Genomic DNA, 72,089 nt, shown 5'->3' with positions numbered 1-72,089 from the left:
TAGCAGCACACGGTGTCACCTCTTTTCAGGTGCAGCATCTTTGAACATCAAATCTTCCCCCTTCCTCAGGTTGCCCTCGCCTTGTTGTACTCACACAAACATTTAAGGATGGAAACATTGCTATGTAACTTGAGATCAGTCCTTGAAATATGCACAGGAAAAGAAATCATCAACGGGCTGTGTGTGTGTGTGTCGTCACCCTCCATTCTGTATTAAAGCGGAACACAGGGTCCTGCTGATTGCTACAAGCCATTACAGATGCATGTGCTGGGCTGAAGATAGGTTTCATTGCAATTGTATGTTAATCTCCAGCTACAAAGGTTCATAACACCTCCAGGTATGCAGAGGTGCATTTTAGTCAACATGTCTCCTTACACATGAACAACAGAATAGAGGTTTTGAGTAAATTTCCATACGTACATTAGCCTACATAAAATGGGCTTAAGAAAAGATCATGGTTTGGGTAAATGGTCAGATGATTACCAGAAGAATTCACAACAATATTATATTTGTCTGTATATTAAACAAAATGTACATCTGTACAATAACAAGCTTCTCTACCATTTTCTCATCTAACATGGTAAAAAGACTGTCCCCAAACATCACCTTTGACTTGGACTATATTCATACAGCCACAGGGTGGCGCCACAGTGGGTTCAGTTGTTTACATTTTACATTTTATCCTGGTGAGGATGGGCGGCACAACCATGACTCGAGTCAAAACACACCCTTCTACAACTTGTTAAAACAGTTGGTAGTTCATTTGTGTTTTCTTGGTGAGGACGAGTTGATTTCATTGTTAGAATTAGCCAGGAGTGACTGTGGGTTGTACCAATAATACACTCATAATTCACCTAATTCTTAGATACTACATTTGTTCAGTGTCTGTATCGAGGCAGTCTATAATTGCCGGAGGACGCCTCGCATGTTGCCGTCCAATGCCAAGAAACTGCATATAGAGTTTACAATCAAACAAAGCTCCTCATCTGACCAGATGGCTGATTGTTTACTTGTGTGCAAAAAGAAAGCAAATCTCTGATTGCAATCATTCTCAACCATCTCAGCTTCATTAGGCAGAGTTGGGAAATCATGACGATGTAGATGAGAAACACCTGTTAGTTACCATGTTACTGTTAATCTGGACCGTGCGCATCTTCCAACCAACCAACACCCAAAGACTGAAGACATGTCATCCTAACAGAGGAGAATTAGCCCCTGGTTAATTAACTGCACCTGCTGGAGGAAACATCCCCCAGTGCCCCTCAGCCCTTTTAGCCTGTGCTTAACAAAAACTGATGAACGTGAAGAAAAAAAGATTCTTGCGTTGTTAGTTTTCCTCTTTCAGCCAATGTGTGGTGTAAATAATACACAACGACAAACAGAAGTCGTTACAAGGCAGAGTTCTGAATTTTTAATGAGGTGGCACACACCTGAATGTTTTATGTTCACTTTGTGGGAAAAGAAGACTCAATTTGTCACATGCATACACCACTGCTGCTAACTGCTATACTTGAGTCTTATTTTCAGGTACATGTACTTTACTGGAGTGGTGAGTGACTCAAGTTACTATGACAGTTAATATCATATGTAACGATGCCCTACATGCGTTAGTGTATGTATGAATACATTTACTTTTGCTATTTACCTAACTATATGAACATGACTCCTTATTGTGTATTTAATCTAATAAACACACATTGTAATGAAGCGCTATAGCTCACATAACTATAGGCTATATAATCAAGTTTACAAACTCCCCCAACCGTTGAAAAAAACAGCTCCTCTGTAATTTCTGGCAGTCTTTGATGGGGATTTGTGCCCAAATGAAAATGCATTCGAAATGAGCAGCCCTCTGCGGCCCCCACAGTGTGCAAAGATGGCATACAGCAATAATCTTAAAAAAATGTAATTAAACACAGATAAGATTAATACAATCAGGGAGAGATGATTGAAAGATGCTGTTGTTGTGTAGGAGGGTGGCCAGGCCCCCGGGCCCCCAGGCCCCAAAACGAGGCGGCTAGCTGTGGGGAAGGGGGCCCTTCGCACTGGGATTAGCTTAGCCAGGTGGGGGAGCTTCGTGGTTGGAGCATTTAAATTAGCGGTGAGATGACAACCCCCATTAGGAGGGATTAAAGGCCTGCTGGCAGGCAGAAATGCACTGGCACTGGCAGGGGCATCCGTCACACAAAAACCCAAGGCGATGTGGCACAAGTCAGTCACTCGACAGCCGCCACCATCCTCCTCACTGCAATAACATGACGGTGTGAAGTAGTTTCATAAAATGTTACTGTACATCGTTACTTCTGAATAGGTCACATCAAACTAAAACTCTGTTTATGTAGCTTTTCTCTGTGAACTTGCCTGGAAACACTTTTTTTTTTTAGCTGCTCTTTTCACGGCTCAGTTTCAAATGTGGACACTATAGTAGCCCAACTATGCAGGCTCTGTTAAAATCAAATGGACAGCGCCCAGGTTCAGGGGTGAGATTGTACAGAAGTCCAATGACCATGGAGGTCCCCGCAGAGAATCTGTCTGTCGATGGAATTATGCTAACGTCAAAAAGCTGCAAGAGGAATTACTGGCTTACTGCCACCTGACAACGCCACTTTTTGTTCCTGCTGCATTCCCAAGTTCTGAAGGCAGAGGAAAACAAAACAAAAAGCAGCAATCCGATTAAAACAATCTCCTTGTCGCCTGATTAGCATACATTTGCATGAGAATAACCCTCTGTGATCAAACAGTGGTAGGTGAGTGCGGAGCCCTATGTGGTGTTATGGCCCCTCACGAGGAGGCCCACAATGCACGCCACGAGCGGGGAGTCTCTCCTGCCTGGCTGTATCCAGGCGGTTTGGCCTACGCTGCTCGTCGTAAATGTGTCATCTCTCCCACGGCAGCTTACAAACAAGAACTTTTAAAGCCCACCACCTGCTGAACTAAGAACTAGGATCAGTGTGGGATGAGAGGATCGTATCTCTATGCAAACTAACCGATGACAAGTTCCAGATAGACACAATAACAGCTGAGGGTAGAAACAAGCGCATCAAGCTGAGCAGGAGTGCCCCTTTCGATGTGCAAGTAAAAAACTATAAAATGGTCTCTCTATAAACACATAAACATTACTCTTACGGTCTTACCTTATCAGTAAGGTAAGGACTGCAAAACAAACAATGACAGGCACTGCAAGGGTGTCAGTAACAGCTTGAGATGGCGTAGGGGGATAAAAAAAAAAAGGCGATGATAAAAAAAGGGACTGTAGACAGACAACGTCAGATGTCACTGTTTGGTATTTCTACAAAGCTCCAGAGAGAAAGGCTAGCCTGGAGCCATCGCAGTGTTTGAGACAAATGAAGTGAGAGTGTGCAAGCTCCTGTGCCAACCTGGGCCTTCTCTTTTCCTCTACAGTACACCGAGCTCTCCAGCGGCAACAGGAAATCAAACAATTAGCAGGAGGGAAATAAAAGGTCCTTTTTCGCCCTCTGGCACTTGTAAACATGGTAGCAGTGTTTGGAAAATGCTGCCGTCATCATGCAAAGTTCGGTGTCCTGCTGGATCTGGCAGCAATATCGCACAACACATCCTGACACAGAGGAAAGAATTCTACGATAAAAACAACAAAGGATATATAGGTTGTGAGGAGATGGACTGTTTTTATTATTAATAGATGTTTGGAGTAAAGGTGATAAATAAAGTGACCTATCATCAAAAAAGGGGAAAAATCTCAGATTTAGTTTTTAAATAGTTTAATGAATTACAAGGTTTATTGCTAAATTCCTTCAAATAAATTGTTTTAATATCAAATATATGCAGAATTTTCAAGAAATGTGAATACAAATTTCTTCCTATTATATAAATATATTTTATATAGCATAAAAGTAAAGAATGTTACTGTTACCACAGCCCAGTAATAACAGCAAATAACAGCTATATCAATATATATTTATTTATATGAATTGATAGCATTACAAATTCATAATCATAAAAAACCTAGATTTTAGTTTATTGTCCTTGCGCTGAGCCAACTGGGTATTGAGGCTACATTTAGAGCTACATGAAGTGGCTTTAAAGAGAGGAACAAGAACACGAGTCTGCCCATATCGCGGCAGAGTCCAACGCGCTCTCTAAGTGGAATTCTTAACTATGGGACCCCTTCACAGCAAGGAGTTTCTGTGTACATAAAAGAGCCAACCAAGGTCTGAGACATTGCACTCGGGAATGGGGGGCATCCCAGTCCTCTGTCTAAGTGGAATGGAGAAAACATGGGACGTTAATGTAAAAGCAGAAAACAAGGAACATGTGTTTTCTTCCTGAGATGAAAGTTTCCAGGCTGGTTTGTTTTAAGTGAACTGCAGAGCTGCTTAAATGCAGGACAATGTGTCGGACATGATGTTTTTCATTTAGATATGTCTACTAGACACCTTCATTACATGCAGGTATATTTATGCCTATAACAATATTCTATTAATTTATGTATCATAGAAATACAACATGATAACATGTAATTGTTGAATATTTATGGGCTGTTTATGGAATATTTTCAATTGTATTTGACATAGAGCTAACCATTGATGTGCCGTGACTTCAAAAATACATATACTGTATCTTATCAGCACCATAAAAGGTGGTCATGGTAGCCCTTTAAAATAAAAAAAAAATGTATCATTAATTTGTCTCCTTTGAAAAATGAGACTTTAAACCTGTAACTATTCTTGTCTCATTTTAAATTAAAGTAGATTATTCACCAAATGCATATGAAGGCAGTTTTAATGAAAACATGTAAGAGTGAAGCTAATGGACACTGGCACCATATCTGTACAGTATTGAACAGAAGAAGAGAAAAAAAAGAATGGAAGTACATCTGACTTTATTTTTTCCCCCTGTAGAAGGCTTTTAAATAATGGTATTGAAGTGCATTGACTGGTTGTGGATGAATAGTGCTGACCTGATATGTCCTTCTGAAAAATGACTGGGAGTTTTTGGTTCAAAAGACACAGAGAATGGATGGAGGATATGATTTAAAATTGTAAGGTTTAATCCGCTTTTGTAGGTTTATAAATTCCTTAGTTTAGTTAGTTTATTGTAGTTGTTTTTAAGTAACTTACTTGTTTTGGTACAATTAGAGAATAGATGCATGATAATGAGATTTAATGTTTCTTTTAAAATATAATCACTGTTAAAATGATACATAAAAGTTAATTCATGTTTTTAAAGTCTATGCAGTCTTATTGTTGTTGTTTCCACCTCTTGTAGCAATTATTCTTCCCCGCTCCATATACTTGCTACAGTCCGTCTCTTTATAATTGAGCACAGAGTCCATAGAGCCACTGGAGTCCAGTGTTGGCCTGACCTGTCCACATTTCCCCAGCCTGTCTCTGTGCTCCCAACATCCCTCTAAGTACTGCTTTACACTTGGGCACCCTCTGGGGCTTTACAGGGGCCACTTTGATAGAGATGGATGTGCTGGTGCTCTACTGCCCTCCAATGGCAGCTGCCACACATACATACACAGACGCACACATACTCAGCGGCGCTCTGCTCCACTCTGCCTGCCAATGATGGGCAGTTAGCGCTCAGCACTGAGAGGATGGACTGGAGACCAGGAAACGGACCAAAGCGAGGCCAAAGGAGAAAGGCCTCCACACAGGAAAACTAGTTCAAGCAGATGATGCCATGCTGGAGAGGCATGTAGTGGAGGGCTGTGAACAGGTGTAAAGAAGCATGCTTGCATGATGGATGCTAAGCCCTGCCACTGCTTGCCTTCTGCATTCTCAAATAGTGATGTTATGGTTTAGAAAGCAATGCAGTATGCCTTATTAATGCTGTTACTCTCTACTTATATTTCCCTGCACACAAGTACACAAATATACACAATAACAGCCTGCACACAGAGCCACATATAGTTCATAGAGATAAATGTAGACAGTGTGCTGAGGCCCAGATGGCTTAGTCACAATGGCGGTGCAGGGCAGCCTTTGATGGGTGTGAGTGATTGATTTCAGGCTTGACTGGCTCTGATAGAGTCACCTCAGGAGGCGCCTGGCAACCACAGGCCCACGCCAGAGCCTTTCGGCAAGACACAAGATGGAGCTGAAATTCGCTGGATGCCCAGCAGCTTCATTCCCGTCCCCATAGAAGTCCAATACATTCTGGGTACTTACAACCACTGGAATTGGATAGATTTTGTCACTGGCTTCAGCTTTCAATGGCAAAGCGGTTTACAGTAGAGTAATTGGTCATTCAATATGTCACAGCATGTTTCCCTCAATACAAAACATGTCTATTTTCAAGTATCCCTGCTTTATTTTTGAACTTCTTTCCCCTTCATTCTACAAAGGGCGTAAATGCAACTGTGAAGTCGTGATAAACTATCAAATCCAAAGATAAAGTGCAATTTGGGAGTTCTAAAGTCCTCACAGAAATAATTCTAGTTTATTTTATATCCATATGGCTTTTCCTTTGTTACTTTATGCTCCGCTGAAACGCTGTAATTTGCCCTGCATGCAAGATATTGAGCGATAGCTGTAATGGAATATGACTGTCATCTTGGGGTGACATTTTCAGCGCTGCCACTGTGCTGCGACTGACTCCACTGAGCTCACTGGGCAGGAGGGCACCATGTTCATGAGGACGTATTTGCCCCGGAGTCATCTCAGTTACCCGCTGCAGTATGACATGATTTGACAATCAATTAACCGTCCCCCTCGCTAAACAAGACCTCTGGATTAGAGTCAGTCCATGACGTCAACAAAGAAGGTTTTCCTTAGATTTCATTAGGGTGAAAAAGGAAAGATTTGACTTAGAAAATACCAAATAAAAATGAGTTTATAGTGCCCTAAGGACTGAATTAAAAGTTCATTAATTTATCTTTTTTCTTTAAAGGTTAAAAGAAAAAAACATGTAATCCAAAAAAGTTAAGTACCCAAATTAGATTAATCCTTTCTTTATCTATGCATGTATTTTAATTAAAGTATTTAAATGCTGCCATGAATGCTGGACACTCGTGGTGGGTCATGTGAAAGGCCGTCAGAGGATCACACACTTCAAAATAAGAGAAAAACTCTTTAAATTTGCAATTATGTTTGTATTTCTAATCACAGCACCTAATTGCTTTAACTAAATAAATCACACTGATTCACCATGGCAATGGCATTACCATGGTAATAATTACTACTGTGATGACACTGACATCAGGCAGGTACACTTTGTCCCATTTGAATAATTAACATCTTCAGACACGGAGCTCTCCTTTTCCTTTCTCCTCTCTTTTTTTCACCCTCCATTTCTGCTTCTAATTGTGAGTTTATTAAGGAAGGGATTGATGAGGCCTTATGCATAATTTACAAATTACTTCTACACATTCATAAAATTGCATACTCAAATAGCAAGTGTCATGTTTATTTAAGATTAAAGTTTAATGTGTCTTGTTGCTCATGACGAGAAAAATAATTTGTGTAGGAAAATTCTGTAGCTATTCTGCAAGATTATAAATCACAGGCTGGTTTGATATAATCATATAGCTTTTAAATCAATGGCTGTAATGTTGGTGACTTGCAGGAAAACACTTTAAACTTTCCTGTAATTCTGTAAATAACAGTGTTCATAAAAAATAAGATATTGAGGAATTCAATATAAAAGACAACATGAATATCTAAACCTTGTTTCGGCTGAGACACCCTGTGTTTACCCAGATACTATATGTAAGAAAACAGAAGAGGGGTATCGCTGCCCTGGTTCCAAACAGACATATATCTAAGTGGAGACAGAGGGGCGGGCAGAGAGGTGAGAGAGAGGGCAGGGCAGCTCTGCCCGCCTGGGGAGTTTGGCATGTGCCCTCCCTGGGCCTCCTGTGGACCTGGGGTCAAAGTAAATAAAGGGGCGATGCGGACCGCCTCTAGCAGCCCCCTTACCAACCTCTTTTCCTCCCTTCATCCCACACCCCAGTAACAGGAATTGGTCTCTTTATCCCGTGACCACGCCCTCCTGGAGCCATCCATACCTCCACTGCCACATGCCGCCTTTTCTACATTCTCCAGCACCGTGTCGAGACATGAGGCCAAGGCCCCTTCTCACCAGTTTGTAACACTGAAACACAGCCGGGTAGCTACAGTGTATGGGATCTGGTGGTGGTGCAAACAGCAGTTCTCCACGTGGGTGAAATGCAAACACACAGCCCAAAAAAACACACATGCAGGTATAAACCCACATACATGGACATGCTGTGTATAGTGGCAAGCACCACTTTTGCATGAACCAAACCATAAACACAAACATATGTGCACACAGATACACACAACCTTAATGAACTCCAGAGCTGCCTCTCAGTGGAACCTTTAGGGAGAGCGTATAGAAACTGATTCTAAATGGTAGACAAAGAGTTCACATTCCCCCAAAGATTTAGAAAGTGGAAAACTGCTTTGCACGTAATAAAAAACAATAGGTAGCCACAGCGCTTGCTGAGCTCATAGCAGGACACATAGGATTTGTAGTGGAAACAGCGTCTAAGGGAGCTAAGCAGGCTTGCAAAGTTATGTTAAATGTCTATTAGTTGTTCCAGAGGTTAACAGACTCACACTCTGTTCCCCCAGCTTTGTGTGCCACTACAATAATGCACCAACCTTCCTCTGAGAGTTAGCTGGAAACACATTCAACAAGACAGCAGCCATGTCTGACAAAAGAACAATGTACCAACATCCTCTCCAAGTTAATGTCAGGGCAGAGTAGACACATGGAGACCGACTCCCTCCTCCTCCTCCTCCTCCACCTCTTCCATCCCTCCATCTCCCGCTCCCTCCTGCTGGAGGAATTCCCAACCCTCTCTGCAGGTAGCCAGCCAGCCAAGACCGGCAGAACATGTGTTTTCCTCCCCTGGTCGGGTCAAAGTGAGGTCGTTCATTCATTCCCATTCATTCCCAGCTGCCCGGCTCGCCTGCCTGCCTGTATGCTTATCATGTGCCGCGCCCTCACAAGAGATGATGAATTCCTCTCAGCAGATAGATAGATAGATAGAAGAGGAGAGAGTGATGGAGGAGTAAAGATGGAGAGAGACCCCCCTCCGACACCTCCAGACGCATCTCGTCCCAGCCAGTTTGCAACTCAATCAGTGACATGTGCGATTTTAAGAGGGGAATTGTATGTTATGCCACTTTTTCTTCTTTCTTTTTTTTTCAGATGTCGAAGCCAGGGATGGTTTTGAACTTTGACCACAAAGTTATGAATTTTCTTTTAAGTCTCAAAGGAGCTTAAGGAAAACATTTTCAGGACAACATGCACAGGATATTCAGGTTTCAAAGCAAGTTTAGATTTCAAAAACGTTGGTTAGTCTGGCTTTTAACCATGCTGTTTCCACAAGTTTGCTTTGTTCATTCTTCAGAACATTCATAATATTGATGCATGGAGTTTAGACAACCCAAGTACAATATTGTTACACTGCTGATGGCCATTAGCTCATTTACTTGGAAAGAAAAATTATGGTTTTAGACAAAAATAATAAGAATATAAAAGAACTAGAGGCATACAAATTCTGCAATCTTATTATTGATCAGATAGGATTTGCTGTACATGGCATCCTTACCACATCCCCATTGCCTGTAATCATGCCAGAGGCAGTGACTCAGACAGTGATAACTGTCAGGAGGAGGATTTACCAACAATTATTAGAGTGCAAAGAAAAAATAGGAAATGGATATTATTCTTATTCTTCTCATTGCAGCTAGTGTAGTGTGACATTTAAACAAATGCATTGTAGGATCTTTTTGTCTGATCCTACAGAGTTAAATAGCTATGCCAAAAGACAACAGCCCTGTCGAATGCACCATATAAACCAGCGTTTACAATAACTGTGACAATTCTATCACCTTAATTGTAGACATACTGTGTAAATATTTCACCATTTCTGTTGAATTCTGATCTTGCTTTCATTGCAACCAAAAGCTGTTTGCTTTTGGTTGCACCACTTGAGGAACTGGCTCCAAATGTTAATCAAGTCCTTTTTCCAGTAATAAAAGGCCTAACTTTACAGCAGAAACAAACACGTTTACAGGTGGGGGGCTGTCTCAGATCTCAGCTGTCTGATTATATGTCACACACTCAGCTCTTTGACGATTTTTTTGGAGTAGCCTTCAGTAACACAGGCTCAAGTTCTACTAACAGGGTGACACTGACCTTTTTGAGAAACCTGTGGATTATGTCATTGAGGCTTTATGTTTTTGTGTAATGTCTTGCCATTTTCCATAAAACAGAAAAAAGAAGCTAGTTGTCATCCTACAGATTACACGCCAGTAGTGTGTGTGTTTGAAATGTTACATTAAGGGCTTAGTTGTGCTGTTAAAGCCAAAAAAAGACATTTAAACATTTTCCAGCTTGCAGTTATTTTTTGAATAAGAGACAGATATTTAGGTCAACTAGCCATGAGTCAAACATATTAAACAGTTCCGATAAATTTCATTGAACTTTGCTGTCTAAACTCCACTCAGCTCAGACTAAAGAGGGCCTTTCTTGTGTTTGTTTGCTCCAGTGTAAAGTAATATTACACCCATGCAAATCCCTGCATTATTCCCTTGTCTTACCACACCACATCTGCAGACAAGCCGAGGATCCCATATCACCAAGGAGGCATAAAATGAGTAAACAACAATAATAACACTTAGGTATCACAGCCTGTACTTAATGTTTATCAGGTGTCGTGGCGGCCATGATACCGTGCTGAGTAAGATTCTCTACAGGAGGCATCCTCTTGGCCCCGTCACCAGCATGGGGGCACCGACGGGAGCTGAAAAGGCGAGACAAGAGATTAAGGAGGCAAGAAGCTTTGTCTGTGCACCCTCCCTGCCTCAAACACAACCACCAGTCCATACACCCTCCTCCTCCTCTTCCCCCCACGACACACACACACACACACACACACGGCTCCCATTTTTTCTTATTACTGTAAGCATGAAGGGAAAAAAGGACAAAATAGTACTTACTAATGGACCAAAAATGTGCCCAGCTCCCTACCCCTTCACTCCCCGAAAGCCAGAAAAGCCACTCACCAAATCTGTTCTCAGTCCCACTGTTGAGAAGTACATTTAGTCAATCATACAGCGCCCTATAAGGACTGGATTGTGGGACATCTTGTGAGACTGGGAGAAATGTGAGTTAATGGGGAAGGAGAGTCGGTGGTTGAGTGAAGAAGCCAGGCAGAGTAGGTAGTTAAAGAGCAGAACAGTGCCTTAGGGGTACTCAGTGTATCTGGACTCACACTGGGAAAAGTGTATTTATCAACTTAATAGCAGGTGTCTGATTGAACACGACTATGATTACAGTAAGTTGCTCCTTCTTTGGCTGCTCTTCTCCTCTTCCTCCTCATCACGCACCCCTCCTCTGCTTCCTCCTGTTTTCCACCTCACCATCCTCTACCTCAAAAATACAAGGAGATAGTATGGCAGGTATCGTTATCAAGACAAAGTAATTATACAATAATGTATTAAACGCGTTTAAAATTCAGATTTGAAGCCGCGCTCTCAGAACTTCGTCACATGTTGCTGCTCTTCTTGCAGCATATGTAATGATAACTTCTGTGCAGCAGAGGCTAATAACTGAGGAGACAGATTGTTCAGCTAAGGCAGATCTGGAGAAAACACAAAATAGAAATAATATTCTGAGAGAGAAACATGTGAATAAACAAAACTGACTTGTGCAATAGGGGGAGCGGGAGCCATTTAGCTGATAAGGCAGGGAAGGCCCTTCAGGTGTCTCCTGCTCCACTGCTGTGTAAATGAGCTCCAATTAAACAGGCGGCCCCTAGCTCCGGGTCTCCCCGCAGCCCTCCCCAGCCTTCCTCAGCCTCCTCCATCCCCTAAGCCTCCCCCAGCCCCTTGCTGCTCGCCGTAAGGCCCAACCCACCCCATGGCTCCTGCAGCTGCTCGCTCGCTCCCACTCCCTGTTTTTCACTCACACTGCGTGACCCAAAGGCCTGCTTAACTCGTGTGTGTACGCATGCAGTTGTCTGTTGATGTGTGTGCTTCTCTTTGTACTTCTGTGTGTTTGCTAGCCCTGCAGCATTTTAGCTTATTGTCAACTCTTGATAAGTGACAGCATGGTGGAAGTGCTGCATCCCAGTGTCGGGTTGATTTGTGTATATTTCAGTAATTGCTCGGAAACTGAAAACTTACTCTCGCAGTTGAAATAACTAAAAAAAAAAAAAAAAAGAGGTTTTACTCTGTGCTAATCTAAACTTTTTTTTATTCCACAAACCAAAATGCTGGAAGCATCACAGAACGCTGACCGGACATTAGCAGTTTGCAAACATTGTCCAAGTCGTCAGAAGGCCTTTTCCATGCAGCAACGGGGGAGTGAGAACAGTGGGTGATTTGGCCAATTAGATGAGGTGGTGATTTAGGTGGCCAGATTGGGAGAGTCACTGTTGGCTGCTGGCCAGGACACTGGGGTTGCCACCCCTGATACTCTAGAAGACATGGCCCGAGTTCCTACAGGACCACAGCAAAGGGGGAGAGAAGCGACTGAACATTTGATGACAGGAACTGCACCCATGCTTATCGGGCCACGACAAACCCACACAGTGTTGCTAGAATAAGCATTGGTTATTTTTTTTTCTTCTTAGGCAATAAAGACTGTTTTGAATATCTTTTTCTGTCAGTCTAAAACAGTCTAAAACTCACAAAAAACTCATTTAGAAGCTGAAATCATCTAATAAAAGTGATTTTTTTCATTGTTTAAGCACAAATGTTACAATTGCACAGAATATAACAAGGTCAAATTGTACATATGTACCTCGTGCTTTATATCAGCATGTTGAAATTTCAGTCTGAAAGGTGCCATTGTTTATGCTGGATGGGTCAGAGCCAGCCTGTTACACAAATCACTCTGTGCTGCTCATTGCAAGAGGAAAGCACAATTACCTGCTCTTGTCGAGGTGTACAGGCCCTGTCAGCAGCACCTCGTGCATAATATATACCTGACATTCTGCTAACGTTACCTGCCACATGTAACCAGTCACAATGTAAAAGGTGTTTGTCTGCTCCCCCGCCACTCCAAATGCTAGATATTTAAAATTAATGGCTGTGATTAAGATACTTTAAAACCCGCAAATGGTATATTTAAATATTAAGTCACATGTAATTAAGCAGGGAGAAATATTCATCCCCGTTGTTAGGGCAATTATAACAATTTCCATCAAGGGATTTCTCAGCTTGACTTTTGTTCTGAGCAATAGTGATTAACATTATGGTTAATTGAAGTCATTTTCTAAGACTTGGGGTATTTCTTATTCCCTGGCCGTAGAGGGGAAAAAAAGATGCTGGACAGAGCGGAGGAGGCAGCAGCTCTGGTGTTGAGTCTTGACAACATGATTTTCTCCTCTCTGCCTCCTTCCTGTGAGCATATTCAACTGTATATAGGGGGTAGTCCCCAGGTGGCTGAGGAGGTCAGCGTCCCCTGTGGGAGCCGTGAATCAGTGGACAGTCGGAGATGAGGGCTCAGTGGGGAAACACCACTTGTGTTAGCAGCCATTTCCTTACATCATTTATGGAAAAAAATGGATTTGATGGTGTGATGTCCACCTAGTTGGTGATAATAGCTTGTTATAACTCAACATGTAATGTTTTTCTCTTCATCAGACAATCCCATTATAACTTTATATAGTAATTAAGCTATTAACTGAGTGGTGGGTAAATGTGATCACATGATAGTTTAAATATAGTTTAATGATGTTAGTCCCTATGCAATCAGAGCTGGATGCTTGACTTTCACTGTGCAGCAGGAGAACTGAGAGAAGAGAAGAGAAATTTATCAGCTTCACAACTAGTTTTGAAACAAATCTTAGTTCAATTACACTAAAACATGGTATAAGGACCTACAAAGTACATAAACAGGATAAGGTGCATGTCACACTAATTCATGGTCTTATCTTATTTAGTTTTTTTTAATCACACTATAGTTATGTTTAGGCCACAAAACTACTTGGTTAGATTAGGTAGACACCATTGTGGTGTTAAAATATTCACACTGTCAAATATATAAAACCAAATTACAGTAAATCTTAGCTACATAAATACCAGTCCTTTCAATCAAATCAATTGATGCTTGTGAGGAAATCCTGGAACATTCGGTCAACACTGTTGAGTCTGTGGTGGGATCACGGTTGAATAATACTACACTGTAGTTCTTTTTTTTTTTTTTTGCACAGATTATTTACAAAGTTATTCAGCCAATTGACATGATAGATAGTCCTATTCCACCCAGACATATACATGTGAAAGCTGCTTCAGTATAAGCCACATATCACTGACTAGACGACACTATTAATATAAAAGCTAGTAGGAGTATAGATGATTAAAAATTAAATAAAAAAAAAAACAGAGCACAAACCTCTTTGTATACTTGTAACATGTTCTATATACAGTTGCTGCCGTATCAGGTTTTATTGACAAGAAAGTCCCACTTTCTCTGTCTCATGTGGTATGAATAACTGCTGGTGCTGGGAATAATGGTGATGTGCTTGAGCGAATCACATAATGTGATGCAAAAAGTAAGTAAAGCTGACGCTGTCAATCAAACTGACAAATGGTTAGATTGAATTTCTCATCTGTTTGTGCGACAAGTTCACCTCTGCTGTTTGTGATTTGCCAAAATTGCCGTTTCATTACTCTAAATCTGTTTACACGATGATTTGATGATGTGCCTCGACATCAGCTAATTGCTCTTGCACAGAAAGCGTGCAGTCAAACAGTGGCCCCTCTGTTAATATGCTCAAATCAAGACGTAATTGTCACCCGGCATTCATGCCAGACAGTACAACTCCATTTCCAAATCTGTCTTTAGTGTAAGTAATATGCCTGCACATGCTCATGAGTGACACGGGCCTCTTCTCTGCAGCACCATGACCCGTTTTAAAGATCAACGCCAACCCGTGAGCATGCACCCAGCAGTTGTCCTCCCTCTGAATGTTATTACAGAGGGAAGCAAGGTCAGATTGCAGAGATGATGATACATGGGAAGCACTTTTGAAATAAGAAAGACTTCTTTTTTTTCGCTGCTGTGTCGCATATTGACCTTGGCATTTCTGACAATAGCATCCATCACACACATGAAACCTTTCCAACAGGCAACACTGGTCTGCTGAGCAGCCAAGTGAATCAGATTATGGAATAACACCAGTAGATGGATGCCTGATGTCAAAGCGGCAGAGGGATCAACCTCCCTGTTCCGCATGCATTCCACTTCCTCTTCACCCCCCCCAGCACACACACACACACACACACTGCCTGGCTGGGTTATGTTTCTCTGATTTTGACACAAATGATGAACGGCTGCAGGATTACTGTGTTTTTGATCGATACTACAGCATTACAGCGATGATTAATTTAGCGGAGCTTTGAGAGGTTGTCAATTGAATCTTCTGCTGACCGGAGTTCATCAGCACAGAAAAAAAGAAAAAAGTTTTGTGAGAATAAAGTCCCTCATGTATAATTTAATCACTCCATACTTTTTTTTGTTAAACATTATTTTTATTACAATTTTATACAGTTTACTAAAATGTGAAAAGTCTGCCTTGTAATAAAGTGAACTTACCTTTATGGGCTTTCCAGCTAATCACTGCAGGACATCCCTTTCAGGACTAATGAAATACCCATTCACTCCACAAACCATGTTTTCAAATATCTGGTATGTCTGGTTTCAATTTTCTCTAACATTAATGGTCACATTATTGTTAAATAAAAATAAAAAAGGAACTCACACACAAATTTACTTTTACGGTGATCCCAGAGTAAGATTCCAGGCTGGAGGCTTGTACGCAGCCAGAATTTGATGTTCTAGTTGAAACTGAATATCCTCCATAACCTAAACAATATGACAGCTGATTCACAGACACTCTCTATGAAATACTTGATCAAATCATTTTTTATTACATTTTTTTTCTGAGATAAAATTTCATTAGGATTTATTAAAAGGGAAAGTATTAAACATTAAACAACACTATCAACATTATTCTCCTCAGAGTCAGAATTCCAAACAATTTGATCGGATTATACCATGTATGAGAAAAACTGGCTGTCAATGCTAGAGTTTCCGATAGAATGCTGGCTACTATGCCGCTAAGCTTTATACGGGGTGCCAGCATGGAAAAAGACATTAACACAGTGTGTGTGTGTGTGTGTGTGTGTGTGTGTGTGAGAGAGAGAGAGAGAGAGAGAGAGAGAGAGACTTTCAGAGAAGGGCTGCACTGAAGTACTCAGTTGGGAGCATCCAGTCAGTGACCCCTGTCTTTCCAACTGTGTGGAGAGAACTCTTCACTGTGCACACACGAGTGTGTCCGTGTGTGTGTGAAGAAGAGTGTGTGTTTGCAGGACAGAGAAGAGCGAGACAGAGAAGTACAGCACAAAGAACAGAGGAGCATTGTGCACAGTGCTGAGCCTCCTCATGTCGTCCACATGCTGCAGCTCACGGTGTACAGCCTGAGGAGGAGTCCTGAACCACACTGGCCTTTGCACTTTGCACTGACACTGACTCACACAGGGCAATGTGGCCGCCTCGCTGTATCTGTCTGGCCTGGCCAGGTTCAACACACTCACTAAGCCGTGAGGAAAGAGCACACTCACTGTACGCATGGAGCTCTCATTTAGCATTCAATGCTGACATCTTATCCATGCACATTTATATTATTTCTGTCAACAGAAATAAAGCGTATTTAGTTTTGTAAAAAAAAAATTTAGCTGAAAATCCACTAAATGAAAAATAATAGAGAATGTAAACATTTACACACATTTAAATAAAAATAAAACATAACTAATTTGAAGTAAGTTTCAGTTTAGCAGATGTAAATTGCAGATTAAATCCAAAATAATAATTACAAGTTAAAAAAAATCCATACCTATGGTTTGTACCATAGGTTCTTTCTTTAAAAACAAAAATCAGGGTTGATTTTTTTTGTTTAAAAAAATAAACAACAAAAAAAACAAATTCTTTTACAAACATTTTTTTTTATAAACATGTCTACATGGTACGAGTAAACCTCGCTGTACGAAAATAGGCAAAAATTAAATAAAGCTTCTGCACTTTAACCAACACTTGTCCTAAATTGACAAGGGGTTTCAAGAAAACGGTAAAAATAAAAACAGTATTTGCAAAACAATTTCTTTCCACTATGCTGTTCCAACCAAAATTTGAAAATAAAAACATCTCTTATATTTCCTTTTATCAGTCTCAGCGTGATGGTGTTTTTCACAATCAAGTTTTACGGTGTGCCAGCAGGACACCATGTCCACAGGGACTCTCTGGAGAAAGAGGTGAGTACCAGGTGCTGCGAACCCTCTCATGCTATTACCACCACACTGTCATGGCTTTCTGTCCTATTTTACCTTGCGTACACCATCCCTCCCCCCCACAAACCCACAAGACAACAGGATGGCACCACAACAGCTGCATGTTCTGCAGCTTTGTCCATTTACAGCATATTTCATAGTCTTCACGCATGTTTTTCCTCTCTTAGTTTAGTGAAATGGAGAGCGCCATGTCGCACAAAACACGCAGGACTCATTTTGTGAAGGCAACTTGAAGCATAAAGGCGCAAAACTAAAATGGAGAGGGTGATTTCATTTTTTTTGGAGGGGTGGAAGAGAAGGCGGTAGTATAGGTTTGCAACGCAAACAGCTACAAGTCAAACATGGACTTGGAGCACCCTCTACCCATCACAAGCCAAAATGCAGGCTGACTCTGCTCCAGAGTCCACCCATTCCTACGTCTGTAATTGTCTGGGAGCCAGGCCTTGGTCCTGCTCTCTAGAATTTTAACAGAAACCATGAGAAGGGAGGCCGCTTTAAAGGCTTCATCAACTGTGACCAACCGCCGTCAGCAGTAACCCATGTTATACAGGCCGCAGTTATGACACCCTCAAAGGGCTGCCCCTGAGGAGGCAGGCGACAGGGAGAGGGCTACAAGGGGAACTGTGCCTCAGAAGTTTCCCACCTTCCCTTGAACTGCAGCCGTACACCCTCGGCAGGAGGTGGACAGGGCCAGCTTTGAAAAATAACACCTCTGTGATCTCCAGTGTTTGGGGATGGATCGTGGTCTGCAGATGGCTCTGGGTACTCTCTGTGTGGATACAAGGGGAAGAAAGGAAGAGACACAGAGAGGAAGAAGAGACCACGCAAATCTCATTAGCATCCATTTTGACCCAAGAAAAGGATTGTCAGAGGTTTGAGGACTGCAAGTCCAACCTTTTCAAATAACACTGTTTCAAATTTTATCTTGATGGGTAATTAAGTTAGTGTTTAATTATTCTAATAATCTGTAAGTGTGCGCATCCTAATACTGGAAAAACTGTGTAAGCTTTAATAGAACATGGCAAGTAAAACACCACAAAAGACTGCAATTAAGTTATAAGAATAGCTGCCATCATCCTGAAAGTTCACACATGTCCTGCATGTGGCTAGCTAATGGGCGTGAGTGGAAAGCTAAGAAGCAGACATGGGAATGGGGAGCCAGCAAAGTTTTGTACAGGGGGGAATAAATTATTATAGTCCAAGCAATGGTGACAGCGTTTTCCCTGCAGTCTGGGGGAAGAAAACAGTGCAGTGAACTTCTAACCCCAGATTCTGAAATCATTTTTAGCTGCAGTTGACAGTCAGTAAGCGGCACTTGACAGCAAGGCTCACGAAGGCTGGTGACACTTTCCTGCAGCTCAGCGGGGCCCATGAGCGAGTCCAGCCCTCTGTAAAGGTGATGGGCTGTTGTGTTGTTTTTCCTTCCTTCATCTTGACTCTCTTGATAGAATAGAGCAGGTTTGCATCTCGTTTAGTTGCTAGAAGTCAAATAATGTGAAAGAAAACGTCCCATGTTTAGTGCAATTAAAGGACTGCTCTTCTATGCTGTTAATTTTACATGGACCTCATCTGAGAAGTAGTTTCTACTCTCAGATTTAATGTGATGATTGTGTTACAGTGTTCATATAACAACTCAGCTTACAAAGTCAGCGTGAGTGCCAGTCTGGGAGCTCAGTGCAGAAGACAGTGCCTCGTGAAGGCTTGTGTTGCCTCCAAACAGCTGTGGTGCCTCTTTTGTGTTATTTGGAGGGCCTGTTGCCCCTGCTCTATTCAGGGCTTTCACACCAGTCTCACTCACTTCTCACTCCCTAGGTTCCTCCTCACAGGTCATAAATTAAACAGAGGGAGGGGAGGCTTGAGATCAGTGTAAAAAGATCAGTCAGGGCCTTATTTCAGTTTGTTTTTAACACATATTCTGTAATATAACAGCGCAAAAAGTTTAATAAGAAACAGTATGAAACAAAGCTGGCTACTCGGAGGGCGATTCTCCCTCGTGAAGAGGAGTGTGTGGATTTGTGAGTGGAGACGGAGCATTTTGGGTTCATCCACTTGGGGCCACACTGCTGTTGACACTATATGTTATTTTAATGAGTGTTGCAGCGTAGTGGTTAATGTGGCCACAGCTTGTGGCTGTGTGTGTGTGTGTTGGGGGGGTGGGGGTCACAATATGGTTATGGTGACAAGCGTTGGGATAACTCAAACCGCCTCTTCTGTCAAAACAAAGACTACTTGAAGTGAATGAGGCCAGCAGTGACATACTTTATGGTAACAGGAGAAGCTTTTTGGTGCCACAGACTATTTCTTCCTTCATGTGTTCACAAGGAATCAGTTTATATTTTTATTATTCAAATTTTAAAAAGCAACATGATGGACATATTGTGTTCAGTAAGGTCACCATACTCAACACAGCAGTGCATACTGTGACAATGACTTAATGACATGAATAGAGGAAATATAGCACAGTTCAGTGGCTCACATTGCTCGCTATTATCCCTTTGTGACACAAAAAAAAGATCAAAATTATGAAATATCATGCCATACATGTGGGATCTATTCAGCAGTATCACAAAACTCCCATTGAAAAACAGTTAAATGGCTTCGCATGAGGCTGTGTACGGAACCATATGGACGCCTCCACATCTCCTCATTTCATACATGTTTCTTTTGACATCAATAATGCCTCGGTATCCAGTCGCGTTTGGAACACATCCAAAACAATTATAAAGTTGCCGTGGAAACTGAGGTCCTGTGCCAGGGTGAGGCATACTGTCTCCGCTCAGATAACCACATGGAAAGTCACAGCAAACAAAGCACTTGACAGGGGTGCAGAAATGGGAGAAATAAAGGGAAGGGAGGGAGGTGAGGGATGGGCAGAGGTGAAGAGACAGAGACGGAATAACAAAAGCAGTGTTCTTGGACACGAAGATACACACAATAAATGTGCATTTGTGTGTGTGTATGTGTGTGTGAGGGTGTGAATTGCAGACGTACTAGAAAGATGTGATGTCAACATTTATACAGCTAATACTATGAGAAAAGTCACGTTTCCAGGCTGAGGTTCAGTGTTGTCTTGACAGGTAACAACACACAAATATGTGCCTGAATGAACATTATCATGGCAAAGTAAACCAGAGCCTCTTCAGTGACACATGCAATTTTGTGTGCAGAACACTGGGACTGCAGTAATGTATTGTAACCTTATACTAACCTAATGAACAAGAGGATGAAAGCGGTGTAATGGAGGCATTTTTACATTTATCTTTAGGCTCCTCATTATGCGGCGAAAACTGACAACCTCGTTAGGAGTGCACGAAAGATTACCCATGCGAATAAAGAGCACTACCTTCGCACAAAAAAACACAAACACACAGAAGAATTGTAGAACAGGTAGGAATGTAAAGAGCAAAGATTGCACACACACACACACACACTATCCCCTAGTGGAAATAACTGGGCTCTAGGAGTCCGAAAGACAATCCTGACCGGCTTTCAAAGACCCCCTGACTGTCAAGTGTGTTTATTCAGATGAGAAAAAAAGCTGCCATTTCAAAGTCATTGTGTTACTTTGTTATGCTCACACTAATGCAGAACATAAGAGCTCTGTTTGGGCACTCAGGGTTATAAAAGAGACCAACAGTTCTGTTTTATATATAAAAAAAAATCTACATCTATCTAAAATTGTAAACAAACAGAACAGAAACATGATATTGTTGTGTATTCAGTGCTTTCTGGGCTATATCAGGTCACTATAAGCAATAACTGTAACATGCATCAATTAAAACATGCTTTTAGGTGTTGTTGTGCCTGAAGTGTCAGCAGATCTGTGCGCGAGTCATCATTTGTTCTCATTAGTGTTTCTTGGAGAAATCAGTAGTGCTTGAGAAAATCAGGTAATTTGTATTCGCAAATAAGGATACTCGACCCAACAACGTCACGTCATTAGTAACAGAGTAGCAAGTGTGTCTGTGTGTTTCTACTGCGTGTGTTACTATGTTTTGTTTTTACAATGAAAAGGCAATTTCTGCATTAGTCTTAGTAATGGCAATGAGGCCGAGCATCATTAGCTCAACACTGCTCTCCAGTGGATGAAAAGTATAATAGTACACACATATAGTTAAAGTGCACATCATTCCTATGTTGGGGTTCTACTACCAGGTGGCCAGCATTCATTTCAACTAGATGGTTACCACCAATAGATCCAAAGGACACAAAGACTCTATCCTGTGAGTTAACTTCTAAGTGTTGGTCATTATAGGTTTTCATGGATGGTTGAGCTTCACTTGAAGTTCACACATGTTCAGTGTCTTTAAAATATCAGTTAATTTTAGGCTGTTATTGCATCGAATAAGTAACTCAGATGTGAAGGAACACTTATTATGGACATCTGGAATCCAGCATAACATTTGAAATTCATTTATAAATTCATATTAATTTATTTATTTTCTAACCAGCTAATTACATTGTCATGATATCAGATTATCTCTATATGATGAAATCCACAATAACAATATTATAAAAAATGTACACACCTTTATGGTTATTTTACAAATTACTTTGACTGATTGATCGCCACGGTAACTTCAACAACACAACTAAGACCTCCATGAAACCATGTTCCTCCATGTGATGTTTTGGAGCTATTGAACTAGTTACTGCTTTCTCACCACATTATAATGAATCTGCAGGATGATGGAGGTGAAGGTGGGTGGATTTTTTTTTTATAAAATAGCTACAAACAACGAAACTAGCAAGCTAACTTTATTCAGGTTCATTGTGCAGGTGGCAGACAGCAAAATGAGACACAATGGAAAAGGAAACATGGAAAGTGAAGAGATTATTTAGACTAGACAGAACTGTAAATGTGTTTTTTTTTTTTAAATTATCACTGCTAGCGTCATTATCAAGATGCTACCGGATCAGAGTATTATTTATTATAACAAAGTTGGCGGTGGGATACTTGAGGACCTCCAATATGGCAACCATGATGCTACAGCACCTGAACCTGCTGCACCACTACACTGAAATCATAACTATAAAGCAACTTGTTAAATGCAGCACCATATGGATGTTTCAAATTAAGTGTGATGTGAACTTAAAACTATCCTTTAGAGTGCCAACATTATTTCTCATTTGTCCAAATATTATGTTCTCCTACTCTAACTTTCGACTTTTGCTGCGGCAGTGTGATGAAGCAGGTGGTAAGGAGCTCCCTCATCCCTGTTTGTACACAATCGATCCCTTAGTAAATGGAGGATGCAGTTTTATTCAGCGAATGGGCTGAATCACAGAAACACACATTAACGTTATCTATGCAGTGTGTTTGCTTGTATTAATGGTGACATCTAGAGGATGGAAATGAGAATTTGTCAACAGAAATGATACATGTTCCTGATTCCTGGTGTGAGCTTACTGGACACACATATAAAAAGAAATAATTGTTCCTTCTGTATTGCATGGATTAATCTTTAAAACTGGCACAGACGCAGCCTCTGACCTGCTCTATGTTACCCAGTTCTAGCTGTTTTTGCTTCTGTTTAGCTGTATTCTACACTGCCTCACTGTCATTGGTTCCTGAAGATGGGAAGTACAATGACGTCGACCAATGAGATTAGAGCTTTATTCCATAGGTTTGGTTCCGGAGTGGCCTGTTATTATTTACGGTAGCGGGTTGAATATCGGTGAGTATTTTCTGATTCTGCCGTCTTGTGTTGATGCAGACTGTGAGTGATGTAATCTGAGTTCGGATTAAACTGCCGCGCGCTGATGTTGCCTTTTTACGACTCGCTTTCTCTGAATGAAAAAGTAGGCAGATCAAACCTCGGCGTGCGCTCCTTCCACCAGCTGACGATACATCCATAGCCAATAAGCATATCTACCAGAGCTCTGACCTACATACCGCAGACGGCAGGTGTAGCGGGTGCTAGCAGCTTTAGGCCTGTTGTTTATGTGTAAATAAATGGGAGTAAGAGGATTTCTCCTGGCGGTGTCCCCCCGCCCCCCCCTTCAGAAGAGGCTCGTCACTTCCAAGAATATGTGTCGCCCCCCATCTGCAGCTGCTCCTCTGTCCTCTGTGGGGGGATTACTCCCACTGCTGACTTCGCCATTAGTTAATAAACAGGACACAGTATAGAGGAGCACACACACCAGGTTGTTGACAATGTACAATACTACATAAATACACAGAAACTATCCGCTGTCCATCTGCCTTAATGTGTCTGCAATAGTTTATAACTGTGACCTATTTAAGCAGAAGATGGCGCCATTTCTCAGGTTTTAACGTCACACTTCTCATCAACAGGTCTCCCAATATTCTGCCAACATGAATATGTATGCTGTGCCCAACCCGGGAATACCAGGCTGTCCACCGGGATTAGAATACCTGACACAGGTAGGTGCCCGTTAGTCCAGAGGCTTTCATTGGTGTATGTAAATTCACCACAAGCCAGTAGCACCCAACAGACAAACATGTGTAACTAACCCCGCAGCAGGTATTACACTGCACTGCAAAGGAATTTTTACACATAATGGTGTTGGTAATGTATACATGTGTAAGAGAGTTAGACTGCTCATACCTTTATGCAATAAAGTATGCTATTAGAAGACATTTTATAGTAGAGAAGCCAGCATGATTTACAGTCCTCAGTGCAGTGGAGCATAGTGTGTGTCACATGACTGAGCGGCAGAGAGAGCGCATACAACATAACATACATACATATACATACACACATACAGCTCAGTCACTGGCTTTTTGTTGTATTTCAGACACTAGTGATGTAACACATTTCTTCAACATTATGATATTGATGTTGTAGTGTAGCCCAGTCATGCAAAGGTAAATACTCTTTGTGGTTGGCTGAGGGTTTTACTGCTGTGCCTTAGAACACAAGTTTACTGAGCAGTTTCACTGGAGACAAGGTGTGTATACTATTTTTAGTGTAGCTCATGTGGGGTGTTCATTGGCGCTTTGATCCCCGACCCCAAATGCCAAAGTGTCCTGAGAGCAAGACAGTGAACTAAGAGTTGCTGCCAGTGAGAATGAGAAGCACTGAACAGCACTTTGAGTTCCACTAAGGCAGAGAGGCATGGCATAGCATAAAGTAAGGTGACATGTTTTGCACCAGATTGTGGGTCCTCCTCTCTATTGGAAGTGAGGCGCGAAATCCTGAGTCTAGAAACTCAGGATTTCTCTCTCACATTTATACTGTATACCTCATTGGGATTTCAGAAGTAAAAAACTGAGAAAGACAATATACTGGTAAAAAGAAGTGACCTCAGCCACAATCTTAATGTCCAGACTGCTGTAGTTTAACAGCTCAGTGATCCTCACCGTGAAGTGGTTTTACTGGCTCTTACTCCTCCATACTGCGATGCCTAAATCTGTGCTGTGTGCTTATTTTAGGTGGACCAGCTACTCATCAAACAGAAAGTCGAGCTGGTTGAAGGTACGGCGCGCAAACGTATCTTTTTTCACTGCAAACAGACCATGTTTTATAGCAGCAGTGGCTCATTGTGTATTTTTCATCCATGCAGCCCTTGTTGGATTCGAGAGCAACAACAAGTATGAAGTCCGTAATGTAATGGGCCAGAATGTGTTCTATGCCGTCGAGGAGAACGACTGCCTGAGTCGACAGTGCTGCGGCCCCCTGCGCTCCTTTAACATCCACGTCCTCGACAATTTTGGACAAGAGGTCATCACCGTCACCAGACCTCTTAAATGCATGTCGTGCTTTTTTCCTTGCTGTTTACAAGAAGTGAGTGTGACCACTTTTAGACTATCCTTTATTGTTGACAAAACTTGAGGTCTGACTACAAATTACACACTGTTCCTGAATCCTGCTTCACTCAGCTGGAGGTGCAGGCTCCCCCCGGTAACACAGTGGGCTACGTGATCCAGCAGTGGCATCCCTTCTCCCCTAAATTTATTGTTGCAAACGAGCACAACGAGCCCGTGCTGAAGATCCATGGGCCTTTCTGTGGATGGAGCTGCCTTCCAGATGTTGACTTTGAGGTGGGTTTATCTAAACACAGAAATCCATTAAATTGGCAAAAACATAACACCACATGGTAGCGTGGCCTGCAGACATGTTTTTTTCATAAGGGATCTCTACTTGTGCTCTGAAGCGGGAGGTATGTTTCCAATCAGAGCGGGATGCGGCTTGGATGAAGCCACTGCACAGGGCATGCTCTTGTGTGGTACAGTGTGACCATTGTTCCACGGCTCAGCTAGTTTTATTAAACTGAGCTGTGATGGGGGTTTGGGTCAGTGATACAGGGCTTTTACTAGACCTAGAGGAGGAGTAACTGGAGCATAATATTACCATCCTGGCTTCTTCCCAGCTTCTTTGAAGTCATTACTGACTTTATAAAACGAAAAAAAGAGAATCATAATATTCCATGATATATATCCAATAAAACCAAAGTTTAGGGATTGATCTTTATCCTAATACAACACGTCTGCCATTTTTCTTCTCTGTGACTCTTTCTGCAGATTTTGACGTTGGATGAAGTCAGTAAGATCGGGAAAATCAGTAAACAGTGGACAGGACTTCTTCGTGAGGCATTCACAGATTCAGACAACTTTGGCATCCAGTTTCCCATGGACCTGGATGTGAGAATGAAGGCGGTAATGATCGGCGCCTGTTTTCTCATTGTAAGTTCATCATTTGTCAGAAACATTGTTAACCTGCATAGTTCTTACTTGGCAGTGTGGGAGAAGCTGTGGGCACAGTGTGGCTGCCTCAGACGCTGTGGCCTCATATGACTCAGCTTTCATGGGCAATATGTTTGTAGCCACTGGTAGTTAGACATTTCTTAGCCTACAATTAGTGGGAAATGTGACCTAAAACTACCCCAATTACCACAAATGCATCTTGTCAGAGTCTTTGCTAAAATGTCTCAGCACATTTATAATAATGATTTAAATTAACAAGTCGTGTTTTGTTTTTTTTGTTTTTTTTACAGGATTTCATGTTCTTTGAAACAACTAACTAGGAGCCAATCAGGATTTCCACATGACATTCCTGGAAGAACAAGGCCACAGAAGCCATGATGATCAGCCCTAAATGCCCTAACATAGAACAACCTTCAAACGGATAGTTTAAAGAAAAGTACCAAAAGGTACCACAACGTTATACTTCCTGCATGAACAATGAGATAGAAGGTTTGTTTTAGTCTTAGCTGCTCAGGTTGGCTGTTAAACCATGTCACTGGGCTGTGAGTACAGATGCAGTTGTTTTAGCTAGCATTTGTGAAGAATTTAATTTAATTTTACTTTTTATTTATATTTATATTTAGTGTGTGTTTACATTATGTTCACTGATCCCCTGTGGCCCCACTACTGAAAAACCCAAATAGCATATTAAGATACAAAAGGACCAAGTGCTGTTATATTGATTGTGAATTTTTTTTAAAAATGAGGTCAGTATAATTAGGCATCTTTATGTAATTTGGTCATAGGTCGGTCAAAATGTTAATTTACCTAATGTACTATGCTTGCAGTTTTTTGTGAGAACTAAAGGGACAGTGTGATGTAGTTTGTAGTTCTGATTATCAAAGCCCGTATGGAGTTTATTATGGACTTTGTCAACTTTGAGCATCGTGCGTGTGTGTGTGTGTATGCACTGCTTTGTGTGTGTGTGTTTGCGTGTCTGTGTGCTAAGGGTGTACTTGTGTGTGTTTTAATGCAAACAGAAATGATCAAACTGTAGGATACAAATATTTATATTTTCAGTGCCACACTGATTATGCATCTGATCGACTCTGTGGAGGTTGTTTTTTTGGGGGTTGTGGCTTAATGTATTGTCCCAGTCTGGTCCACAAGAGGGAGCCAAATACTTATTTAAGAGTAACCCAGTCCAAATAAACAATCTCAATACCTGCTTATGCCATAGGATTTTATTCAAATAATAGTGTCTGAAGACATGATGTATATTTTTGGACAATCTCAGGTTGAAATGCATGTTACTGTACTATAGTGCTGGCTACTGCTGCTTCTGGGAATTACACACTTGTACCTGATACTATGAATACCAGAACTTTTTTTCTTTTTTTTTTGGAGTGTATTTACATTGTAATTATGACCTTGTCCACGAGTGGCAATGAAGAGTTTCCAGAAGAAAAAAATATATATATTTAATAAATACAGCCATTAATGTAATTAGGGATGGGATACGAGTATTGAAACAAAGTTTAATGTGCGTACAACATTAAAAACTAATGCCAGCAGTGATCCTTGTGGAGCCACCATAAAATATATATCTGCTCAATCCTGCAAACCTGGAAAATGTCCATCTTAAGCCATGTTTCATACATTAAGTCTTAAAAGCTTAAAGGCTCTTATTTTTATAAATGCACTATATACTGCCAGTTAGATGAGCTGCTGTAATGTTGCCAGTGTAGACTTCCATTTTCTTGTATCACCAGTGTTTTATTCTGCCTTCAGTGTATTGACACTTGTTTGTAGAATTACTATAAGTGTATTTATCTCACTGTTTATGAGCAGTGTTTTTTTACCCTTGGTGTTAAGACTGACAACATAAATAAGTACTTAAGGTGGATGTTTTTTTTTCAAGTTTTGTTTTCATGCTATACAATTGTTAGAAAACCTAAATTTGATTGCTTAGAGATTTAGCCTGTCCTGACGGATGAGTGCAGTAATAGTATACGATGCTGGTGCTAAATCCTCTGAAGGCTCTTTGATTGTCAAATAAATGAAAATAAAATAAAGTGAGAATGTGACAGAAAGGGAATCTGGCTGTTCCCTGTCAGTAAACAGTCCTTATTCTTCTACTTTTGCACTAATACTGTGAACAAATAAACCGTTTAGTCATGCAATGAATGAAAACTGAGCTAAGCTTAATTTGTGCAAGTAGTCCATGGAAACACTTCAATAAAGCTAAAGCTAAATTGTGATGTGTGAATTTCTTTTGATTTTTTTTGTCAAAGATTAGTCATTATGTACACTGGGACTCCTTTGGCTTTTAGTCCTTTCAAAACTTTTCATGGCTTTGACTGTTAAAATGGTAAGACCTTGTAAATGGTTACGTAAAATTGTCCATTGTCACCTTGCTGTATTCACTGCTGTAACAACCAAAGGAATGTTTGGACTGTAGAAATCTGGATTGCAGAGTAATCAATACCACTAAAGACATCCAGCATTGCTTCCTTCTCAAAAAATCAATTCAACTGAAGCAGTTAACCTTAGACGTATTCAAAAGACACCTCATTCAAAAAAAGGCTTTTAAGCTCTCTTTAATGATCACCGAGAACACTCACTGCTGGGCTAAGAAGCATGATGATGCCTAAATCTAGTTGTTTCTTAGGGGGACAGTGGTACCAAGGCGGTAATCTATTGTGGTCATTCTGGTATAATCATCATCTAGATTATATTATATTTAGCACATGTACTCTTATTAAATGGCCAAGTATGTGAAGAACCACCTGGAAACATATGCAGGTGGAAGCTAACACATGTTTTTCTTGTCTCTGATAAAGGTGGCCAGAGAGGGAACCTCCTGGTCCATCTTATTCAGCAACACTATCCTGGTGCAGATTTTAAGGTTCTGGTTCCTAAGCTGCTATGCTACTATTCTGTTGTGTCACATGGCCCAGAAGGCATTGATGAGTTAAGGAACTTAACAAGCAATACACCCTTGTGATTTTCCTGCAGTAAATATATTTAACTTATAGTCAGTACAGTAACAGCTCTGAGACCTTTTTATAAATCACCCTTTCTGGGGATACACTGTAAGAAATTGTGCTGTAAGGCAGTATGCTACAGAGGAACACTCAACATTTGGTATGAATTAAACATCCAGACCACACAAAAGTGATGTCACTAATGTCAGCGCAGCAATGATTTGCCGGCTGAGATACTCCAGACACAAAGGAGATCACATATGTCTTTTCCAGCTGAGTAGTTGTGCAACACCCCACTTTGTATATTAAAGCTTTGCACTCCTTTAGTCATTTTGTGATTTGTGTATTTCAAAATGACATCTACAAGTCTGTGAGTCAGACCTTCAAACAAACAATACAAACAACTTTAACACGCTGTGTCTCACAGAGCGACATCAGTTGGCACGACTAGCCTGTCATGTCTTATACTGACAGATTCATGAGGTGCGAGCTGATATTTTTCTATGAACTGCTCGGATGACTCACTGCACACAATTTGGATAATGCAGAAAGACCTTAAATTCATTTTAATGCCATTGAGGAGACTGTTTTTCATATTCTGTGGCTTTAGTGGAAACTACATTAAACCTAATTCTTTGCCCAACATGGAACAGAAATGATTCTTCTTACTGAGGCTGCACATGTCGATCTCCAAACAGCATACAGTAACTGGAATTCCTGGTATGTGTGATAAACAAATGGCTGAAGTAACATCTGTGCAAACGCGGCCTAAGAAAACACAAAAACACAATGGCTGGACAAGAGCAGATGTAAAATATAAACTAGGGGGTGGTTGTGTGGTTTTACACTGCTGTTCCAAAAGGGAAATCAAGGAGCTGAGAACATTTAGGTTCTCCGATATGGACTGTAAATACACAAAAAACGTTTAGCCTTATTCTGAAAATAATAATATTCCTATACAGATATTTACATCCCTGACAGTACAGATAGAGTGACAGATTATACCACTGCAACAGGTGCCATTTGTAGTTCAGAGCCTGCAGTCAGATCCTCTCGGCATCCTTTCCTCATGATGATTTCCATCTAAGTAAAGATATAGTGGATAGGAAAGGACTTAAATAGTGATTTTTTGGACCATTTCTTTATGGAACCCTTTGCAGTTCTTACCAAATTTAATCAAAAACCACTAAAACCAAACCATTCTCAAGTTTTTCAGTTGGTAGTATTGACAGCACAGGACCAAACTGACTGTAAAGTTTGTATATCTAACCCAACAATCTTACCAACTTCCTTCTCTCCATGACCACTGGGATATATAAAGATGTCACATGTCAGAAGCATTGGAACAACTGCTGTCAGATATAAGCAATAATTACGCTTCTTCCAAACTACATTTGGAAAAGCAAATTAGTAGTGTATGAGCTTATTTTTCAAAGCAATGAGGTGGCACAAGAAGCGCAGGTTTAATGCAGGGTTAAATCCTCTGGTTTTGTTTTTTTTTTGAAGCGCTGTGGTTTTAACATGGCTGCCTAATGATGACATTCAAATGAAAGGCCGGCAAAGGAGCTCATTATGTGTAATTTTCAAGGAACACTGCCCAAAAACCCCAGTCTATCCAGTAGAAAATGCAATCTTCATCTTGTGCTCAAGGCTTGATGGAAAAGCTCAAGCCTATTTTCTGAGACAATAGATAAGAGACCACCTATGATCAAAGCAAATTAATCCATATCTAACCCCTTTCCCCATGAAGCCAGGCTCTGTGGTGACATTCAAGTGTGCTTGCTGTGCTTGTTAATGTTCTTAGATTAAATTTGATGCTAATGAAACTCCTTCACGTGCCCCCTCCGAGCAACCCCCTAGACCACACCCTGGGCCAACGGATGCCCTGAAAACCCATAAACCTGACCACAGTAGGCAGGGATGACGTAGAGATGGGTTCTCAGGAAGATGAGCTGAAGAAAAATTACTCCATTCAGTTGATCTGGACTAGTAATTAAACCCTCAGTGACCTGATCAAAGTATTTGGGATAAAAATAAAATCCATTCTTTTACAATCACAGTGCAATTATGGGTTTAAAAGACCTCTTCTCCAGGATATGTGACTCACCAGTGCAATTGCAAAACCATCCGTCCCACCACCAAAAGGGGACTGCGTCAAAAAATAGAGGGGAAAGTAAGTGAGTGAAATCCAAGGTGTGTCCCTGCCACTGACAGATACATGATTTTGGCTCAGAGATTGCCTTAAGCAGTGCACTGACAGACATGAAAGGGGTAACACCTTTTTTTTGCATTATATCCCCACAATTACTGATGGTTGTAATCAAACATTTGAACCATTTCAGCTTCTCCATGTGTCTCTTTTCTCAGATACCTCCTCCAGAGGACTCATCCCTAATGAATCATCTGTTTCCTCTTGGAGCTTGATTACATTTAAACAAACCCTTATAAACCCACTGTCTCCACAACACTACTTAAAATAGAGGACAGTCTGCAGTCGTCAGGAAGCTACTGCACTGTTTAGTCTCTCAGTCATGGCAGGAACAGTGGAAACTGGAGTCCTGTATGTTTTACTTGGCACCTACAGTGGTGGGTCAACATGCAATTACTCCCTGGGTGAGACCCCCTCTGAAAAACAAACAAAACAAAAACAAACAAACAAACCAATTGTTTTTATGTAGAAAGAATATATATGGAAACACACACACACAGAGACACATATTGGAGTACTGCTCAGGGGTGCCCACTCTTTTTACAATGCCAAAAAGTCAAACTGATCTACCTACACTAATCAAAATGACCTATCTATCCATAGACTGATTTATTGATTGGCACACATTTGATTTTTAATATTTGATGTCCGGGTTAAAAGGATCAAAGAAAACATCTTAAAATTAAAATGGACAATGTGTAGTTAAATTATAGTTATGTACCCATAACCAGCATGGACTTATGTCAGCAGACAGTAAGTTAGCTAACTAACGAGCCAGTGCACCGACATCTTGATTGAGGGACATGATGAAAACACAGCGCTCACTGTGACACATTCATCTTTATCCACATCTAGAGTCTGAACCTGGTCCAGCAGTACAGTACAGCTGTCTGTCTGCTTTGTTGACATAGCTAAAAACACCTTGTGTGTTGTTTAAAGATATTGTATTAACAGTAAGAGCTCTTTTGATCATTCATGCTACTACACAAACATGCAATGATGCAAGCGATCAGGAGAGAGTGGGACTTTTTTTTTTTCCAAGTGCTTGTGTCGCCGCCCATGTGATTCTGCCCTGTTCGTCCATGCCAAAAACCGCTACTGGGCACCTAAGTTATCTAACATTAAAAAAGCAGGGTTAAGAACAGCCTACCTGTCCTGTAAAGGTTCCTAAAAGTCTGTGCTCTGTTTTAATGGTTGATAAACAGCTGTATTTAGCTGTAAATGCCATCCAAAGTCTGCCAGCATCCACTGATAACCAGGCAAATAAAGAGTGGGGATAATTATGTGCAGGTGGGCCCTGTTTGTCCCGATGATCTCCTGGCTCTTCTACTCCCTCCTCACCCCACTCATCACAGCCATCTACTAGTTTCTCTTTTCCCTGTCTGCCAATTTTTGTGTAATTAAATGTAATTTTCTCACCCACACCACATGTATCCCAAGTTTAAACTTGTCATCAGGGCCACTGCCACCTCAAACACCAAGGGCACATGAGGCACATACTTCCTCAAGTTGGAAAGCCTGTTTGACTCCTACAAATTCTATAGTATAGTACATCTTCTAGCATAGGGCTCTGATGGGATATTAAACTGCTCATATAACCTCTGGACATTTTGTCAGGGTATAATCAAATCCAGAAATCATTTCATTGCCTTCTGTGGGTGTTCAGATTTAAGCCAGTGAACTGAAGCAAGCATGAAATATTCCCTATCACACGCTGCCAAGATGCAACATTAGGTTCCATACCACAAACACTTTTATTTTCCGCTGCAGAGAGTTCCCTTGCTAAAACCCGAGGGGCAAGAATCCCTATTAGATATTTGTCATTGTGCTGTTAAATTACTCATTCTTCAAGGCTCCTGCAAACATAACAGCACGGATACCTTTACAAAACTGCTCAGCCATGGGTTAATGTGCTGTTTTAACTTCCATCAGTTTGTCTGACAGTAGGAAGGATTACTTTCTTTTTTGAGACACAAACCGAGACTCACAGTGATAATTTTCTCATGACACACTGATTTCCATAAATGTGATTGCCCAGCGTTCAGTTCAGTGTCAGCTGCATGCTGAAATACAGTAAAAAGAAAGACTGAAGCCCAAAACAAGTACACTGGGTTTTCTGGCATAGCTTTACATTTTCTTGGTTTATCGGGGGCCTTACTGGGAAAAAGTAATTTACCCCTTTGAAAAAAAGAAAACTTTCTACAAACTCTGCATTCAAAACCCCGATGATGTCATTAAAGAAAACAATCCTCTGGCAGCGCTCACATCTGGCATGCTAAAGGAAGGAATGATTCGAATCGAGCAAATGGGCACATCTGTTGGTCTTAATAAGGAGTGGGAGACACAAATGAGACGAAGCATTGGCTTCATGGTCAGCAGAGACGCTGGGAGACAAAGACAGAATGGAGTTTGAGTTTAAAGTCTGGTTTTTGTTTTCCTCTTCGTCTCTCATTCCTGCTGTAGGACAGCAGCAGAGGATTATCTGTGGTATTTCTAAGGACAAATGATGGTGCTGAACAGATTCATTATTAATTATGCATTAAGTAAATAATTCTGCACTAATTTTTCCAGCAAAAATGATGACAGCCACATTAAATCTTCATCTTCCTGCAGACATTTATAAAGAAATGTGGGTGAAAAGTAAACTTTATGACCCTCTTTTCTTTCTTTCAGTCAGTTTTTATCTGTTTTTTTCCAGCATGAAAGGCTGGGTGAAAAAAGTCTTGGATCATAACTTTTGCATTGATTTTAGCTCCTATAGCAAAACGCTGTTCTTCTCCAGCAGTCTTATAAAGCTGTCTAGACATTTAGATAATTATATATGCTACTAAATAGACATAAAAAGCTAAAAATATATCACACATCATGCATCTTGTAAACTGGCCGCTGAACGCTTAGTGGTTTTTTTGGTTAACCTGCTTTGTGAGTTGCTATGCTGACGATGTTAACACATAAGGATGTAGCCAGGTAGCAGTCGACCAGAGATTAAAAGTGTAACCAAACAGCTACATGCATAAAAAATTATATAAAATGACTCACATCATAAACTCATATCATAAAAATGAATAGATTTAGCCTGTTTAAGATGCTTAAAATTATAATCTGCCACAAAAACATTGTTAAATGTTATTAATATGCATTAATACACATAGTGTAAAAAGAATTTTGTTTATTCAATATTTATGTTGTGAAGTTAATAACTTGGAATGTAATTGGAGGATTCCTACATTAAAATCTGTATTTAAATGCTCACATAACAAGTGTCCACTCAGCGCGTCTACTGGGTACAAAAGTTGAAAAATAACTATATATCACATTCTTCCATATTCTCCTAGGCTATGTGTGTTTGTTGTTCCATCGTTTACTTTAATGAGCAGGGTGTGCTGTGCTGTTAGAAAGGGAGTAGTGTTGGTCAAACAAACTGCTGGGAGTTGCAGGGGGAGGGGACCAGAGGAGGGATACTTAACAGCCAGGAGGTGGGGGGTTCAAATACAGCTGTGCTTACTCACACTTTCGCGCAGGACGTCCCTGTGTCAGGGGTGAATATCGTCATCTTTCCTCCTCCACCGTCTCTTCTTCAAAGACTCCACCGGGAACTCAAGAAGCTGCAGCTGCAATTAAGAGAGCACACAAAGTTCATCTCTAATTTCCCTGAATTGTAGCATTTCTAACAGCCCATCCCCGCAGCTTGGGAGCTGTCTCAGGGGGACCTGCTTGTCTTATTTTTTTTTATTTGTTCCTTATTATTTTATTATCGCGAGAGCTTACAGTACAGACCCTCCAGAGCTGATCTTGACCGGTGCTGGGAGTTAATAGCCCGTCGGTCCGGGAACGTGTACTGTATTTAACGGTAATGGAGTACCTCAAGTTTTGTTTGGTGGTTTTATTCTGGATCAAGTTTGCAGACTCGGTCCTCTCTACTGATGCCCCTCAGACTCCTGCGCCTCTCCCGAAAGGTGAGAAACCAAACAAACTTTCTCTCTCTGCTATTGTGTTTTTTTGCGCGTCACACACAAACTGTAGGCTCTATTTCACGGCGTTAACTCTTTGCGGTCATGCGAATCGCAGCAGCGCAGCAGCTATATCATGTTTTCTGCATGTAATCTACATGATGTCCCTGTACATGAGGCGCAGGGTGCACGCCTGTGGCTCCCTGTGTGGGACACAGTGTGTCCATATGTTGGTGCGTAAAATGGCACGATGCTGCTCGACACAAAGACGCGCCTGCGGTTTGTCACAGTCCTGTTTTTACTTTATGTTGTTGCAGCGCTGCATTTTACACACATACACTTCAGGCTGTAAAAAGTTGCAGGGCGAGAAATAACCAATCGGAGTGGAGTCTTTGATGCTTTCACTTGTTTTTCTTTGCTGCGCATCAGATGATAAGAATCAGGCTGTCATCAGCTTTGATCTGCTATAGATCTGTTAACATCACTTAGCAGTCTATTTGATCTGATTAACCAATTGAGATACAGAGACGTCTGGTTATAGCTGAAGGTTCATGGAGTGAAGCACAACCTGCTCTTATAATTGCCCAGCTGCAGACAACCTATATACTAAACAGGCTTATGCCTCCCTGTGTCACAGTTTTATGGACTTGTTTGAAAATCCTTCCCCTGTTAACACTAAATTGCTTCAAATTACCCTAAAGTCATTTCAGTGGGCTTCTACCACAGTCACAGAGCGCCCTGTAAAACAACACAAGTGAATACATGTTTTTTCTTAAACACAAATGCTTAGATTTATGTCTGGAAAAGTGGTATTTTCTGTAATGACGCAGTATGATGTCTGCAGAGATGCTTTATCACAGCATGGATTCCTGGGTGTCTTCTGCATAGCTGCCATGTGAACTTTACAACATTATACCTTGAAAAGATATTGTCATAAGCAAAACATGATACAACATGTCCTAATGTACAGTTGTTGTGGTTTAAATCCATTGCAAAAATAAAATGTCTTAGAGACACATATAGAAACAAAACAGAAATATTTGATTAAAGCTTTATGATCCATCCATCCATCACCTGAACCCGCGTTGTCCTGTAGTACTGGGTCACAGGGGGCTACTACTAAAATAGGATTTTTATACTTTTGCTGCGAAAGCTGAATAAAAAGAAGAAAGTATTCAACTTTTCTTAAAATTCAAATGTGGACTTTTTTTGTTTGCAACAGTTAAGGTCCAGATAAATATTATAAACCTCAGAACATTTGAGGTTTATCAGTTTTTTGCCTACTAGATAAAGCCAAAACGTGCCTCTACTGACATTACAAGATCGCATATTTTCAGCCAAGATGCAGCATGTAATGCCAAAGTTATTTTGTCTTTCTCACATTTCAATGTACAGATGTACAGCATTTATTTGTAATGGAACATAGTGATAAAATGCGCTGACCCAGCAGTTCATCAGTACATGCGTCATGACAGGCTTCATGAAACAGTAATGCCCATCACAGTTTATGATGCATTAACTCTGTTGAATATCAATTTGATGGATCTTTCCCCCCTCACAAGTTCACAGTGGAACTGTTTTCTTTCCATTCCTATGGAGATACAGAGTTTTCCAGTAAAAAGTGTTGCAATCGACTATGAGAAAGACAGAGCAGGACTGTGTTGAATCTTGGAAAGGCTGCCTCATTAGAACAAGCTGTGCATGTCTGTTTAGGATGACTTTTGATTTATGTGAGATCTGATGCCGGGAGTCATGGCAGGGAAAGCACAGAACTGTTAATAAGACACCAGTAAAAAAAAAAAAAGAAAATGTTTCACTCAATGTTGGTTCAGACTTCATTCATGTTCGTTCAGCTCTTCTCTGAGAGCAGTTTCTTTGGTTGGGGAGATGGGGAGAGATGCAAACAGGGATTCAGCAGTGGAATGCAGCTCTGCCCATTTCTCACCAATGTGCACCTGGCCAGTCAGTGAACAGTGGACGTGGCTGTTGGTTTGTCAGTTTTGGAAAGTTACAAAAATTGGGCTCCGTAGACCCCCACTGTCCAGCCATCTGAAAGGAGCCTTTCACTTTTTTTCTGATGGACTGTGTGAACAGCACTTTCGACAGAGCATTGGATTTTAACATGTAGATCTTATGGTGACTAAGGCTGATCAGTCTGCTGTGACACACATTAGCTGATATTGTAATATCTGACTGAAAAAGACAGGTCACTTCTAACCTAAAGTAACTGGAAGGTTTAGCCCATGGAACCCTCTCTATCTTAAGACAGTCAGTTGACTTTAAGTGACAGCCTATTCCACTCCAGCACAGTAGGTGGCGAACACAATCAAGTGCAACAACACAAAGCATGAAGGAGGTTCAAGTCCTACTGCTGACGAATGTGACTTATTTCTTTGCAAACAGTCTGAAAAGGCTGAGGGCTGAGGCTATTTTTGTGGTTTGCAACCTAGCAGAGGAAAGATAACGAGTAAGATAACAAAGGAAGAAGCGAGGGAGAGTGATTAGTGGAGCATACCTGTAAAGGATCGTGCCATTTTGGGCACTACATTGACTTACAGTAAGGTCTCACTCCTTAGGCTCCTGTACTTCTGAAAGTTACTAACCATGGAACAAGGAGTTATTGGGGAGTACAAATTCCCCAGAACCTGAAGGTTCAGCAGTGGACGAACAGCTTAAAAAGGCTCTTACTCCCTGAGCAATGGAAGTGTGGCCTCTGTCAGAAGTTAAACTAAAAACAATGCTTTTCCAATGTATTAGTAAAAAAGGTATTCTGCATAATGTAAACACATAGATGGCATCTCAGATGGGTCCACTGCTGTTTGATTTACTTGAGAACATGCATGTTAACTTGCTTGTGACAGAGAGTACTAGGAGACGTTTTAAAGGGACGTTGGGCTAAATGACATTACTCATGATCTGATCTGTTCCCTGTCCCATGGACCAGGCGTCCCTTGTCCCTTGCCTTTTCCCAGACATCACTGACGTGTCAGCAGGCACCACTTTATAGGGAAGAAAAGGAAACTCCACCTAAACTTGTCCAGGCCTTATATACTGTATAATAGCGCTCTCTATTGCCTGTAATTCCAGACTAACAAACTAACAAACCCTGTTGGCAGGCAAAGGCTGTAATCATGCCTTAGAACATTGTCACTATATCACCACAAGGCTGCTTCCGTGTCTCAGATTCAGCCAAATATGTGTTGTGTTGTCTACTTTACTCTGTCTCATGTTTCCTAGCTGGATCTGAGGCGTCTTCTGCCAACTATCAAAGAAATACACCAGAATGTCAACACTTTCAACAGAAGTAGTCAAAAATTGGTGTGGCATTCCATATTGTACAAATATTTATCCTTATTTATGTAACTTTGCATGTCTTTTACCTGTCTTAACATGGGGAATTGGTGGAGCTGTGCTGGCTGCAGCTTTTATTGATACAGCTGAACAGGTTTTACTGTTCAAACTGCTGCATATGACCAAAACTCATAACTTCATATCAATCCAGCATTGAGTACAACTGTCAGAAAAAGGCTGGACTAATGTGGAGCTTTGTCCTGGGAACAGGTGTGTGATTGATACACAAACAAGCCTCTTCTGTCTTGTAAGGAGCCTGCATTCCAGCTTATGTTTTAAAATCATTGATGCTTGTAAAAATAAATCAGCAAAACTAAAAAGAACACATAGATGTTAAACCATGCACTTGGGAAACAATATTGTAACTGTATAGAGCATTTTAAATCATTTTCCAGGTAGAGAAAGTTATTTCAAGGCAACCGCATGTGATTTGATAAAACACCCTGTTTATATTCTATTTGCAGCAAATATGATTTGTGTGTTCCGTTTTCCCTTTACAGTAATTTAGAACACAAATCCGAATGATTTGCCTCTGAATGCATGAAGTAAGCTCAGTGTGTGTGTTCCTTTCAACAAAGATGGATTTAAAATGAACCATTATGTGGGCAGTGAGGAAATGATAGTCCTTACTGTAAGAGCACTGCGTGACAAAAACTAGAGGCGACTGGATTTTTTTTTTTGACATTATAGTTGTTCTTGTAGGGTAAATTGGATTTTAAAATGACGTGTGACTGGATCACAAAATAGTTTCCTGGCCCAACGCTGGTGACATCACAGGCCGAAGTGCCTGTGGTTTGAAGTGTAATTGGAAACACAGCCATTTTTTTTTCTGCGGATACACTACACAGCTTTTGTGTCCTGGAATTAGTATGTTTCACCAATTATGTTGACTTTAAACCGTCACTAGAAAGTACAGTAAAAGTACAGTACAGTAAATCTAAGACTTGTCTGTCCCTTAAAATGTGGCTTCTAAAGCTAATGACTACCACATGAAGGACACACCTAAGTAACAACAAAGGTATTAGTGACTGTAGGATGAAGGAATGTCTGCACGTCTAGGGGCTCCTGGCCTTCAGATATCAAAAGTACAATATCTGTGCCAAACCTACTTTGTGGTCACATTAAAATTCTAATGCTTTCTAAAGCTGGAAAGCCTTTAAAAGCAACTGTAGGTTGGGCTGCACGCTTCTATGTTTAGTTGAAGGCTACAGTAAGTTATGAAGGGGAGGCAGAGAGAATGTGAGGGCTTAACAGCATATTATATATATGAGAGGATTTTGTTTGCTTCGATTCTTCTGGGCCTAATTCATATTTCTGTATCCTTGTGGAGCGTTGCAAAATTTGAAGTAGGCTGTTCTTATAAACTGTGTTATTCCTTTTTTTTGACAAGGCCGCTGCCATGTTTGGTGAATGAAAAGCTTTTATGCTGTCCTATCATTAAAACTACTACTACAGCGTGACCCTCTGAAACCAACATTCCTCCATCCGGTCATGCAGTCATTGCTAGCTGGATTTTAACTCTCTTCTTATCTGTCATACAGAATGCCCTCGTTTCCTTTTCATGCATTCCACTAAGCCAAGTACACTTCCAAGAGAGAGAGTGTGTGAAGGTCTGCGCTTCCTGTCTCCATATTTTAACAATGTGGATGGATTAAATTCTCAACTGTTTAAATGTTAGCATTAATAGTCAGATTAACACCTCACTGATTCCAGCTGTGCCTCTCAACTAGATTGGCCAGCCATCATAGCTCTGTTTCTGTTGCATTAAAAAAGAAAAATATTCTGGTCTACGTGGCTTTCAGTTGGATTTTCACAGGACAGTAACAATGGATGCAGAATAAACTGCCTCTGGATGCATTCAGATAGACATACAACCAATCAGGAAAATGAAGCATGTGACGTAGGCAAAGCAACAACCAGACTAGTATCAACATAAGGCATCCACAATGACTTATCAGTATTTTTAATGAAGCAAACAGCAAGTCATCACACAAAGACCTAATGTCAGATAAATGGTTACACCTGGTACAATAGGGTTTGTACTGAAATGGCTGTGAAAGGGAGGAATTCCAGGCCCATTTCTCAGAGAGAGCTACCAGCAACCTGCAGCACAATTTGAATATCGTTATTATTAGAAATAATGTGAATAGTTACTAGTATCAGAGCTACAGTCACCTGTACAGCACATCATAAGAGGACAAGAAAATGGATCTTAATGACAGAGGAATGCAGTTCAGGACCAGGCTACAAACCTGCTGCTGCTCAGTGTTCTGCTCTGTTTCTTTCCTGGGGTTTTTTTCTCTGCTTAGTTGTGACTGCATACTTGGGCGTCAACTCTGTCTCTGCTACCTTACATTGCCAAACTGCTCTTGTTTTGACCATGGAAACTTTGCTCCAGCCAATCCTGCTTTGCATACCAGCTAACAAAAAATGCTCCAAATGCAACAGCATTAGCTTATAAGCAGGATGCATATAAAAGTCACAAGGAAAGGTTTCTGCTAACTTGGCAGTGTAACTCAGCAGCACAGCTCAAGGTCCAGTACCCACTTATGAAAAATAAAAGTCAGTTGAACTCAGATTCTTACCATGTACCCAGTTGTCTTGTTTCTTTATTTTAAGAGCAGAAAAAGAAAAAAATTAGTTGTGAACTGAACTCAGATCTTCATATAAATGAGCAGGTTCAGGAATGGCACAATGGGATGCGTTCAATTCAACGTTAAGAATAACGATGTGTAATCCTTCCATGAAAGTTCGAAGAATGTGGGTATGAGAGTGTCATTATGAATTTTTTTTATTGAACAAATGCTGGTTATTAGCTTGCTCTTTCCTCGACCTGACAGTTCTGGTGAGCTTTTAGCCAAAACTGTTTATTTACTCGGATGACCAAAATAGAACTAGGGTTTGTGTTCACTGGCCAGGACAGTCTTCTCAAAGAGAATCTTGTTATCCTGATGTTCAAGGCCAGGGCACATTCCCATGATACTTCTTTCCTTTCTGCAAGAAATGCTTACTTAAGCTTAGCCCCAGCCAGTGAGTCAGAACTTTTGCTCATTGAAGTGTGAAAGTTTACCTAGACGGCTGAGCCCCATGTGGTACAGAGAGAGAGCGCAAAGGAATGACCACTTGCCTTTCTTGGTGAGGAGTTTCAGCAGCACTGTACGAGCTACATTCCTCTCCTCCTGTGGGCTGTTCATACAGTACTGACAAGAGAAAACGCTGTGTTTGTTCTGACTAGACACTCATCCTCCAAAATCACAGCTGTATAAAAACCTCCCTGTTTCAGTGAGTTCCTCTCTGGCTCTCATATAGGCTCCATTATGGGTTTGATCACTGTGTTAAAAACCACTCAAAAAGGACAAGACAGAGTTCGGATTCTTCAGTAAAAAGTTACAACAAAGACAAACAGCAGGGTATTGTAATAATTTGATGTTTCCCCGAACACTTTATAGTATAGTTGTTTCAACGCATTGTACCATACAGACAGCATCTGGCAGTTAAGAGAGCATTGTACTCTCCTCCATGCATTCTAGTAATATTTTAATTATTCAGGTGGGAACAGCATGTCCATCTGCATCGGGAAGTGATCCTACTACATGTATTTCAACAAACAACAGATGTAAGAATTGAGGACAAAATCTGGGTGAACATCTGTCTTTAAAATGTTACTTTTAAATAGATACAGATCTTTGGTTTGTTGTTGAGTTGGCACATCATAATTCTTCTTTATCAGTTTAATCAAGATAAACAATCAGCAGCTATTGTTCAAATGAGGCCACAGGGTAACCCTGGGGAATTCTTCTTCTTCTACCCCTTACTGCACAAGGAAAAGAAGTGTTTGAATAACACTTTTAGTGAAAGAAATAAAAGTGCAAGTCTCATCTCTTTAACATCAAAGGTTACATCCCCAGGCTGTACTTAACCGGGTGCTCGCTTGTTGAGATGCACTCATGTGGCCTGTATGTTTATGACAGCAGTAGAGTGTGTGGTTCCATAAGGTCAGGGCAAAGTCACAGAGGGGTAATTGGTGTTAGCTGTCAGTGTATTTCTTCCTGATGGGAAATGTCTCCCTGTAACAGGCCAGCCAGTGTTTTTTTCTTTCAGTCCATGTACTAAAGCACAGCTCTGCGTAGTTGGTTAGAGAGGAAATTACAAAACATACAAACTAAATGAAGCACCGACCACAATGTGCAGCTCACTACTGTCCTTCATTGTACAATTGCAAACAAATCTACTGTGGATTTCTGTTATTTTGCTTGGATTTAATCACTCTTATTACAAGAACAGAAAAATAAACATTAGTTCATTACTAAGTGAAACACTAAACATGTGTCCTGGCTGCACCCCAGACATTATTAATAGACGTTTCCACATTTTCCTAAGAAAATCCCAGCGGGAGATAGATAATGTGCCAGAAGGGTCTGCTGCATCTGCTTCAGAAATCCCCTCCACCTTTGGAGAAATAGCCAACATAGGGGGCCTTATGTTGGTTATTTCTGCAGATATATCTTTCGTTTGTTACACAACTATAGACAGTTATATGTATATGCAGTGCAATGACAAAATGTCGTCACACAGAATATGTCAGCTATTCCTAAACAGTTTTAGTCAGTCTGCAGATGGAGGAGGTAGGGCGGGCGGCGGGTTTTTACCAAACCCCTCACATTCTATCCATGACCGGGGTTCATATTCAGTGTTGGCTTTTTAAAACAGACCAAAACATGCATGTTACGTATCTCTCTTTCTCTGTGGTAGCCATTTAGGGTAGGACTTACATGCATTATGATGATACCGCCACAGCTGGGTGGGACATAATACTTGTAAATACTGGATGTTTCAAGGACTTTCCTGGACATATTGTTTTCTTTATATGTTCTCCTGGTGAGTAAGGACTGTTAAATAGACATTTTTGCAAAATAAACCCATCCACAGCAAGTTTCTTCTTTATCATAAAGACAAAACCTTAAAATAATCAAAGTTTTCCTTGTAATCTTACCCAAGATTTGTTTGACACATTTATTTGTAGCTCATTAACTGCACACGTCCTTGGGGTATTCCCATGTTGCACTGTGCTTACGGAACTGTCTGACCCATGTTCCACTTTGCCATTGTGACAGTCTGGTGTAGGGAGGCTCTCCTGTAACCATTAAAATCACCTGTTTAAAAGAGCTATAAAGCAAATGTGTTTCCCAGATGAGGGAAAATCGTCTCCTGTCTGCACTAACGTCCAACTTCTTCTTCCTTGAAGCCAAGAACACGAACAGACAGAGAACACCTGTGGATCAGAATACATGTCCCTTCCCTCCAGTGCTTCCACACTTTGGCATCTGTTCTTTTCTAGGTGTCATGCAATACTATTAGAGTCAGACAGGGAATTATTCCTGCCCTGTAACAGAATCGGTGTGTCAGACGGGTTCTGGAATGTCCATTAGAGTGACGACAAGGCTGCAGTCTACACGGAAATGTCACGGAAAGTCACTTCAAGGATAAAGGCTGCTTGTATGAGTGGCGCTGGATGTTTTTTGTGGGATAAAACTAGAAAACAGATTAAGTAATAGATCTCTTGTGCTTGAATGTGCAGCCAGGTCACAGGCAGGAACTTTTTGTGGTGTTTGTATTTTGGGTGATTATAAATTACAGCACACTTAAACAGCATTAGCCTTGGTGCAGTCTTCTACAAGTGCAGAGCTGATATCAGCGCTCTTCCTGTTCATCTGATTTGGCATCCTCTGACTACCTTTCCCCCTAGTTGAAAGATTACAGTGTTTGTTAATTTGACAATGATGTCAATGTTGACTGATGATGTTGAGGAGGAACAATGACTGCTGGTCTAACTGAGAGAAAAGAGGAAGGATCTATGCTGAAAATGTTCTAAAATTAAGATGTTCTGACTTTTGAATCACTGACAAATGCAGTCCAAGTAGTCCAACAGTCTGTCTTGTATATTGTGTGCATCAATGTTTTCCTCCTTTGTCAGTCATTTTATTTGTATTTGGCCAGCAGTAGTGTGGGAAGTTTTATTCCACATGGGTATGGACATTAAAATGAATTGTAATTCATTCTGTCTTGTTATATAACCGGGGACATGTGCTATGCACATTCTCTGCATTACAACTAAGACCTATAAGGTTCTGGCTGATCATTAATTCTCACCGCCATTTTAATCTTTGCATTCCAGAAGTGTAACACCAGCTCTTTAACCGTGTTCTGGGGGCAGAATACACTTTTGAATGAGGTCTTCTCAGAGTATTTAAAAGAGCCCAATATGTACTCACTCTCCTCCTTGCCAATGTCCAATAAATAATTTACAAGAGTTTAGTGGAACATAGTGCTGGATCTTAAATAGAGGGCAGTTTGGCCCTGAAAACTTGAAAAGCCGGATTAGCGTTTAAGAACCTCCTATAAAACCATATTAAAGTGTCATTAAATTTTTTTGTTGTACTGTCTGACGACAGCATTTTACACATGTAGGATGATATAGTACTACACCTTCCAGCTATAATAGTGGTTGATGGACTGCATTTAGACATCCAGTGGACTTCCTTCCTTGACTCACAAGAGCAGATGGAACCTTTGTGATTAGAGCTACCTCAGAACAAGTGAACTCTGCTGTCACATAGTGCAAATTAGCATTTGGTTAACCCTTTGGCAGACCTCAGTTTTCAGCGCTCGTGGTCACTGGAAATGTCCGAGAGGTTTGTGGGAGTTCTTCTATCCCACGAAGAAAGAAATGATTGAGTCCTCTTTGAAAGTATGCTTCTGTTTTGAATCAAATTAGAACTATAGTAGTCTTTCCTAAATGGAGACATAGGTTTGGACTGCTAAACCAAACAGTTACCAATGTGTTGACATAGGTTTGAGGTTTACAAGGAATGTGGTTCACGTGGGGATCTCAATACTTATATTTAAGCTTAAAACAATATACACATTTCTGTGGAAATGCTTCAACTGAAGCCAAAATTTTTGCAACCTAAACTGTCTCAGTTTTCATCTGAAAGAGGATACACCCAGGTCCCTGTAATTTAGTAGCCAAAAAATATGCAATGTCTTTCTGTGATTAAAAAAAGAAAAAAACAGAACAGTTCTGGAACATTGACCCTTTTTATCCATTTTTCAGAAAAATTGCTCGTCTTGACTGTTGCGACAGAAGAAACAGATGGCTTCCTCCGCTTCATGCGGTCTGCTAACTATTTCAACTACACTGTGAAGGTAAGTCCATTTTCTCATATTCTACAATTATGTCCACAAATCTGCAGTTCGTCCCAGTTAATGAGACTGCACACACACACACTGCTAAATGTTTTAACAGACACTTCCCAGGATTGATTTAGTCTATTACAGGAAACAATGAAGTTCAGCAAGCTGCAAAAACATCTTAAAGGAATACTCATCAATGTGGGTGCAAAACTGTGGCTGAAAAAAAATAACATTTTTAACTTCAAGCTCAAAGCCAACTTCGTGCTCTGCCACTGGTTTGAATTTCAATATTACTCTTCTCATTACTAGAGATATTACTCATAGCTAGAGATATTGTCAGCTCAGTGTCACTGGGTTTGATTGTGTGGTATCTTCAGGCTGGATGTGGCCGTGTCACTGCAGAAAATCCCTAAACACCACAGGTAAACAAAAACCAACAGGGATCAGAAAATCTGACTGCAACCCAGATGCTGCCTTTATACAAAGTCTACCTCACCTTAACCCTACTTTACACCCCAAGCCTTATTTACATCTCCCCTTACAGCTGTGTTTTTTATTGACAGTTATGTTACAAAATAGTGTGATAGTTATGTTCGACAACCAGTGACACAGTGATTTAAACATGAGACTGTGTGTTGCAGGGTGACCTTCTGGTCATTTTTGGTGCCATGTGCTCAACCATTTGTCCATCATGTGTTCTGTCTCAGGTGCTGGGGATGGGAGAGGCATGGAAGGGCGGTGAAGTGGGTCGATCTATTGGTGGAGGGCAAAAAGTCAAACTACTGAAGAAGGCTATGGAGGATCTGGCTGACGAGGAGGATCTTGTGGTCCTGTCAGTGGACAGGTACATTCATATATAAAGATAATTCTAAAGCTTTTTCTTTTTTATTGCGAGTCACATGGTTGATTTTAGCAGCGCTGCCACTTCTTTGTCTGGCTAGCTTCATGGTGCTGACAAATGAGAGGATTTATTCAGATATAAAACCTAAACTCAAAGCCTTAATTAATTCCATCTATCAGTCAGCGCTGCATGTTTTAATATTCCCAAGAGACACATTACTTTAAAATACAGAAGAGAAGTGCAGTCACTGTTCTCTCCTGCTGCAGCCGTGTGTTATAAAGTAGAAAAAGATCAAAGTATTCGATATGCTTGGTGATGTGTTTACTTTTATTAGACATGTTCAGCCTTTACCTAAACATCAGTTTGATTGAGCTTTGATCTGAGTTAGCTTTAATTTTCATATCAAGAAAGGGATGTGGAACACCTTTCATTGCAGCATGGAGCTATGAATTAAAGATTAAAGCTAATTTTCACAATCACAGACTGTAATAATTGCTTTGAAAGCCATATGTACAGAGTGAGAGGGGTTTCTGCATATTTATGCAGCACTAAAAAACCCCTCCATTTATTCCTGCAAAGGCATTATTACAGAGCATTGCCAAATATACGAGGCGAGTAATTCTCACATGCAGGTAGCTGAATTATGAGTTTTCAAGGCCAATGGAAAGTTTCACTGAGCTAATGTGAGTGGTTTAGAATAATAAGAGCCTTGGAAGCCATATTTCCCTAAATAGAGCAGATGATGATGATACTTACTGCACTATGTCACATGAATAATGTTGGCCATAATTGCTGTGCAACGTTAAAACAGGTAAATGGAATGTATTATTTTTTCTTTTAAAAGGAAGTGATTGTAGTATAATAAACTGATTCTGCACTTGAGAAGATTATGAGGGACTCAAATGGATTTTAAACATCTATAATCCTGCTGGACCACCTCGTGTGTTTCGACAGTTTCAGCCTCATGCAGTCACAGCCTTACATTTGGTCTTATCTTAAATATACTCGCTCAACAATAAGTAAAACTGACAGTCATGCACTTTTGAATAGGATTTTATCACATATATAACTTCACAATAGAAAATTGACCTCATCAGACAGGTTTTGTAATGCCAGGGTGATATTAAAATATATGGTGGTATCCAATTTTTAATTCACAATCCAGGTAAAAACACCTTTCTGCTCACAGCTACTTTAAGATTTTTAGATTTATTTGCTCCTGTTTGGTGGGAGTGACTCAGGTTGATGGTGAAAGCTCCACAGAGCAGTATGCAAATACATATAATTTATCACATTACATCAGTAATCAGTAGTCCTGTTATACAATGCTACATACAATAGTGGCAAACATAAGAGAATATACAGCAGGACATGACTTCATTTTTTTTTTACTGCAGTAATAACTATGATTGATGGTGTAACAAGGAGTAGAGGGTGCTTGTATGAACATGTGTATGCCAGATGTGGACAGGCTTCTTCACCTACACTAAACTTCCCCTCCTCTGTTGTCTTTTACTTTTCCTGCCATCTCATATAAAGCAGTATACGCTATATATAGTGCATTTTTTTGGTGGATTGGTCAATTTTAGACTTGAGTCTACACACAGACTGAAAGCTACATCTAGAGTTTTACAGTCAATGGCTGTGTGGTGTCACCAAATGAATCAGCTCTTTTACCATTATGACTTTACACCTCAAAGTTATAAAATCACCAAGAATATAAGTTTCCACATACTAAAATATCTGCCCTTTAAAGCCCATCATAATGAGGCATTTGTGTCTTAATGTCTGGTAAAGCAGAACTTTCTTGCAAAGGCCTTACACTACTACCCCAGAGCTTGCCCATACAAATGCTCACTGATAAAGAATGTCTAAGTATGTTTACATTTTGATACTTATCATAGGCGAGTTGGAACGTAGGTTGTGTCTTCTCCTTAAGGCTTCTTGATAATGATTGATTGTATTGTCCTCCCCTTTTAGCTATGATCTTATCTTTGCTGGCGGACCAGAAGAGATTCTCAGGAAATTCCAGCAAGCCAATCACAAGGTGCTTTTCGCTGCAGAGGGACTAATATGGCCAGATAAACGACTAGCTGACAAATACCCCTCAATCCGCAGCGGCAAGCGCTACCTCAACTCTGGAGGTGAGTTCCAAAATGTGACACTGCTGGAACTGTTGTGTTCATGTTGTGTTTGGACTTTGCAAATGACCTGCAAAGAAGTAGTAGAAAGTGTCACAGTTCACATATTGATGCCTGTTGGTTAAGCTGAAGTTGACACTGGTTAAAGTTGTGTCTCACACACTTGTCTGCATGGGCTGCACTTAAGCATGTACTGTGCTGCCTATGCTTAGCAAACTTGGCTTTCTGTGTGTGCAGGGCAGGTTTGTGCAAACTGTATAACTGGTATAACTCTTAAACAAGAATCATTTCGAATTCTTCACAAATCTCCGTGCTGTGGACAGTAAAGCAAAAATCTTGCAGGCTGTTAGTCTTGGCATGCAAACTAACCGCTAAACTTTCCCTTAGACACATTCTAGGCGGGGCCTTTTGTGTTTCTGTGCAGGGACGTGAGGTGTAATGGCCCGCAAAAAATTACTGGTGTACGTAGAAGACAAATATGTAGCCTGTAAAGTCTGCATCAGTTACAGTAACCGCGAATTGACTCCAGAATAGAACTCAGTCCCAATTTAGTGTGATGGTTTCCTGAGTCAGACAAGACCATGTAAATCAGATGACAATTTCATACAACGCTTAACACCAAAATGTGCTAAAACTGTACAAATTGTATTTATTCTATGGACCTTTGCTGGGGTAGAGAAGTGACCCTGGTTTTAACCCAGCCAGCTCCCACTCAGGAGTTTATACATTCCACCATCAGCTGTCAAACTCTGAAGACTAGCAGGCTTTGTTGGAATTCAGTGGGCTGGGCGGCAGTGGACCCTCAGTGTTATTAGTATAAGGAGAGGTGGAGGAGCTATAAGGAATGGCAACAGACGGGTGTTAGTTTTAAAACATAAAACCACTGGATTTTTTATTATTATCTCTCGCTTTAAATGGAAGTATATTTTCCCTGTAAGCCGGCTCCGTGAGGAATTTCCTTTCAGCAGTGTACAGGAGAAACCCATTCATGTGTATTAATGGCATGCTTTTTTTAGTAGGCAGAGCCAAGATATGTACGTTACATGGGTAGAAGTTTCTATGCATGTGACATCATGTAAAGATACTGAACAAGAGGTAAAACGTATGTGCAGAGCAAAGAAACAGTATATTCTCATTCATAACCTGAATGGCACGGCCAGCTGCTACCCAGTCGTTCCTCAGGACACAGAATTGCTGCTTTCCTTGTGGTCATCAGCTTGGTTTGACCTCCCATATTGGAGTCTAGCAGTCTCAGACTGATCAGAGACCGTTTTTAGCATTCATTGTCACAGACATGACATGTGGATTTGTCATGGGCCCCTGAATGTGCCACGGTTTGTATAAAATTGTAGGCTTTGTTTGTGTTCCTACGGCTACCGCCCAAGTGACCAGTGGGGAACGTTTTACAGCATGTGGACACACACTACTGTGTCACACAGAGAGTACAGTGTCGTCAGGCATGGAATCAAGATAAAGAAGGGTTGTGTTTGTGTGTGGCTGTGTGTGTGTTTATTTTAGCAGAGTAACAGAAAGGTCACTCACTAACCAAGCTAATAATGGTTGAAAATGAAGGTCTGAAATCAGTGGGGGGTCTAGCAGTAAAAGCTGAAAGAGTTTCAAATATTTTTTCAGGGTCCCAAAGTGTTTTATGTGATAGGTCCTGCACTGTCAAACACCTAGAAGCTGTTTTGTCAGCATCCCTGACACTGGTGATGACTCATCTTGCACTAAGGGGTTTATACAAATTTCAATGTCCCTCCCTAATATTCTCACTCTTCAATTGTCTGAGTGAGAATATTTTAGTGTGTGATTTTTTTCCTAAAGTTTGGATCAAAAGGGAAATTCCCAGACTTTTCCCATAATCTGCTATACATCTATACTATGATTCCTTTTAGGTTTTTTCCTATTCTTGCCAACCAGATTATGTCATGTCTATCCATCACCTTGTTTACAGTGTCTGAGGCTTTTTTTTTTTTGGATGAAGAGATGCAAAACACCGCACACCAGTAACTCAGGCAAACCCTGCAATTTGTTTCTGTGGTCAGTGTCCTTGAGCAACTGAGTAGGAGAAAGAAGGACACGGAGGAAACTGGAGAAGTGATTGCCATGAGAATGTACATTTAGAGTGCGTGAGATACTTGCACACAGTCCCAGAGGCTCAGCTAGCAGGGAGATGGTCATAACATATTGTTTACAGCTTTCTCACTGCCCAGTATTGCACACTCTTTCTGTCTACAGACTGTGGGAAGATAAAGTCCCTGCCCACTTCTTGTTTATTTAGGATAAAGGCCAAAAATCACACTTTGTGTAAAACGTTCAGGCTGCCTCAAGTCTGAAGTCTTTAGACCATGGAGCCAGCAGATACAGTATAATTGTCACCAACAGTCTACCACTTGTGCATGGCCTTGTAAACGTCTCTCACCCTATACTTTACTGCTGTATATGTGTTTCACACTGTGTATTACTTGCAGGTATAATTGGCTATGCCTCGTACGTAAACAGAATTGTTTCACAGTGGAATCTCCATGACAATGATGACGATCAGCTCTTCTACACTAAAATATATCTGGATCCATTACAGCGAGTAAGTATCACACAATCTGCCAACATTTAATCTAAATAGCAGGTCTCAGATCATCAATCTATCCTCGTCTTACAGGAAACTCTCAACATGACTTTGGATCACAAGTGCCAGATTTTCCAGAACCTGAATGGAGCTGTTGGTGAGAAATTTAGAAAACCCGGAATCCATCATTTTCTGCTAATCTGTATACTTTAAACTCAGTGTATAAGTAAAACAATGAATTAAACATCATCTGCTGTAACTTCAACCAATACTGTATGTTTGTGCTGCCTCAGCCTGCTGTGAAATATCTTCTGTAACAATCCTCTGCAGCTTTTGCTCCTGGGGTAACTCATTTTTCTTAACTGGGCTGGAAATGTCTTGTGTTCCCTTTTCTTTTGGCAGACGAAGTGCTTCTCAAGTTTGGAACAGACCGCGTTAGAGTCAGAAACACTGCATACGACTCTCTGCCAGTGGTTGTCCATGGCAACGGAAACACTAAAGTAAGAAATCCCGCACACGGGCACACCTAACGATGTCGGCCCAACATTAAGTTAATTATCCTCCCCTGCAGGACGCTCGGGTTGGGTTGATTTATCGAACTCTTCTTTCTCATTTGCACATGCCTTTTATCTAATGATCATTCAGCACAAAGATTCGATTTCAGTGTATAAATTCCAAAACCTACATACTCACATACTTGTGATACTTGCCAGTTACCCCAACCATAAAGCCAGCAGCTCATTATTCAGTGGAGGAGAGAGGTCTGGCCAGAAGAAAGTCACAATGCTTCTGACCATATGTTCTCTATTTGCTCTTTGCCATAACTCTCTGCGCATCGCTGCGGGGGGGCTCACAACATCCAAAAGTAGAATATCAGTATGACAGTGCTATCATCCTGTTAAGTTTTCTTTGGGTCTTTAACTCTTCACAAGTCTCGTTCCACCGCCTGCTGCCTGGCTGGTCTTCCTTGGTAATGAACCAAACCCAACATATTATTGAGTCATACTTCCCAAAGGCCTCAACAGCTGGGAGAAAATCCCTTAATGGTAGATCACAGGATCCATGTCCCACCAGTGGTTTCTACTGTCGGAGCTGCCTTGTTGGGTGTCTAACCATTAGTTTATTATTTTCCAGCTATGAAGCCAAGTCCAGTCTGATGACAAAGTACATGATCCAGTGTTCATGTCTGCAACATCATATTGGTAAACAGTAGCACCTAGGAAATTACATTTCCCACTAAATGTTTGACATAATTTCACAGCCAGTGGTGGTTGTGACTCAAATGTTAAAATATGAGGAGGAAGGATTCATATGCTATACTCTTTTAGTGGAAAAGACATTTATAACCCTGAGGTCTGAACTTCAAGTGAGTCATGTCCCATTCCAAAAATAAAACTGACTATCCCCTTTATTCCAAACACTTATTTCCAAACACTAATTTCTTATTTGACTTGTGTAAAAAAGAAACAAGTATGGCTGGAGTCTGGAGGAAGAGCCAAAAGCTTGTCCCCTTTCCCTTTGCACATGGCTAATAATCAGAAATAAAAAGATGTAAAGCCTTGATCAGCCTGATACTTCTGATTACAGTCCTACCAACATGAGTTATTCACCTGCTCCGAATTCTTTTTTTACAGATGTACTTGAACTACTTGGCCAACTATGTTCCCAACGCGTGGAACTATGAACATGGGTGCAGCCACTGCGATGATGATGTTGTGGACTTGTCTCAGCTGAAAGTAAGAACTTCAGATTAAGTCATTTCCCCTCTATTTGTCATTATTTTTAAATAGCTGCAGTGGAAAGCTTCACTTTCTGTGGACATAGGAAAGAATGAAACACAGTCTTTTAGCATGAATTATTCATCTATCAGTGACTGTCTAGACAGCAAGGGTTGAACCTAGCTCGTCCTATTTCAAAGATAAGCAAGACTTGAGTGCACCGTCTGTCCAACAATAACAGGTTCTGTGCCCGTCAGTCCTTTTGGACCCTTTAAAAAGAGCATATGTGCCAGGGGAACCACTTGGAGAAGAGGAAGCTCTGCATGGCTGTGGTGCAGGATATGGTTTCTGAGGTTTTAAAAAGGGCTTATTTAAAGGGGTGTCACTGTCGACCAGGCTGGCTTTTAGTGGGCTCCTCAGTATGGGTTTTATCCACAATAGTAAGTTATAGTGGTTACACTGAAAATTTGTCACAGAGTTCAGCCAAGGCTGGCAATGTATAGACAGCAATGGCAGGGACTAGGAAACGTCTCTGGCTGTGTGGTTGCATCTGTCAAGAAGGTTACCATATGTTATACTCTGTCTTTGGGCAGACCAAGCCAGCATAAGATCTCTGTTAATCCAAACAATATTTTGTTAAAGACCTGACAAACAGAACAATATCCATCACAAACTGTAATATTGGGACACAAATTCCTATAGACTTCCTGTAATCCTGTAGGCTCCATAAATAAATGGGCTTTGCTTTACTTTAACTGGAGCTGATTCAGGATAAACTCAGCTACATGAAAGGCATCTCTGTAGAAGCTGCTCTCGCTGACCTTTCAAAATGAATGCAGAAAAGACTGCTTCTCAATAATGGGCGAGTTAGTGGAGGCATTTCATTCCACTGTGCCACTCTGTGTGACAGAGACGTCTGGAAGACCAGTTCATGTGGAAACACTGGTCATACTGTGTCCAGGCCTTTCTTGTGGCATAAACCCAGTTCACAGGCAGGCCTGCGGGGCTCTTTGTGTATTTTGGTTTGGTCATTTAAATGCTTCTAAATGCACTGTGTGACACCAACAAACTGCCAGCAAGACCTCATCATTGCTTATTGTAGTTTGTCTAAATAAAAGTAGAGGTGTTACTTCTCTCTGCCATAGCAAATGCTTTAATTGTGCTATTCACATGTCTTTCACTCTCCTGCCTGCCTACTGTCTTGCTGTAACAATTTAAGCCCACGTTGGTTTGATGAATGCGTTCCCTTTCTTGTGCCTAAGACGCAGCCACTGCGGAACTCGCAAATTAGATGGTTCTGCTCGGATCCCTTTTCATCCCTGGCCCAGACCTTTGCTGTGAACTGGTCAGGAGGATCCCAAGTCCAGACTGAGCTGTGTGGGCTTGGGCAGAGTGTCATGGGAAAGTCTTTCCTCTGGTCTTCTCTCTGTCTCTTGCCTTATTTGTTGTTTTTTCTTCTTTGCCCAAACTGTCTAAACGAATCATTTTGTGCATGAATTTCCAATACACAGAACCCTTTAATTGTAAAATCACTTTCAACCATGTAGCAAAAAAAAGCAGAGAATAAGAACCAGGATTGCATCAGTTAAGTGACATCAAGCAAAGGCATGTGTCGCAACTCCAGTGTTTGCTTATGTAAGATGTGAAATGTCAAATGATCAAGATGATTGATGTTAAACAATGTTGTATTGCCAGGACCAGCTGTTTGAAATAGTCCTGATTTGTCTCTCCTCTAATATAAACAGGAGTATCCAAATGTGTTGGTCGGTGTATTCATTGAGCAGCCAACTCCATTTCTGCCTGAATTCCTCCACCGGCTGCTGACTCTGGATTACCCCAAAGATAAACTCAGAGTTTTTGTCCACAACAACGTGAGTGTGTGCAGCTGCTGCTTCTAGTAGGTCCTCACATGCCTTTTTCTAAGTCCTCTCTAATCCATTAATATTGGCTTCTTTCCCGCTCAGGAGGTTTACCATGAGAAGCACATCCAGAAGTTCTGGGAAGAGAACCGGAATGTGTTCAGCAGTTTCAAGGTTGTGGGACCAGAAGAAATTTTGAGCCAAGGAGAAGCCAGGAATATGGGCATGTAAGTGTGCCTTATGAATATTTTAGTAAGAGTGCATTTGAAAAATAAAGTTTAAAGCAAATGTTGGGGCTGGATTTACCTTAAACTATCTCTAACCATCTAAATCATTAAAGTCTTGTTACCTGGGTAGTGTTTATACAGCACAGTCCCAGGATAATGTGTGTTGGACCAGAGAGCCAGATGTGACATTTTAACAACAAAAGCTCAGAAAACACCCATTTTACACAGTGACCCATTAACACTTGGCTTTTGTCTGTAATGGGAAATGCTACATCCGGCGTTCATTTCAGGGTCAAATAACTCTGAAGTACTAACTGGTATTCACTGTTTCCAGCTCCAGTCAACAGTGATATAAACAAATCAGAGACTTTCAGCCCTCGTAGCTACAAATTTCATCTGTCTCTTGTTTATTCAGAATTGGCTAAATTAAAACATATTACAAAGTAAGCACCATGACAGTCACTGTCCTCCATGCTGCTTCCAGCTGTTTGCTTATTTTAGTTACAGATGCCACCAGATTCAACAAGCTAATAGAAAAAGCCACAAAATATATTATATTGTAGAGCCGTTATTTTAAATATATTTATCACACATTTTGATTTGAGACTGACTTTACAGTAGATTTCATCTACTCGTAATTTTGCTCTCCTAGGTTCTGATCATGTGTCCTCCATTGGATGGACTATAGAGAAGTACTGATATGATCTACTACATATCATGCCACAGGTGTAAACTCTCCCTCCAATACAGCTCTACCTCTCATTACTCAGAGCTGAGAAAGAGTCTGTTGTCACAGTCATATTTCAGTCTGTGTGGCCCCATCACAAACTCCCATCAGAAGCACAGCATACTTAAAGACACTGGGTCAGCACGGTCCTCTAATGAAAAAGTCTAAGGTTTATTAGCAGTCTCTAATTTTCACGGGAGGTTTAAAGATACTTCAGCGAGAGCCTGACTCTGCAATCTTCTACTTACACATGTTATACTTACAAGCTGATAAATTTGAACTTGTGACAGTGATTACTTTCAAGTATATCATTGACTTTAATCAGCTCTGGATTAAAAATCTATTTAATCTGCCATGTCTGTGTGTGTGTGTGTGTGTGTGTGTGATTTCATTAGGGATCTTTGCCGAAAGGATGTCACATGCGACTACTACTTCAGCATAGATTCAGACGTCATGCTCACCAACAGACAGACGGTGAAGCTACTCATCGAGCAAAACAGGTAATCGCACAGTAACTGGCAATGAAACCACGCTGGAGCCTGCCCAACACACCTCCTTGGTAGTTGTTGTTGTGATCGTTGAACCATTGCATTTACCCCTCAAGTGGCAAGACCGCAGAAACATTACAGCTGGGTGAATTAAAGTTTAAAAATACGCTGCTCTGGCTTCCTGTTTTTGCCTGGCCAGATGGAAACTGTGAAAGAGTCTATTGCTCTAACCCCGAAATGCCACTTTGCATTATACAAAAACAAACATGCAATCCCTTCTGCAGCTCATCATTGTGAAGAAACCTTCCCATAAACTAGATGTCATTGTGGCTGTGGAATGGTATTGTGATCTGTTGGAGGCATGCGAAGCAGAGGCCTTTGGAGGATATTTAAAGACAGCATGAGAATTCTCTGCTGGCACGGGACAAAAAGTTAAATCTGTCTTCACCAAGAAAATTCACCATTAGCTCATTCTTGTGCATCCATTTGCATCCATACCAACCAACATGATAATTTATGGTTTTATTGTTTTGCATTTTCTCCCATTTTTTTAAATCAGTTTAAAAAATCAGTTTCTTTGTGGTTTTTTAAGCTTAAACATATACAGCAGTGGAAAATAATCGATGTCATTATATTTTATGCAAATAAATTCAGCCCAGCATAATACACTGGTCTGGTTTGCATTACACATTTCTATGATACTGTTGCTAACATGGCAGTGATTATATATTTCCAGCTGCTGGCTGATCTCTGAGATGCTGCTTGCATTGGGTTTGCAGAACATTAGGTGGTTGGCTGTCTGTGAGATTTCACTGAGTTTTATATGTTCTGACAGAATTACCATCTTCACATTCTGTCTTCTGCTTCTCTACAGAAAAATAATTGGCCCCCTTGTCACTCGTCATGGCAAGCTGTGGTCCAACTTCTGGGGAGCCCTGAGTCTGGACGGTTATTATGCTCGCTCTGAGGATTATATTGACATTGTGCAGAGAAAACGCATGTAAGTCACAAGAGCAGTAAGGGTTCATATGGCCTAGGCTTTGCATTTTTATGGTACACACACCTGCATGTGAGATCTGTTCATAAAGCTTCATTCCACTGTGTTGAAACAGCTCTCATCCATGTTTAGCTATATATTTTGCATATGAATAAGACACGTAGGAACAAGTATTAAAGCTACGATGTAGTATCAGAGCCCTGTGATGTGAAAAATATTACAGTTCTCCGCTTCTCTCTGTATTCAAAAATAAGCTCAAATGGAATCTAGAAGGTGTAAACTAGCAAACACCAAGATTTTATCACCCACAAAATTTGGCCAGACAAAAGATTTTAAATGAGTTCTATATCTGACATGCTTACAGTACTTCTCCAACCCAACAACTCCCTCAGCATTGATGGAATGAATGATAAAATGTAGAAAAAAAGCATTTCAAGAATGCTAATTTTGTCGGTTATAGCAAAATTAAGCGCTTCCTTTCTCCATGTCTTGTTGTTTCTAGGGGTGTGTGGAACATTCCTTACATGGCACATGTTTACCTTGTCAAGGGCAGTGTCTTGAGGAATGAACTGAAAGAAAGGAACTACTTTGTTCTGGAGAAACTGGACCCAGATATGGCTTTATGTAGAAATGCCAGAGAAATGGTAAGAAGAGATGGTTTTTATCTTTAACGATTCAGGATAGTAAATGTAGGCTATTACTGTCTGTAACAGTACTTAGTGAAAGGTTCAGCACAGCTAGTATAAAAATACAGTGAATCTTACCCTGGACTAAAGTCAACAGCTCAATGGAAACCAAAAACCGGCAAGTATAAGTGTTTTAAATGTCTTTGTCATCAAGGCATGACTCTCCTCTGTTTGCAGTTATTCTACAGTGCATAGAGGCTCTCTGCTCCACTTGTATCCCATCATCCTTTCTTTTGCCCTCACTGTTTTATGTGTTTTTCTTTTCACTTGTGTCACCTGTGCTCAGTGCTAAATAGCTACCATGACTAATCCAAACACTTTTGGATTGCTTAGCCCTTCTTTACCCCTCCCAGCATGCATTCCTCCCCTGTAACCCCACAAAAACATCAGCTTCAGAGGGAATCTTGCTACTTTTTCATGCAGGCTCATTTCCTCTCCTCATGAGTTCTTACATATGTGACATATATATTTATATTTTTCACCTGTCACCCTGTGTCTTATTTTGAAAGAAATCATTTATGTTATCCTGTTTACATGATGCTTCTCCTTTATTTTAGACCAGTCACAGGGAAAAAGACTCCCCCTCTCCGGAATCATTCCATATGCTCAGGCCCCCAAAGGTTTACAATTGTTTTGATTATTTATGCTTTCTGAAACATCCATTTCCAACGGGTTAGCACTCAGAAGCCAATCTGGTCCATGTCATAGGCAGACTTTCTCACATTATAAAGAGTTACCAGAGGTAAATTTGCAATTTGCATTTAGTTGGTTGTAAATAGAAGTATGACATGAATACAGATTGGACAGTTCTCATAATAACTATCGAGTTGCTGCCTATGTCCTTGTATTAGAAACTATGACTGGCAGCTCTTTGGAAATTGATGTTGACCTTTGTGTTTGTGATGAGTTTGGGTCTAAAGACAGATTTATCTCAGTTAGAGAAAGAAAGACCTCTTTTCTGTCCTATTTTTATAATCGCTTCCAAGAGGAGATGATGGAGGAGAAAAAAAAAGGTCAGAGTCAGTTCACATGCAAGTCCCCTGTCCTGATGCTTTACCCCCTGAACAGCCAAACCTCACAGCCAACACATGTAACAACCAGCTGCTCCTTCTAAACACACCGACTGATCTCAGACTAGGCTCCAAAAAACATGTTTTTTTTCACGTACATCTGGTCTACATTGTAACTATCACATGGTGATTTGGTGCATTGGAAACTACAAAATTGCAAAACGGTTTTTTAATCATTGTGGTCATATGATAAGCCTAGTCTGATAGTGAGTCCAAGTGCACCCCTACACAGTGCCCTCCCTCTCCTCCCCATGCTTTATAGTAGAGGGAATATCATTCCTGGATTTGCTTAAATCCAGGCTTCCCAGCACCCCCTTTGTTCATGTGATCCCACTCCTCTCTCCTCACCAACCGCAACTTGTCCCACCAACAACACTCCTGCAGCCCTCCTCCCCCACCCCACCCCACCCCATAAATAATCTTAGATTATTTATCTGGCATCTGTGTTCGTTCTATACCAATAACTTTATTCTGATTTTTTGGTGCAAATGAAGCTTTTTCAGTAGTTTGCCATAAGTAAGAGTCAGTGAGTGTTCACAACATGTTCACCTGCATGCACATTATTCTTTGTGCCTCTCAAACTTTAATGAAATTGACTGAACTTTTCTGTGCTTCAGGGTGTCTTCATGTACATAACCAACCGTCATGAGTTTGGGAGACTCATTTCCACAGCAAATTATAACACTTCTCATTACAACAACGACTTGTGGCAGATATTTGAAAACCCAGTGGTAAGTTACCCTCTAAAAGTAAGTGGCCATGATGGAATGATAACAGATGTGGGATGCTTTTAGAAAAAAATGATGCGATAATGTTTGACTCTGATAAGGCCTTGAGATGTACTACACACTATTTGGAAAGCTGGGCTCTGCCCTGTAGGAGAGGGGATTAGCTCAGTGAGGTATGCAGGTCAGCACACTGTCCAAAAACATAGTCGCTAATCTGAAATTCTTTCTACTTGCAGGACTGGAAGGAGAAGTACATCCATCAAAACTACACCCGAATTTTCACCGAGAACTTTTTGGAGGAGGTGTGTATAATGTATGCTGTATGTTTAACATAGAGGCAGACAGTGAAAAAGAATGACAGAAATCCCAACATCTGGTTTTACTATTTGTAGGTATTACATTACAGTCACTACAGCTCCAGGTGAGGGTGTGATTCAAGTGTATTCTCAGTAGACTCTTTGTGTGTGTGTGTATTGCAGCCTTGTCCAGATGTGTTCTGGTTCCCAGTCTTCTCAGAGAAGGCTTGTGATGAACTAGTCGAGGAGATGGAGCACTACGGTTCATGGTCTGGAGGCAAACATGAGGTCAGTACTGTTAGGTCTCAGGTTCCCTGAACACAGAGCACAGTCATCACACTGCAGGCACAGGGCTGGACTTATTTCCTCTGCGGTAATGTTCACACATCTTTGTGAGGGGCAGGAGTGTGTGAAGAATAATATTATGGCTGTGAATGGTTATTATTTTCCTTTTTACTATTTGTAATTCACCAATAAATTTCCATCTGTGAAATGAAATAGGAACAAATATCGGAGATGCAGCCAGATCTGCAAGGTAATCACTGAATAAGTGTATCAATGAGGTCATCCAGAGCCTTATATTACCCTAATCAATGTGCTATTATTCACACACTCAGGCTCCATAGTCAAACCTACTTTATTACATCTATGGCCGCAGTCAGGCCCCTAGCCCCATAGTGCGTTACACAAGCAATGCTACCATGCACGTTTATCAGTAATTATTTTTACCTGCGACTGTATGTTAACTCTACATGTCCACCTGCAGGCAATATTTTATAGCATCTTTGAAATTCACCGTGTTCATGAAGTAAAATATAAATCATCTTTCAGCTCCAACTAAAATAAACCCACTAAGTCTGTACCACCCTTTAGTAGGCACCTCTTTTTATCCTCCCAAATGGCACTGAAGGAGCTCCTACAGTAGAGATGTGGGAAAACGTGGCAGTGTGGCTACAATAAAAACCACCCTGTTATTCTTACAGTCAGCATTGGCCCAGTGGCAACATACAGCCATTGTCCATGCGTCTCCATGTTTTTTTTTCTTGCACTTTCTTGTGGTAAACTTTGTTTTCATTCCTATTCCTGTTTAAGTATACACAGTACATAAATATTTTATGACATCTTCTCCAGGTCCGCCGTTAAAATACATCAAAATAAGGGTTATGAAATTGGATTTACTTTTATGGTGTCTAATTAATGTGGCCTGTTTTATGTCATTTAAAATTGGTTAGTTAATGTGCCTAAAAGTTTGTCTGGCAGACTGAATGTGTGGAGATGCACTCACTTGCTCTGTTTGGGAAAAGACTGAGCTGGATGGATCATTACAGACAACAGTACAGCCTGCGGTTTTAACAACACACACACATCATCATCATCACTGTGGTCACACACGGATGGTGGGTCATTTGTTCCATCATTAATCACACTGCTCCCTGCCTTCTTTTCTCTCTATTTTTTCTCAGGACAAGCGGATTGCTGGAGGCTATGAGACCGTGCCGACAGACGACATTCATATGAAGCAAATTGGGTTCGATAAAGAGTGGTTACACTTCATCCGAGAGTTCGTATCACCCGTCACTTTAAAGGTTTTCGCTGGCTATTACACAAAGGTTAGTGTGACGTCGTGGAGAAATAGTGAGCCCCCACCTCTATCTGCCACACAGCTGAAACAGTGGAAAAAGTCCACAGGGCGTGTTTTTACTTGCGTTCGTCAAGCTTTGATGAAATGTCGGCTTTACAAGCAGATGACAGATTCCCACTGGATGATCGTTTGAAAGATGCACACCGACTGTAAGCTAACATGATGCATTTCTGTCCCTTCATGGCAGGGTTACGCTGTAATGAATTTTGTTGTAAAATACACACCTGCGAGGCAAGCATACCTGAAGCCCCACCATGACTCCTCCACCTTCACCATCAACATCGCCCTGAATAACAAAGACAAAGACTTCCAGGTAAGGCACCGACTCCAACGTGACCGCTGAACCTTCCCACTTAGATCGTCCTCCTCCTCCTCATAAGTCTGGACCAAAACTAAAAATTCACTCTCTACAACCACCCTATGTTCTCCTCTCTATTTGCAGGGTGGAGGCTGCCGTTTCCATAGGTATAACTGCTCCATAGAATCACCAAGAAAAGGCTGGAGTTTCATGCATCCAGGACGACTCACTCATCTGCACGAAGGCCTACCAACCACCAATGGCACGCGCTACATAGCAGTGTCTTTCATCGACCCTTGATCTGATCATACTGTAGTTATGATGGTGCTCTACTTTTTTTCAGATGTTTTTTTGGTGGGTTTGTCATTACACCAGATTTGTTTGCAGATGCATTTTTTTTATTTAAAGCAATTGCTTTAAAAGAATTGCATTTAGAGAATCTCTGTCAAACAGAGTGAAAAGTGAAGTGATGAAAAGTAATGAACACATTAGATACACAAGTGTATACACAATTTGCAGTGTACGCCATCAACGTTTGGATTCCAAACCAACATCTTCCTAGGAATTATTGGTACTGTAGGTTGTCATGTTTTTCACAGTTAGCGTGATAACCGCCATTTATACTCACTGGCAGCTTTGTTAGCACCATGCGAGTCTGCACATGGCCACTGTGTGTCTGATAGTGTTTCAGGTTTTTACTTCAAAAATTACTACTGGTGGTTGACACTCCAAGTCCAAATCTGTTTTTTTTTTTGTTTTTTTTTTTTGCACACGAGGAAAAGACGGCAACAGAATTCAATATGAATTCTGTTTTTTAGAAGTTAAGTATTCTGTTTACTTGAAAGGTTTGACCTTTTTTCATTATTGGAAAACAGCACCATTCATTTGCTTCATTGAAAATATGAAATATATTGTAACTTTTTTCTGTCAGGTGCAAATGACAGAATTTTGAAACTCTGCAAATAAAATTGTTTAACTTATTGTCGAAAGTTAATAAAAATCTTTTTCTGTTTCAGTATTCTGATTATTATCTGCCCCATGAAGAATCTGTTGTAGGACTTCCGCATTCCAGGGTTGTGTGTGGATCTCAGAGACCTAACAGTAACCTGTTTCCTCAAAACAATGACCTTTACATATTTTATAATAGTCTAATAGTACAGCTTGCATTATTCATCATAACAACTACATTCAGACACCCATCAATTCAACAGCTAGACATGGAGTCCTCTCTGTGGAATCTTTTGGCGAAAGCAAAACACCGTCTGGATGTGATCTACACTGCTGATAGACTTCCATTGTGTTATCACTGTATCAGTTCACTTTCCAAGTCTGTCACATCACATGCAGAATCAATCAGGTGTGATCTGGGCTGAAGTACTGCTCCAGTGAGTGTTTGGGGTGTGGTGGGATGATGTACATCAGTGCATATGTAGTTCAGTTTACCTTGGGGGCTGAGTGTAAACATGTACTTGTAACCTGATGAAAGTAGTACAGATGGGGGTTGTAAGACCGATGACAGAACAGAGGAGGGAAAGTATGGAGGGTGGAGCTCACAGAAAACCTCTCAACCTATTAAAGCAGCACTGTGCTATCTGATGAAACATAATTTAGTACTACAAGGAGCACATACACACAAAAACTAGTTTTTTTTAGCATTTGCAAGCCTCTAAATGAGAACCATGTGGACACTACATACAATATCTTGTGAGACATATCTAGGATCTCACCTCCCTATCAAATCTCATTACTTTTTAGCACCCACAGTCTCTGGAGATTAGGTTCTCCCCATGAGAGCCATGTTTCCACCCTGCAGGGCTGTATCCCTGACCAGGCACACGTTTCTGCTTCTTGTAAAGCAAAAGCAAAGGCTGAATGTCTGAGTAGCAGCTCTGAAGCATAGTTGACCGGGGGAGAGAAGGAGGAGATTTAGGTCAGACTGAGGGAAGGCTCTCTGCTGCTGAAAGAGCCCTTTGTGGACATCATTTCCCCTGAACTGCCCTGTGTCCAGACCCTCTGAAAGGTGACATTGATCCCAACCAGGCAAGCAGGAAAACCTCCATACCTGCTCCTAAACTAGCAGATCCTCGCAGGAATGCTTTTTATCAAAAGGCACAAATGGAGGAAAATGTTTTCAACCTGATTTATTTCTAAACTAAGAAGGAAAAACTTGACCAATGCAGAGGCAGGTTGTTTTAGGTCGTTTCCTCTTTTGATTAATACGATCAAACTCTGGAGTTCATGTTTCTACAGTCACACGTTAGGTTTTTTAAATGCACACGCCCATGCTTTAGGGTAAATGGCTGCAGAGATGGGAAATGAGCTCTTACACCAAAGTAAATTCAAGTGCGCCACTAACTGCAGGGTGCCCAGTGGCAGACAGTGATTTACCCATTACCACAGCATACACTCTAGGCCTGACTAAACAAAGGATTTAAATTAAGTGTTTACAGTCATGTAAGATTTGAAGTGCCTGCGGGCAGTACATGTGTGGTCACAATCTGGTGCCCATGGTGTGGAGGCCGACAATTAATTCCCTGCATATTATTTTATCTGCCAAAGAGGTGCTATTTATCCAGTCACCCATTTACACTTAGGCTAATAAATCACAGCATTAATACATGTATAAAAGCCTTATGTCACAAGACAACTTAATTGCCTATATTATTGATCTGAAAGTCTTTTTTGGTTTTACACTTTAGAAAGGAAACAGCAACAGCCTCTTATTAAATAAGGATCTGATTTATCTGAAATCAGTAAACAATTATTCTACAGAAATAAACAATCTGTGAAGAATGAAGGAAAACTTGTTGAGTCAAAAGGCATCAAATGAAACATGCCAATTATAAATTGCATGCTTGAGAGATACATGCTTTGTACTGCATGGTTAACTCAATGTAAATTTCTCAAACTATGTTTGGAGAAGAAGGGTGGAGGGGCGAGAGGCATCCGGGTTCAGGCATAGTTCAATTGTGAGTTAGACAGTAGTGGAAAAGTACTGGGGTGGAATACAGTGAGGAAACCTTCAATGCAGCTGTGCACAGATGCAGTTGAGGGCCGTTGTGTATCAGTGGGTGGGTCACACTGAGGGTTACTGTTACTTGTGCGTGCAGTTCAAAGGAAGTTACAGTTAATAAACTTCATATTTTTACACAAATGGGACAAAGCATTATGGGAACTCTGAGTGAGTTGAGAGTGTAAAATGAGACATTCCTCTGTATAACGTGCTAATGAAACTTCTGCTACACAGCATTATATCCAACACAGAAAATGGACATGATGAAGTATGAAGGTATACATGTCCTAATTTTGTAAGATGAGACCGTTGTTGCTAATTTATTATTGTTGCAATTGCACTAAACTTAAACAACTTTCCCCCTAAAAACAAAACAAACGATAAGTACTTTATTTTTTAATTCAATCCTATATTTTTCCATCATTTATGTGCTCCCCCAGCTTAAGAGAAGGAGCACTTAATTGGTTGATTTTTACCTCTTAAAACCACTAAATTTGGCAACAGTAGCAGATCCAGCACATTGTAAAAGCTTTATAGGGCTCTAAAAAACAGACCACAAGCACCTAAGCAGCAAAGCACCTCTTAATGTTTGGGAATCTCTGATATTGGGTTAATATCTATGATTAAATAGTATGTGACACAGAAAAGGACTCATACCTGCCAGGTGTAACGTGATCCACGTTGTATGGTTCAACTAAAATAGCACTTACTATTGCAAACCTGTCATCATGCCTATCTCCCAGGTAAGTAATCAGATTCATTCAGAGTCCACAATACCAATTATACCTGATTGTATGCTCTGAGACGATCAGCACACTCCCTTTTTACCAGCCAGACTGTTTACCATCTCAAAGTACCATTTAGCCAAATTACACAGCAACGCTCTGTAAAAACAATCAGCAGCCCCATACTCCCAGACAGATATTGATTTATGGAAAAGACAAACGTGGAATAGAAGACGGGTGGAGGATGGGGAGTTGTCAAAAGCCACAGGACCTCCTTTTATAGTAAGCATAAGGAGGAAAAAAAATCTTACAACATGTCTTTTATGAGCTATTTTAGAGTCTTCTGAACGATCTTTCAGTGTGTTTAGTCTGGTTTTGCTCCTTCAATCAGTACTTTGAAAGCTGAACTGCACATGAAAGAATGGTAGTGTATGGTGTCAGGGTGTGTATATGTGGAGGTTATGTGTCTGAGGTCGATAACGGTATAGAAAGGGAGCAACAGGAGGCTGGTGTTGAGACCCCCAGAGCCCCCCTGTGGGTACAGACTGTCTGTGCCATTTCAAAAGTGGACATCATACATGTGTGAGGAGAGGACAGTGAAAGTGTTATAACAACCTGCAGGAGCTCTGCTTTCAAATGTAAGACCAATGAAAGTTAGGATGTAGTGAGTGCAGCTTCACTGTGCAAACGCTGTCACTAGTTCTATCTTTGATAGGTTGAGGTTGTATCAAAGTAATTTAATGTAAACTCAACACATTCTTTGTTTCAATTGTAAGATTAAGATTAAGATTTACTTTATTAATCCCTGTAGAGCAATTACCAAGTACTTCCTTATGTAACCACAGGTGCCTTTAATCCAATTAAAACCATACATTTATGTCATAAAATGAACAGATTTATCTCAGTCTGTTATGTTATGTTATTATGGTAGCAAATTCATTATATAATGTGGTAATGGTCACACTTTAAAAATGAAACCATAGTTAAAATGTCAGAAGAAAGTGATAAAACGTCGAGATGGTTCTTTTAGAAGGGTAGTAAAAATAAAGCCTATGAGGCTATTTGCTTCTGTGTTTAGTAACGGTTGTCAACAAACTTGGTGTCTGTTATTCTTACAGGCAGTTTCCTTGCTACTTTCATCAGAATTAATATGTGAGTCTTGGCACGGTGTTAAAGATGGCCACCCACACTGGCCCTGTTCATAATGATTCACGAGAATCTGGTGTCTGGGGACACTGGGTCGTAATGAAACGGAGGCATAAATACATCATGGTTTGATAGTTTTAATTTTGTTCCTGCAGCAGTAGAACGGGTTTGATGCAGGTTATGAATCATAAAATGGAAATTTACCAGAAGATTCAGCATAGGTTAAAGCACCACTATGAAAATACACAGCAACAAAACAAAATGATGAATAATAAAAGTTTATTTTAATGTAATGTAGACCTAACTATACCATGTGTAAAATTATATTGTAGATGAGAAATGCCGTGTCCTTTATGCTGGACTTTATTTCATTGCCTTGAATCGAGACTTTAAGGAAACATTATTCTCTCAGGGTTAGGTTTACCTAACGTGCTACAACAGCACAGAAAAATAACTTCCATAAAAAGTGGATTAATGAGGAGGTTTTTCTGTGCTGGCTAAGCATTCTGAGAAATGTGGAGGAGACATTTTCACTTTAAAACTCACAAACCTCTGGCTTTTGTCTTCAGTGGAGAAGTGAGGCAATCAGCATTAACTACTAGGTGACTGTATCAACTTTGTTCAGCAACAATGCAAACATAAACCCCTCTGTGGACATTACAATTTTTTGGTCCGAAGCTGTGCATCAAGATTCTGGACATTGGCAAATAACCAGGAATCTAATCTACAATGGAAACCATGTGCAAGAGCCTTCTTGTTATTTGCAACACTTAACGCAACACTGCTTTGTACCATTTCTGGAACATTGATGTAGTTAGATCTGACACACAAAAAGAAAGAAAGGCAAACGTGAATGGAGAATATAAAAAAGTTGATCATTTTTGTGTAAAAACTTAAAATGAGAAATGAGAATAAACGTAACATTTGAAAAAAAAAAAAAAACATCAACATTGTTAGTGTCTCCTCAAAGTGCTTTTTTTTGCTGAACGGGTCAATATCAATCAATTTTATCCACAAACAGTGTCACATCAGTTATAGCAGTGAGGAAAATCAAAGGCAACATCAGTGTGCTTCCTTAAAAAAAACTTCAAAGAAGACCACAGAGTAACTGGGGGGAGGGGTGGTTCAACAACACACTGGCAATCTCTCTGAACCTGTGAAGTCTATGATGAAAGGCCTGAAGTGAAATGTGCCACAAGGTATATTATACAGAATGATCATCCAAGAACACAAAATGCACCAGCCACATTCATTTATCAGTGTCAAGGTCTATATTTATACCACCTATAAACTCAATTGTGCATCAGATGGTGCTGCAAAGTGCATGCGTTTGTGACATGACAGCATTCCCATCGTTTCTCCTGACCTCATTCCATAGAAAGCTTTCTCCCACTGCCAGTCTATCCATTGGTATGACATAATTGTATGTTCCCAGTTGTGTGGCTCTTGTTAGATTTGTACTTAGCACTTCTTCTTCAAGTCCTATCAAATACTGAAGACGAAGAATCTCTCAGTACGGGTGTGTTTGTTTTGAACCATCCATGTGAACCTATTGCCCTCTGAGGAGCCAGCAGCAGACTGGCAATCTGGTGACCACAGCACATCAAGACAAAACCAGTGGTGATCCACCCTAATCCTTCTAATTGGCTCTTTGGCTCCAACTTAAAAGACCGACCACAAGTGAGGGACTTTTTTTCCTTGGATACCTCTGTTGCATGTACAAAGAGAATCATCCACACTGGACACTGTGGTCTGTAGCTCTGTGCAGTGGCAGCCTGCCTCCACCCAGGCACCCTGCCACAACCCTCCTTTTGTTCTGACTTTCACATGTTTACACAGAGAGATCAGTCATAATCTGGCTGAACCGTAAACTTGCAGTTGAATACACGTATTAGGTTTCATGAAGGTGCAGTGGGTGTTGTCACCATGCATGGATGAAGCTAGCGTTCAAGACAATATTTAAGTTTTGTTTACAAACTAGACAGGAAAGCTAGAATCTATGATTTCAGGTCCACAAAATTAAAAAAAAATACAGATGACAAGATGCCAAAGAAAGGTTCACCAAAATCATGAGGATTTATGATTTATGTACAAGATTTTGTTCTCAGCCGACAATCCAAGGGATTATCAAAGGTAGTATCACCCTACCCATCCATACATTCTCCAATCCCATCAGGGTTGTGGTAGAAAGAGGTGCAGCAGAGACACCCAGACCTCCATGTCTCTAGCAGCATCCTCCAGCTCCTGGTGGGTGATCCCCAGCTGCTCCCACAGTACAGCATGGAGGTACGATCCCTCCAGCAAGTCCTGGGTTGATCCCATGGGTTGTCTGCATAGCGTGCCATGCCAGGTAAACCTCCAAAAAGCAGTACCCTGGGCTTCATCAATAGAAGCACTACAACTGGCCGAGCCGCACTTTAGCAGTCTACATTCATCCTCATTTACTTTCTTCAAGGCTCAAGTGATGGACCACCTGATCAGACTTTCTAGTACAATATATGTGATGCCTTGAAATAAAGTGGACTGCTGCTGCATGTCAGGTGGTGCTCTGCATAATATTAGGGTTGGCTTGATACAATTACAGAGTAAACCTGAACTTAGCAGTGGGTCCTGTCTATGAGATGCCTGGGTAAATTTAGCCTATGAAGGTCAGGGTTTGATAAAGAAACAAGCGCAAAGCACAATGCCAAAGTCAAGTGGTGGTCATTATGAGCACACATGGGAGCCACACCCCCCCTCACACACACACACACACACAACATTACCCACACCCCCACCTTCTTCTCCCACATAAACACAGAGGTTAGAAACCGCAGGAACTGAGAAAGCTAGAAATCACACTGCCCTCCTGAGCAACACAACCTCCCTGGAATGTGGAGCTTGAGACTGACTCACAAGGTCAAAAGTTCTCCTTCCAATGTCTTCCTGTATCTCACTTCCGCTTCTTCTTTTTCACCACTACTGTAAAAGGAAGTGAACTGATTAAAGATGTTAAATAATAGCACACTGTTTGATATGTTCTGCCCTGTAGCTTGGGAGTAACCTGTGAGATCATTTATGTGACAAACCACAGTATTTTATGATTTTTCTTCTGCAGGAAAAAAGCACACACATATGTAAAATATGTTACTACTTAGCTTTTTAAATACAAACCCTTTGATACAGGGCTTTGTTCACGTTTATTGTTGCTCTCAAGAAGTGACTGCAGCTTTGTAGGAATTATCCAAATGTACTCTGGAACTTGGCAGCACTTGGCTACAGCTCCTCCAGAACCTTTTACACACTACAAGCAGGCACAAGGTCAATGAAGCATGAAATATTGAGTCCCTGTACAGACTGCAGGTAAATCCTCTTGCACATGTACAGTCTGTTATACGCTTTAGGAGCAACACGTCGCTGAAGTAAAGCAACACTGATGACAATTTCCACAAAACACAGCAACTATAACTATATGTCCACCCCTTACCATGCACAATATCAAACACATGTGGAGTCCTTAGAGAGTCTCATAATTCACGTCTTGTCATTACTCTGGCCTGCTTACTGTATGAATTTCCATGAAACACCTGGGATTGTGTGTGCAGTTACTGGGAAACATCTCTCCTCTCTCTTCTTCTGACAAAACTACAGGTCATATTAAACATTTATCATCTAAAAATCAACTTGACCTCCTCTAAATTCAACATTGGCAAGGCATCCTAAATGTATTCATATGTCTTGCAAACACTGATACTCTTATAAGGTTTTATGAGCACTTTAAATCATCTTGAAGCATGTGCTGTTCTGTATTTTTATTGGGAGCTTTGTAATTATTCCAGCTACATTGTAGCTGTGACTACTGAAAAAGATAATTTATGTGCATTTTTTTATTCCCACAGTATGCATCTCATTTTAAGTCTCTGGGGTAAAAGAATAGTATGTGGTTTTAATTATGAAAATTTCAATAGCAAAGTTAAAACAGATATTAAAACAATATGAAGCAGTTTGTTGAGATTTAAACTGCATGCTTTTCCTCTGTTGAAGGAAAAGAGTCAAATATACATGTTCTGAGCTTATCATTAGGTCACATATATAAATAGGGCCACAGAGGCATGATTATCTGCAGCAAAATACTGCAAACAGCCCACACTGCACTACACCCACTCATCTACAGACGCTTTCAAGGCACTCATTTGATTTAGTCAGCAGGCCGGAATAACTGAGCTCAATCAGCGGTTGACGCATGTTTGCCTACGTGCACATTCACACACAATTTCCTACAAGTTTCACTTGTACAGGAAGCTGCTTAAATGTACACATATGGCCACCCAACTATGTATAGTTGTGTACTTAGGGGTGGGTGTGCTGATTGCATTCTGTCGCACCCACAATTTGCTGATTTTGCTACTGAAAAACTCACACTCTGCCTTCACACTTCCAGGAATTTCCTGTAAATATGCTGTAGTGTTTGCTGGTCTATTGAGTCTGCCGCACTTCAGAAAGAGCAGAGAAAGGCTAAAGTTATTTTGTTGACCAGGTCTGAGAAGAAGTCATAGCAGAATGATGGCCAGAAACAAAAAACAACAAACAACAACAAAACAAACAGAGGAGAAATGCCCTACTTCAGTTTTGCAGCTGCTGCTTCAACAAATTCCAAACATTTCCATCTCTATTAATTATTCAGACCTAAAAATATCTGCAAAAAAAAACTGCAGACCTCACATGTACATTACCAATAATAGTGCAAGTCCCAAGTGGGCCACAATGGAATGAAAAACATTTACTGTTTCCTTTGTTAAACCCCAAATCCCTCTTACATGGTACTCTAAATGTGTGCCACCACACTCTGCAGATGTATCACAAAAATGAAACATTTACAGCTTGCTAACAAGAGAGCTGAGAATAAGGATTTAATTTGTAGTCTGAACTCTTAACAGGCATCAAAATCCTTGGCTTGTTTTAAATGCAGGAAACACATAGAGAAATAGGTGTGGAGTGAGAAACTGTAATGGCCCAGGTGTTTTTCCTATCGCTCTGAGTTATGGTGGCACTGGAACCCTGGCAGACAGGGTTCCAAATGTAGGGCAACGTTAAAACTGCCTGAAACTAATGAGTCATGCTAGTCTGGGCAGAGGGTGACATCATATCCTTTCAGCCTCAGTGGGTCTGGAATGTGACCCCCCCTCCTCTCTCCTCACCCACCCTCAAGCTCTTAGCATAGGACAAAGCAGTGAAATTCATCCACAGAGGAGACAGTCAGGGTTTACCGACCGAAACCTCAGT

The 72,089-nt window shown here is 40.8% G+C and overlaps 2 protein-coding genes across 2 annotated transcripts; both read left to right on the top strand.

Annotated features, from left to right (window-relative positions):
• Nucleotides 1-22,918: 22,918 nt before the first annotated feature.
• On the top strand, nt 22,919-28,061 carry LOC114453256 (phospholipid scramblase 1). Its single transcript, XM_028433063.1, has 7 exons — nt 22,919-22,996; nt 23,617-23,706; nt 24,718-24,760; nt 24,849-25,069; nt 25,165-25,326; nt 25,807-25,968; nt 26,280-28,061. Exons 2-7 carry the CDS (start codon nt 23,638-23,640, stop codon nt 26,307-26,309), a joined length of 687 nt encoding a protein of 228 aa, XP_028288864.1. The 5' UTR covers nt 22,919-22,996; nt 23,617-23,637; the 3' UTR covers nt 26,310-28,061.
• Nucleotides 28,062-34,674: 6,613 nt separating this feature from the next.
• Nucleotides 34,675-62,891, top strand: plod2 (procollagen-lysine, 2-oxoglutarate 5-dioxygenase 2). Its single transcript, XM_028432906.1, has 20 exons — nt 34,675-35,120; nt 45,580-45,671; nt 46,367-46,503; nt 48,481-48,644; nt 51,113-51,225; nt 51,301-51,364; nt 51,610-51,707; nt 52,842-52,943; nt 54,671-54,796; nt 54,890-55,011; nt 56,134-56,238; nt 57,101-57,226; nt 57,726-57,867; nt 58,467-58,529; nt 59,597-59,710; nt 59,944-60,009; nt 60,187-60,291; nt 61,467-61,613; nt 61,833-61,958; nt 62,088-62,891. The coding sequence occupies exons 1-20, from the start codon at nt 35,018-35,020 to the stop codon at nt 62,241-62,243; spliced, it is 2,271 nt and encodes a 756-aa protein (XP_028288707.1). The 5' UTR covers nt 34,675-35,017; the 3' UTR covers nt 62,244-62,891.
• Nucleotides 62,892-72,089: the final 9,198 nt, after the last annotated feature.

This window comes from Parambassis ranga, chromosome 20, assembly GCF_900634625.1.
Source record: "Parambassis ranga chromosome 20, fParRan2.1, whole genome shotgun sequence".
NCBI classification, from domain to species: domain Eukaryota; kingdom Metazoa; phylum Chordata; class Actinopteri; family Ambassidae; genus Parambassis; species Parambassis ranga.
This window is presented reverse-complemented; position numbering and strand designations above follow the sequence as displayed.

Excerpts from the sequence above, each read along its gene's own strand:
- LOC114453256 (XM_028433063.1), top strand. The coding sequence starts at position 23,638 with ATGAATATGTATGCTGTGCCCAACCCGGGAATACCAGGCTGTCCACCG. Across the intron at positions 23,707-24,717 it reads GATTAGAATACCTGACACAG|GTGGACCAGCTACTCATCAA; the intron begins GTAGGTGCCCGT and ends TGCTTATTTTAG. Across the intron at positions 25,327-25,806 it reads TTCCAGATGTTGACTTTGAG|ATTTTGACGTTGGATGAAGT; the intron begins GTGGGTTTATCT and ends CTCTTTCTGCAG.
- plod2 (XM_028432906.1), top strand. The coding sequence starts at position 35,018 with ATGGAGTACCTCAAGTTTTGTTTGGTGGTTTTATTCTGGATCAAGTTT. Across the intron at positions 54,797-54,889 it reads GAGTTTTTGTCCACAACAAC|GAGGTTTACCATGAGAAGCA; the intron begins GTGAGTGTGTGC and ends TTTCCCGCTCAG. Across the intron at positions 61,959-62,087 it reads ACAAAGACAAAGACTTCCAG|GGTGGAGGCTGCCGTTTCCA; the intron begins GTAAGGCACCGA and ends CTCTATTTGCAG.